The sequence below is a fragment of the Brachypodium distachyon genome, chromosome 3, assembly GCF_000005505.3.
Source record: "Brachypodium distachyon strain Bd21 chromosome 3, Brachypodium_distachyon_v3.0, whole genome shotgun sequence".
Lineage (NCBI taxonomy): Eukaryota > Viridiplantae > Streptophyta > Magnoliopsida > Poales > Poaceae > Brachypodium > Brachypodium distachyon.
In genome coordinates this window covers 32,268,033-32,328,980 of record NC_016133.3, presented here as the reverse complement: position 1 = coordinate 32,328,980, position 60,948 = coordinate 32,268,033, and the positions used below count along the sequence as shown (strand labels likewise).

Below are 60,948 nucleotides of genomic sequence, written 5' to 3'. Positions count from 1 at the left end.
AATTGCTAGAACTGGTGATACTGCATCAGCCTAAATATGAGCAGCCTTGAGTTTGAATTTAGAATAAAAGGCATCCACTGGTTATATAAACTAAAATAACTTCCTTTTTGAATTTTAAATTTTTATGGAAGTGCTACATGCACCTACACGTATAAATATCAATAATAAACAAAGCTATACAAATTAATAGGAAGCATAATCATAATTACTAGCATTCAGCCACTTTTATTACCTTCAATGTGTGTAATTACATGGTTACACGTCTGGTAGCGCTAAACAACCCATAAGAGGTCACGGCTCAATAGTTATTATCTATTCTCCCTTCATTATCTGTATTGACATCCAAGTCTTAACGGTGTCCGACTAAGTGAAACTTGCCTCGAAGGCTTTTGCAGTCCACCTATAGAAACTATAAAGTTTGAAAGCACAGGTTTGCTGATAGCTGAACTGAAGAAGCTTCATAGACCAATGATATGATATTACACGAACCTAATCAAGGATTCAAGTGTAAGGAACTATCAGTTGAATCGACAATACAAGCACCAAGCCAATGATGATATGATGCACATAATGGTGACAAAAGAATCGATGATCGTTGTACACACTAATAGAGAGGCAAACCAAGTCCATTTTACCCCCTTGAACTTATGGAGAAGTTCAGAAAACACCATGAACTCTGAAACCGCCACGTGGCTGTTTTGCACGTGGAATCATCAATCACTGATTTAGACCGCCACGTGGGCACGTTGCTGGCTGCAAGCATCTCTCTCTCCCTCTCTCACACCCATTTCTCTTTCTCCTCGACAAGATGAACATGAAGCTGCTAAAGGATGGAAGCCCGTGACCGTCTTGGAGGCAGAGCCATGATGGCAGTTGGCACCGTCCTCCACAGGAGAAGCTGCAGGACAAGAACAAGGAGGATTTCCAGGCGTGGCTACAGGCTTCTTCCCCTCCCGGACGCTGCTGCCGGCGAGGCAGGATGGCAGCATTGCTCGTAGCGTTTGCGGCGGTGGTTAAGGCCATCGCAGAGTCTGAAGAGTTCACGGGAGGTTTAGGGCAGTCGTCAATGGCGCACATCAGCAGCAGCTGCACAACGTGCCGACGACCGGCGGCGGGTAGCTTTTGCGGTGTGGGCGGCGGCGAACGTCGCGGACCAGCACTTGGTACGCCATTTATGTGGAAGGTTGATGCTCCACGTCCTCGCAACTTGGGTGAATTTCTCGCTGCAGCCAAGTCACGCACGGATGCTCTGCTCGAGAACCCCCCTACACGCCACCGTCAGCTAGCTCCAGATTTTCAGCCTCGACGAAGCTCTCGGCTTGCGGGTCAAGCGCCGGGGCTTAATTTCGAGCAACGTGCTCAGCGGGTGCTGTTACGTAAGCTTGGTATTGTCAAGGAGGATGAGGTTCCCTCCACGGAAGCCATTGGTGCATACCGACGACTCTTCGAGGTTCCCTTAGAGGAGGACATGGTGGCCGCCATTGCAGATCTCTTCGGTTGGACCGTTGCGACACTCCGGGGACCGCCGCCGCCGCGTTCTGCTCTGTTGGGTGGTCACCTCATTGAGGCTTGACCACCGTTCCTCCCAGGGTGTTTTCTTACATTTTGTTGTTATGTCATACGACCCAAAACTTTTGGTGTGGAACGTCCGCGGCCAGAATTGTAGGGCGCGTCATTCGGGTGTTAGGACTATTGTTTCTTCTTCGGGTGCGTCCATTGTATGTTTGCAGGAGACCAAACTCTCAGTTGTAACCACTAACCTAGTTATGGATGCCTTGGGCGCGGATTTTGATGATTATTTCTGCTTGCTAGCGACTGGTACTAGAGGTGGCATCCTGGTTGCCTGGAATAGTCGCGTCGTCCAACTGCGCGCCCCCCCACATTGCGGGGCATTGCCTTACGGCCCATGTCACGCCTTTACAGGGCCCACCTTGGTGGCTGACCTACGTTTATGGGCCTCAGACTGATGCTAACAAAATCGCTTTCCTCGATGAACTTCAGGATGTGCGTGACCTCCACCGTGGGCCTTGGGTGGTTTGCGGCGATTTCAATCTTATCTACCGCGTTGAGGACAAAAGCAATGGAAATCTACATCGCCGCATGATGGGACGCTTCCGTCGCTTCCTAAATGATTGTGAGCTGAAGGAGATCTACTTGCACGGCCGCCGCTATACGTGGTCTAATGAGTAGGAGGCTCCCACCCTTGTGCGGCTTGACCGGGTCTTCTGCACGGTTGATTGGGAGGATTTTCACCCTAACTGCTCGATGCGATGCCTCTCGACGGTGGTTTCCGACCACTTCCCTCTTCTCTTGGATTGCTCGCCACGTCCTTGCGGCTGCATGCGCTTCCAATTTGAGAAATTTTGGGTTAGACTCGAGGGTTTCTCTGAGGTGGTGACTAACGCATGGGCTTCCCACGTTGCGGAGACGGATCCTTTTCGACGGCTGGTGGCTCGCCTAAAACTGTCCGCAAGGTGTTTGATGGGCTAGAGTGACAAACAGGTTGGTTGCGTTAAACGCCAACTGTTGGTGGCGCGGGAGATCATTTTCCGCCTGGATGTCGCCATGGAGACGAGGCTGCTCTCGGCACTGGAACGTGCACTGCGCTCTAAGTTGAAGCTTGCCTGCTTGGGTCTTGCCTCGCTTGAACGCACTATTGCTCGCCAACGGGCCAAGATCGCCTGGCTGAGAAAGGGAGATGCTAACACTGCTTTCTTCCACCAGCACGATTCCTTCCGGAGGCAGCGGAATCTGATTCATGGCCTGTCGGTTGAGGGCACGGACATTTCCGATCACGCCGGTATGGCTAAGGCGGCTTTTGACCATTTCTCCTCCCTGTTGGGGGAGTCGGAGGATCGTCAATTCTCTCTGGATTTGGACTTCTTAGATTCCAGGCGAGCCGACCTGTCTGACCTGGACGCCCCCTTCACAGAGGAGGAGGTGTGGCAGGTGGTTAGGCACATGCCGTCTGGCAAGGCGCCAGGGCCTGACGGCTTTACTGCTGAGTTTTTCCAGACTTGTTGGGCTATGGTGAAGTCCGATGTAATGGCAGCCTTCAGCAAACTTCACTCGATGTGTGGGCGCGGTTTCCAAGGTTTGAACCAGGCTTTACTGGTGCTTATTCCTAAGAAACCGGCTGCCGCAACATTGAAGGAGTATCGGCCTATTAACCTGATACATTTCTTCGCCAAGTTGGTTGCTAAGGTCTTGGCCGGTAGGTTTGCCCCGAGGTTGGGCACTCTGGTGGGGGACAACCAATGTGCCTTCACCAAGACATGGTGCATTCATGACAAATTCATGTTGGTCTAGCAGACGTCCCGGTTCCTCAATCGGCTTCGGGAGCCCTGGGTCATGCTTAAGTTGGGCCCAAGCCTTCGATTCTTTCTCTTGGGCCCTCCTTGTTGCGGTGTTGCGGCATGCGGGGTTTGGGGTTAGATTCCGCAAGTGGATCGCTATCCTCTTGTCCACTGCGAGCACCCGCATCCTGCTGAATAGGGAGCCGGATCCGCCGATTTGGCACCAGAGGGGCTTGGGATAGGGGGACCCGTTGTCACCCATGTTGTTCGTGTTGGTGATAGACACACTCAACAGGCTCCTCTCCAAGGCCTTTGAGCTGAGAATCCTCCGACCGCTTGCAACTCGCCAGTTGTCCACTGGCGCCTCCCTTTATGCCGATGATGTAATCTTGTTTTGTCACCAGATCGCTTGGAGTTGATGGCGGTCCGCCGCATCCTTGACCTGTTTGGGCATGCTTCGGGGCTGCGCATCAACTTTGCCAAATGCTTCCTATCTCCGATTGGTTGTTCTGATGAGGAGGCTGTGGAGGCGGCAACCACGATGGGCTGCCAGCTTGCCCCCTTCCCGGTCCATTATCTCGGGATTCCGTTGGCACTGCGAAAGCCGTCTCCTAAGGCCTTCAACTGCTTGGTTGATAAGATTGCGGACCGCCTCCCGTCTTGGAAGGCGGGTATGAGTACTAAGGCAGGACGCCTACCCTTGATCAAGTCAGTCTTGTCTGCCATGCCTCTACACCAGCTGACTGTGTTGGGTATTTACCGTAAGGAGTCTTGTCTGCCATGCCTCTACACCAGCTGACTGTGTTGGGTATTTACCGTAAGGTGCAGAAGAGGGTTGAGAAGATCATGCAGAGTTTCCTCTGGTCAGGTCGGGCTGAGGCCAAGGCTGGGAACTGCCATGTCAGCTGGGTGAAGTGTTGCCGCCCGCTGTGCTATGGTGGACTTGGTGTCCCCGACCTCGCCAGGCTGGCTCTCAGTCTGCGCACTCGCTGGCTCTGGCGTATGAAGACTGATCCCCTTCGACCTTGGCGTGGTTTGGACCTCCAAATCTCTCCCACGGAGCGGAGCATCTTCTTCGCCTCCACCAAGATGGTGGTCAGTAATGGGGCCACCGCCCTATTTTGGGAAGACCGTTGGGTGGATGGAAGGGCTCTTTCCGAGCTGGCTCCGGACCTCCACCTCCTTGTCCCGAAGCGCATTCGGAAAACCCGCATGGTTTGTGAGGCCCTCACGGATCGACGTTGGATCCGCGATATCCAGGGGGCCCTTGGGCCGCTGGCTCTTTCGCAGTACATCCAGGTCTGGCGTTGGGCCCGCATCGTTTTCTTATCGGACTTGCCCGATGCCCTCTCCTGGCGCTGGGCCACGAACGGCCAATACTCTTCCAAATCTTGCTATCGGGCCCTCTTTCAGGGTGGGATTTTCTCTGACTCCTAGAAGCTGAACTGGAAATCTTGGGCCCCACCACGGGTGAAATTCTTCATTTGGTTGGCTTGCTAGGATCGTTACTGGACCTCTGAGCGACGGGCACGTCATGGCTTGTCCCACGCGCCACGCTGCTTGCTTTGCGACCAGACCTTGGAGACCATGAACCACCTTCTTGTGGATTTCCCGTTCTCCCGCGTCCTTTGGCAGGAAGTACTCTCATGGATCCGCTCCACCTGCGTCCCGCCGACGTTCCTTTTGCGACTTGGTGGCAGGAATCCATCCGCTCGTCCCCTCCTACCACGCGAAAGGGTACGACGTCCCTGATCATGCTAACGGCATGGTCTATCTAGAAGCACCGCAACGCCGCTGTCTTCGACAATGCAACCCCCAACGTCGCCTCCCTCTTTGACTAGCTCAAGGCTGATGCTAGGTGCTGGGCGACTGCGGGCGCTGCTTGCCTCGGGGCGTTGCTGCCGGATGTCTCTAGATAGGCGCGTCGCGTTGTAATTCGGGTGTGGCCCTCTGTGGTCTTGTACATAAACTTCTTTCTATCAATGCATCAAGACGCAAAGTTTTTGCGTCTTCTCGAAAAAATGTGGAAGGTGGGGACGAGGGATGTCGACCAACATGGAGGAGTTCCTGAGGGAGGTGCGGGAGAGGCTCAAGGAGTAAAATGGCGCCCAGATCAGCAGCTGGGACCAGAATAAGCAAACCAAAGCAAGCCGCCGCTTGGGACATGGCATCCATGACGACGGTGCATAGCAGGGCGGCAGGAAATGATGTCCCGGTCAGAGTTGTTCCATTTGTTCAGAGGCGACCGCAAGCGTGCACCTGCCGGTGCCGCTAGGGGATCACACTCGTCACTGGAGTGCTGCCAGGCGACGCAAACGAGATAAGAACGTCACCGCGCCACCGAAGGTCAAAAGCAGAGGAGGAAGGAGGGGCAGGTCAGTCCAGGTGGCCACAGCCTCGCCAGTCACGGCCGTCGATTCCTAGCGAAGCCCGATGAGGCTGCATGGGCCCGTGGCCATGCCCCCACAGGTACTGCTCCGGTCGTTCTCTTTGCCAGCGACATGTCTCGCGAGCAGGCCGACATGGAGCTCTGGATAAGTCCTCTAAAACAGATGCGGGGCTGACGTTGTCAGGCCGCTGCAGCTGAAGTTTCAGTCCTGTTCGAGGCGCGGCGGCGAGCCTGAGGCAGAGCTTCAGTATCAGAGAGGGGGAGGGGGAGGGGGACGCGTGTGGGGCAGGGGGGGAGGGGGCTCCGCTTGCCACCGTGGAGTCAACACTCCCATGTGGCGGTCTAAACCAGTGATTCCACGTGCGAAACAGCCAGGGGGTCAGGATGAATGGTTTTGAAAGTTAAGCCGGGTATCTTGCCCAGTTTCAGAGTTCAGATTTTTTTTTGAACGTCTCAATAAGCTCAGGTGGGGTCAACGGACTAGGCAACATGGTCAAAAAACAACTAATTTGAAAGTAAACACAAGAATCAATTGTTCAACAAAAAAGATATATTTACTGGTAACAGTCTCTATAAATCTAAACCCTTCAGAACTTATCTATAAATTTTATAAAGTTGCAACCCACTAAGTGCAGTTAATTTAGCAAGCTACACATGCAGCCTGTCCATATCAGCAACCCATCTTCTAATACCATCTTCTAATTTTTCCACGTCAGCCTAACCGCTTCTAATTTCTAATTTCCCACGTTAGTCTGGCTGCTCAATCTCCTTGCGCGACATGGTCCCCTTCCCATGATGTGCTAACCGCCGCCGCCTCGCGCTGCCGCGCAGTGCCCCCGCTGCCGCTGCGCGTTGCACCAGCCACGGGCGAGCTCTGTCCCCTCTGCCCACGGGCAGCCCCGGCTGCCGCCAAGTGCCGTCCCCGCTGCCCCCGGGCTCCGCCCCGACCGCCGTGTCCCCACCACCCATGGGCTCAGCCCTGACCGCCGCGTCCCCGCCACCCACGGGCTCAGCCCCGGCCGCCACCGAGCGCCGTCCCCGCCTCCCCTGGGCTCAGCCCCGACCGCCGTGTCCACACCGCCCACGATCTAAGCCCCGTCCGCCGCCGAGCGCCGTCTGCGAAGGCACACAATCCACATGCTCTCTAGGTTAACACACAGAACTCCAAGATGACAAATAAATCTATCACCTTTAGAAGGATTGGTTACTTCAGTACTGCTTTGATAAGTTATCTCTCTGAATATCAAAAGGAAAATAAAATATATAACACCCCTGCCTCCTGTGACATCTGAAGATCCAATCATCAGGTTTATTTGGCATAGGCCATAGCGGTTTCCATATTCTGTTTTCTATTTTCTGGACGGGAATTGGGTTCCTGGAGATAACAATGCTACTTTCATTATGTTCTGTTTTCTGTTGCAAGCTCACAACCGATACAGATGATGTGAATTTTGATATGGTCAAAAATGCAGCAGTGGTTATTATTTTGGTAGACCATTGACCATATGCTCTGCCATCACTGTGGCCTTAATGAACAACACAGCTAATATGCTCATGAATTCGTAGATATGTGCAATTCTATGGACAGGGCTGCATTTTATGAATTTGGTGTGTATAGTGCCACAATATGAAACCATAAGTTGAATTGGAACATTGACACTGTTGGGAATTGAAAAATGATAATGAGATGAGGTAATAACAGGGGAAACAACAAGCGACTATGGTCCCGAGTGGAGAATAAATTACAGAGGCATTAGTATTCGGAAACAGCCAAACATGGTTAGAGTGATCCGAATTATATCGAAATTATTTGGTTAAAATACACAAGAGAGGATTTAGTGCAGAGAATTGCAGATCAATTGTTTCAGCCTATCTTCCATGTGCCATGTCACATATGAAATAATCTACAGTTTGTATCCCATCAGAAACTACAGAGAAATAATATTCAGCTTCAACTATTATTATCTTGGATAAATAATATATTGTTTATTTTAGCTTGCATGCAAGCTTACAGCCTGAATAATAGTCCCCTCAAAATGACTTCTATTACCAGTCTGTAGGTTTGGGGTACTTGTGGTTCAGACTGTCAAGGCTTAAGCATGCAGATTTAACTGCTCTCTTCAATCTACTATGTTTTTCTCCTAGGAGCAATTATCATTTCGGCATTAGGTTTAAATACTCCTTTCAGTGCTGCGAATAGAAATTCCAGTGACAAGTATATGTGCTCTTTTGAATTACCATCACTGTTAGCTCAGTGGAGCAAGGAAATTTATTTAGAGTTTCATATTGTTTTCTCTTCCCTGTGATATTTTGAGGCCTCTCTCTTTTTCTTCTGGTCTTCATGTTGATGTATATCTGAATGAAACATATCAGAAATACATATCAACGATATGACAATCCATGTGTGATGACTGATACGAGGTGAAAATATAACAAGAAATCTAAGGTAACAAATATTAATCAGTGTGGAAACTGCAGTATATACTATATACCAATAACTATGATGCATTTTCTTTACACTAGCCTTATGGTTCGAGGTGCCATTTCTGTAACTTTGTTTCAAAGTAACTTTTTTCCATTTGAAGTGTTAGCCTTGCATTGCTTTCTCTTTAGAAAACTGGAAGTTTCGGGATTATATCAATTGATGGTCTCTTAGCTGGATACTATGCAAAATGAAATGCTTTCAGCAAATTAAATTATTTTGAGGAAAAACTGAACTCAGATTAAAGTCATCATCTATTGCAGGGTGCTATGGGTTCTGTCTACATGTTGACAGATGTTAGCGCTGTTCATGCTACATACAAGAAGTTCATTTACCACCACCAAAGCTACATGCTTCAGTTTAAAACAAGCTCAAAGGTCCATTTAATGCAATCACGAGGAGTAAGTATTCCTCAATTTGCCTTTGATTTCTCCCAGTTTGATCAGCTTCCGTCAAAAGACAATCAATCCAAACCCCTTTTAGGTATTGCTTAACAAACTTCCTGATAATACATCTTTTTCCAAGCAACAATCCAATTTCTACATGCTTTTTTCAAACAGATTTGATTGGATTCATTAGCTACGTTGGTCCATACGACTACGCTAGGCCAGCGTCTCAGTACAAGCTCAGGAACATCCATATCTGTAACCAAGAGTAAGTCTTTTCCCCCATGTAATTTTCACTTCTATTTATCTAAATACATAACTCATTGGCACTATTTTCTCTTTGTAGTGAACAAACACAGGAAATAAACTTTTGGGGCGAGGATGGTGAAACATTTGACGAAAGCACGGTCCTCAGCAAATCAGATGGGAAGATTGTTGTTTGTGTTTTTGCTGGCCTGACCGTTGGAAAGTATTTAGGCATGTTCTCAGGAAATTATGATTTCTATTGCATTATAACTTTATTAGTTAACCCGAGGCATCTCATGGAATTATTACTTTAGCACAATGCTTTTGTTCTGTAGCTGTTTGAGTATTAGAGTATTTATCACATTCTTGCACTAATCATGGGCAGATGTATTGTTTAATATCCGCGGCAACGCGCGGGGTAACCACTAGTTTTCAATATGACTAGGACAACAGGATAAAGACCCGAGTAAGGCAGCATGGCTAGTTTACAACATATCACTTTGCCGGCATTATACATTATATTTTCTAATGAGTTTTCCAATGAATAGATAGGAGATTGGTGAAAAATTACTTACCAGCCGCTCCAAATCTGCATTGCCAGGAACAATTTCTTTCAGCAACTCCCCATACGGTATGAATGTGGTGAGAGAGTCCTGACTGCTATTTCTCTTATCGTGTCTATATTCTCAACTGTCTGTTCCACAATGACAGCAACCAGATGCTGTGCAATACCAGAATCAAATAGTAGACGTCTGGTACAAATTGCATTTGCATCCCTATCACTCTGCTCGGACTCATGCCCACGAGTACTGTTTCCCCTGCAACACTATCCCTCTTACAGTAATGATAAACATTATTTTAAACAAAAAATATTAAACGCACCTACTAGTAAGCTATTTACTATTCAGATTAGGCAAATTCCCGCAAAAGTAAATCAATGCCAGGTTAGTGTCAAGCTATGACTTAACCGAGCAGACATTGGAGTTCTAGTATGTTAGACAAGTTATTAACTGCCACTACCATATCTATGTATAGCCAATGACTAGCATAAGTAAGATCTGATCTCTGAGGGATGGCTAGAAGATGCACAGAGTGACATATTTTGTTCCTTAATGCAAAATATCTTTCGTTTTTATCTTGAGGAACTTTTATTGCTTTTTTTATTTCTAATAATTTCCAGCAGGACTGTCCCCTACTCCTACTGTTTCCGTGAAAAAGGATGTGATCTGGGGTTCTGCATGGTGCATATAGTTTAATCAGCTTGCACTACCATATCATATAAGTGTTTTATCAAATTTAACAATGAACCAGATAATGAAACATTGAATATCGTAAGAGTACCAGGTGCTTCAGAAATCAGAAGTAAACCATATTTTACAGCTTACCAAGAACTTTAGTCCAGAAAGGACATGCGCACATATGAAGCGATTATATATTTTAAATGCAAATAACCAAGAAAGTATTGTTAAAACCATATGATTAATGATTTAGAGCAAAGGTCAACAATGAAAGACTTCAAACCTGATAACACAATGATAGTGAATGGGGAGTCAAGCTAATGAGTTTGGCCAGAAATTTCTGAAGGGTTCTTCTGATTGCATGTGTTCACCACGACTGAATCGCTCAAAATTCAGAATACCATCATGAAACAACCCAAGCAAAACTCTCCGGTTACCAATTTGTAACAAGAGAGCACTGCTATGCCAGTGAAAAATCTGGAAGTCTTGAAGAATATGAGCACAGGAAGAAGATAAGCCATCGGAACCCGTGGAAAGCATTGAAACAACCCAAGCAAGACCGTCTGCTTCCGGGCTGGGTTGGGTTTTTGTCCCAAAACCACGTAAAAATGAACATGAATACATCCCTAATGAAACCAGTCACCGTATAATTAATAAGCATTTGATGCCTTTTGTAGCATACAAGAGTTATCCTACTGCATAAAGGGGCATGTTACCCTCCAATTCAAAAGCCAGATCAAGCTCTCCTTGCTTGTAGCATAGCTCCTCTAGTAACTTCTTTGTTTCTGTATCCAGAGATCTCCCTTTCTCCAGCATCATCATAAAAACTCTGTCAACCTCTCTCCACTGGTTATCTTTTGCAAGTACCAATAGCAAAGAACTATAGTTGCTATATCGTGGAATGTAGCCATGACAGAACATATCATCAAAAATATTTAGGGCGAGATCTGTTGAGTTTTCAGCAAGAAGCTGCTCCATGATTTTGTCATAGGCAGCCTTACTGGGGACAAAGCCTCTTTTCTGCATCATCAGGAAAAATGACAGCGCTTCTTTCGTTCTTCGAGCAAGAGAAAGCCCCTTAATAAAAGTGTTGTATACTACATCATCAAAAACATGGCCATCACTGTTCAACGAGTTAAATAGTTGGATAGCACGATTGCTGTCTCCTAATCTTATATCATTATTCATGAGTATTGTATATGTCACATGATTGGGAAGAACACCAGATTGTTCCATCAATGACAACAGATTATAAGCATCATCCATCTTTTGTGCTCTACAGAGGCCATTGAGCATCCCGTTATAGATGTGTAAATCAGGCATCATCCCACTTTCCACGAGATCTTGTATTATATTCTGAGCAAGATCAATCTTTTCTTCTGAGGACATCCGCTTCTTCTTCTGTTTCCCTTTTCTTGTACCAAAAGATATTTGGGGCAGCAGTCTAAACAACATATACCTTGCTTCATCCAGCTTTGCAGCCAAAGACGGCCTCATGTCTCGACGATCAATATTTCGGCAAATGCCAGTTACTAGTGCCCCGTAGGTAATCAGATCAGGTTCAACATGGTTTTTCATCATCAAATCAACAAGGTCTAGACCTAACCATTCCTCTCCTTTCCTAAAGAACTGATTTATAAGCATTGTATAAATAACAGTTTGGGTTGCGAAGCCTTCCTCCAGCATTCTTTCCAGATAATGGAGAGCCTTCCTGATTTTATTATCCTTTACCAACCCATTTATTAGGGCACCATAAGCATGGGAACCAGGTTGTAAACCTCGCTCAAGCATTTCATCGAAAACACGGCAGGCGGCCTTTGTGTGCCTCATAGTGGAATATCCATTAAGAAGTGTTGTGTAAATAACCTCATCTGGCACTAGTCCAGCTTCAATCATTTGGCGGAGCGTAAACTCTGCTTCTTTGAAGTGCCCCAGTCTGCAGAGGCATGCTATGATGGAATCATATACTGCAATAGAAGGCTCTAGCCCGTCCTTTGCCATTTCATCAAACAGACTTAGCGCACTCTCTATATCACCAATTTTACAGTATGCGGTTACCATGATTGAATTCGTGGACATATCAGGTCTGACACCTCTGCTCTGCATAAGATTAATGAGTGTCCTAGCATCATCCATGCGCTTTTGTCTGCACAGATATTTTATCACAATGTTGTATGTTAAGACTGAAGGTTCATAACCATAAGCTACCAACTTGTCCAATAGATAGTACGACACATCTAATCTCCCCTCTGAGCACATGGCAATTATCATCATATTCAAAATAGCATCAATAGGGAGCAGATTGCTTCTCATCATCTCATCAAGAAGGCGCTCAGCCTCCTGCTGCAAACTCATGTTTGAGCAACCACTGGCCAGCGAAGAAAGTTCCAGCAGTTCGCCACTACAATCCAACTTCGCAACCGCCTTCAGCGCTTTCCTCACAAAAACAACCTCCCAGCCCTTGGGGAAGAACCTTGCAATTGAAATAAACAGCACATGATCAGGGAAAACACCCCTCTCCAACATCTTGGTGAACAGCTGCTCAGCCTCTACCAATTTTCCTTCCTTGCAAAGAGATGTCATCAACATAGTGTAACACCTCAAATCAGGAGAGACACCGCCCCTCACCATCACATTGTAGAGTTCCATGGCAGCACCAACCCACTTGTTCTTACAATACCACCACATCATCACATTGTATGTCACTGGGGTCGGCTCCATTCCCCTGTCCTTCATCTCCTGGTACAGCTCCCAGCCATGGTCTACATACCCATGCTCAAACAAACCACCAATCATTGTGGTATAAGCATATGCATCCAACTGAGCACCTTCATTCACCCGCATCCTATTAAAGACATCCATTGCCAGTTCCAGCCGCCCCTCCTGACATAAACCCTTGACAAGCGCTGTCCCTAGCATCCTATCCAAATACATCCCATTCTTCACCATGAGACAGCACATTTCGTCAGCCTCGAGCGAGCGGCGCGCCTTGCAGTAGGTAAACACGAGTGACTTGTAGACACGAACTGGTGGCGCCAAGCCCAAGCCAAGCATTACGTCGAACAGGAAGCGGGCCTTATCAACCGCGCCCTTGGAGCACAGGCCATGGATGAGAAAGGGGAACTTCGACACGGGCAGCGGCGAAGGAGCACCTTCCCAGAGCACAAACAGGTCCACCACCTCGGAGTACATGGAAGCCGCGCACATTGCGCGGAGGAGTGCTGCACTGGAGGCGGGCGAGGGGACGTAGCGCGATTCGATGAGGTGATCAAAGCAAGTAAGCGCGGAGGCGATGTTGCCGAGGTGCGAGTGGCAGGCCACGAGCGCGTCCGAGAGGGCCGGGTCGGTGTGAGCCAGGCCGATTCGTGAGGCGACGGCGCGCGCGTTCGCGAGCAGACCCCGGTGCAGCAGTGAGAGGAGGAGCTCGGCGCAGTGGGCTGCGTGGGAGAGGGAAGAGCGGGAGCACATGGCGCGGGCGGGAGTCTGGAGGCCACGCAGCGCGCGGACGGGCGGCGACGTTCGCGGAGGAGCGGGGCGTCGGAGTGCGGCATGGAGGGGAGCGCGGCTCGGCAAGCGTGGAGAGAAGCAGGAGACGAGGAGGCGGAGCTGCGACGAGCACAGCATGGAGCGGGCATGACCTGGAGGAGGCGGATTTTTGTGGAGTGTGGACGTCTAGGCGGCGACGGGGGCGGCGGCGGCGGCGGCGAGCACTTGACGAGACATGTGGGACGACATAGAAACCGAAGGGGACTGGGGGCAAGTCACAGCTGACATGTGGGCCGAATGGCCGATAAATCAGTTTCCGGCTTTCCGCCTCCACACCAATGGAATGGAAAATATAAAACAAGCAAAGCGTTCTCCCCACCATCGCTGGTACAATCTCTCTCCCCCGAGCTCGCAAATCACTCCAAGCCGTCGCCGCCATGGGCGACTACGGCAACGCGATGATGCGGAACCAGGACGCCGGTGTGCAGTCCCGCACGAAGGCGCAGAGCCGTGCCAACCTCCTCCAGCTCAAGCTCGTAAGCCTTCTCCCACCTAAACCCTAACCCTAGCTCCCCTCGCCTTCTTCCCTTTCGATTCGTTTTCTATCTGAAATTTGATTGATTCTGTGTGGCCGTTGGGTGGCAGATCGGTCAGAGCCATCCGACGGGGCTCACGACCAACCTGCTGAAGCTGTTCGAGCCACGGCCGCCGCTCGAGCACAAGCCACCCGTCGAGAAGCGCAAATTGCCAGCTTATACGGGTATATAATCATTTTCGCCTCGAGCAATTTTGTATGTGATCAATGCCAGCTGAGTTGCTGACGGGCTGTTGTTGGTTGTTTCGCAGGGATGGCGCAGTTTGTGTCACGGTTTGCGGAGCCAGGTGACACCGAGTATGCTCCACCTGTCCCCACATGCGAGACTAGGGTATGTTTTTGCCATTGCTCCTGCAATTTTTGCTGCATTTTTTGTGCCGACATTCTTTAGTGTTATCCATATCCCAAGATGTTTAGTCATACAGTCTCATGATATGCTATTATCCTAGTAGAATGTCTGTTAATTATTTATGGCTTTAAATGGCTGTACTCGGGTATTTTATTGCAAACTAGCAGTGAGCCCGTGCGTTGCGACGGAATACATATCGTCATGTCCAACGGTAAGGAAAACGAGAACTGATAATGAAATCTTGAAGAACACCGGCAAACAAAATGAGAGCTCGAGAATAGAAACTTGATTTATACAGTGTACATAAAAAAAATCAAACATGTTACTTTAGGTGTCTCTCAATATAATGCTACAGCTGAGACCGGAATTCATGTAACTAAATGTCACTCCCCCTTTTCTGCTAAGCAGCTAAAGACCGAAATAATAGCATCATGCTGAAATAGTAGTGCTTAACATTGATGGCAATAATGCTTTTGGAGTTCATACAACACTGGAATTTGGACCTGAGAACTGAGATGTTCAGGTCACAACCCAAATTACATATATATGTTGGTAAACTATTGTTTTATTTCCCTGAGAGTCTCGTGGCGTAACCGTCGGCAGTCGGAACCCATGACGTACATATTGACCGTGTACAACAAGGTGTTAGGAGGTTGAGCACAAGGGAGATGAAATGGTGCTTGTCCTCTTAAATCTGTTGCTGTTCTGAACCTGTGGTGTCCCTTCGTGCCATCAGTGCGTGCTTGTCCTCTGAAAAACTAAGGGCTCTAAAACCAAAGTGCTGATAAACTGTACCTCAATAGCCTCCTTCACAGCCTGCCTATGCTTCTTCTCCTGTGACCAATGTTGAAAATAGTTGATCGATGGCACACGTAAAGTAAATATTACCCTATAGGTTTAGAATTACCAGGCAAGCAAATTAAGCCTTCAAAACATGAACTCATAGAAAAACAAGGGAATGACTGTCAAAATGTTGTATTAGTTTGTAGGTTAACTCAAAGAAAATAGGGAATAATTTAGAACTGAGAACCAGAGCTTTATTTTCCATTGTGACCATTTATAATTGTGCTTTTCACCTCAATGTTACTTTAAGATCCGAGTTACTTTTAAATTCATCATTTTTTCTTCATATTCTTCTTTTCAGAACATGTGGAATATTTTTTCCATTTATTCAAAATTCTTGTACGGAGTGCCACTCTGGAATATTTAAAGAAACAATTGGCATGACTGGTCCTTGGTTGATTGAGTGCACAGTATTCATCATCTTCTGATATTTTAACATGTGTTAAACTACAATGAACACAAAGCCATAATAGGAAAATATGGATCAGGGTGGTACCTTTGACAGGTTTTTAAGGGCACCAAGAAATAGAAATACACTCAGCCTTTTTGCGCTTTGACACAGAAAAGTTCAGAAAAAGAGAAAGAAATACCACCGAAGGAAGTTTTGATGGATGTGGTGGTGGCTGACAAGCTCCAGCACCTCCTCCTCTTCGTCTTCTACTGTTTGGAAAAAATAACATCAGCTCTAATAATCTGAAATGAAACATGATTTCCCCTAACTAATAGATCCCATGGCAGAGCAAAGCTTGGTACAGTATCTAACAGAAACAGCAAATAGGTACTAATTTGCGTACTATGGTTATTATTTGTTGAACATGCCAATCTGATACTTGTACTATTCATGCTGGGTAGCCAGGAAATAGTGAAAGCTAAAGGGAGAGACTAATTCTCAGCTACCTGAAATATTTTTTGGGTCTCAGTCAGTTTTTTGTTTTGTTGATAACCAGACACTCCCTGAGCTATTGAGCTGAAAACGAAGCTAACACAAGAAAGCACAAGCATCAGCCCCCTACTATTGATATCACCCTCTTGTATAAACAAACTGAGCATCCGACAGTGTACAACCCTTCTTAGAAAAATTTAAAACTAAACTGAAACTTAAATTCGAACTGAAACTTAATCCTAAAAATCAAATAAGAAAAGAGAAACTTAAATTCAAACTGAACCTGAACCCTCCTAGTTAATTTCAAGTATTTAACACTTCGAACTAAAACTGAAACTTATAGCTGAACCTAGGAGACACACAAAGCTAATTTAGTGGCAGCACCTGGAGGACCAAGGATAGAAATTAATGAATCAATCAAATATATGGAGCTGAATTTAAATGGGATTTTTTTGGCATATGAACACCAACTTCATGGGTCATGTAATACCCAGCAAAGACTACAATTGAGCAATACCTTCAGCTACACCTATATCTGTAGCAGGACTGGTTCTATTCTATGATTGAAGCATGGTTCAAAAAAGCGGTAAGCGGTAAGCGATCGGCGAGGCTCCGATTAGAGGAATTCACGCTTAATCGCGCTTAAGCGGTGCTTAAGCGTTTGTACGGACAGCTCAAAATGTAGAATTTCTGGCACACATGAACCAAAATTCTGTGTGTTTTTCCTATCCTGTTGGCAGCAAGTAGGGGAATGAAGCAAGGGAGCAGGCAGCAGCAATTACCTGAGGCGAGGAAGAGCTTCACTCAAAGCCCAGGTCGGGGACGAAGTACGAACACTCGAACAGGGGATGGGAATCTCAATCTGGACGGACGGACGGGGAGGGGAATCAGGTTGTGTGGAGGAAGAGGAGGGAGGCGCGGTCGTTGGAGAAGTCTGACCGGCGACAGGGAGGACCTGCACCGGCGGAGGGGCTTGATCTGCGCCGGGGGCGCGCGGGACGGCTTCAATGGCGCCGCCGTCTCTGAGATCTCTCTCTCTATCTCTCTCTCTCTCTCTCTCTCCCTGTTCTCTGTATCGACCCGAGGAGTAGTCGATCCCCTGCGATGCCGCACGTATCTGCGACCCCAAAATTTCCCCTCCAGGGTGCGGCCCGAAATTTTCCTCCCGCCCGCGCGCGCCGACCCAACCGCGTCCCTGGCGCATTTCCAGAAAATCGACGCTTCAGCGCCCGCTTCCGCGCGCTCAAAAATTAAGTGGACCGCTTAATCGCGCGTACCGCTCAATCGAGCGCGCAGGCCAGAATGGAGGCGTTTTGCCTCCGCCTCGCTCTAATCGGCGCTTAAGCGCCCGCTTTTTTCCGCTTTTTCGAAACATGGATTGAAGAGTTCTCCACACCTGTTTCCAGCGATATCACTTCTGTGTGGCCCTCCATTGCATCCTACAGGTACCATCACAGTAAGGTGTGTCAAGCCAAACATATCATATGCCAGCAAACGAGTTAATATGTGGTGATATTGCACATAGTCACTTAATTATTTGGGACTTGAGGGTCAAGATCCCTGTGCATTCAGACCAATAGACCATGGATAAGAGACAACATAAGTAACGTTGTGGTCTCGATTGCTGCAAGTAGTCACAAATAAATTATGCTGTAGTAAGATAAAGACGACAGGCTATCCTAAACTTAGTTGGATCGTGAAGATGCCGTTTAATAATTCACGATTGGAGCAAGAGATAACCTGACATTTGCCGTGTGGTTAGTTCCTACAACTAGGTGTGTGCTGTGCTGTGTCCAGTGTCCACCCCACAAAACAGAATAATCTCACACCTCCATGCTAGCATCATTGCATGAAAGAACCAAGACAGTTACTTCTTGATGCTAGACTGGTCATTCAGAAAGTCGTGCCTCCCCCCCCCCCCCCCCCCTCCTGCATGCAGCCGTTGTAGTGTTTCATGAAACTCATCACCAGTCTAAATGGATGAAATAATAGTGCAACCTGATTCAGAAGACAATAATGAATTGGACAAGCTGGAAGCATATAAATTTTTGCATTTACCTGACTGCTAGCAAGAAGGTCGCCTGGGAGAAATGCAGGGAGCTTCCTCAATTGATCCACCATCAAGGAGCGCCTTGCGCCTCCAGCACGAAATCCCCTTCCTCGTTGACGCTTCCTCGGGCCTTTGTACCGCGAGCTGCTGCTGTCGCCAGGAGGGGGCAGCTGCAGCGGTGCCCCTCCATCTACGGGCGAGGTCGGTGGTGCGCAACCAGGGGGCAGCGGCGGTGGCGGCATCCCTCCTCTGCGGGAGAGGACGGCGGTGGCTGGGCGAATGGACCGGCGGTGGCTGAAGGAAGAGACGGCCGCGCGTGCGGCCGGTGGTGGGTGAGCGGCGTGCGGATCCCAGAAACCGGCGGCGGTTGGAGGAAGAGAGGGCCAGAGGGGTGCGCCGTGCGCGTGCGACGTGGGTTGTTTATTTCGGATTATTTTTTTCCGTTCGCGTGGGAGGTTTTTTTCCGCTCGGGATAATCTGAGGCATTGGTGCAGATTGGATCCGACGGTCCAGAACGAGTGGACGGTGAGCCATGGGTAAACTGTGTGTTTATAGTAGTAGATATAGTTGTCAGAGGAAAACCTATTTGTTAACCTTGTATAGCAAACACTTGCTGGGCATCGAATTGTTAAGGTATCAATGTTAATATGTGAATTTTGATAACAATGTGTGCTAGAAGCACAAACAATTTGGCATTGATCTAGTGAAATAATCAGATAATGCAAAGATAATATCTTGATGCCATATTTACATCTAAATTTAGTTTGTAGATGATAAATAAGTGAATTTTCGATTCCATTGTTTGCACTTTGAAAAGTTATGATCCCCTTCTTTCAAGCGATTTTTTTAAGCTTGTAAAAATTAAAGAAATATTCTACACAAAGTATGTCCCTTGTTAATGATATTAATACATAAAGTATGTTACTCATGTTCTCCCTATCAAGGTTATCAGTTTTATACTTCTATTTGTTTCTACTCTTTCTGATTTTAGTATTTTATTTTGTGTATACAGGCTGAAAAGAAGGATAGAATTCGCCAACTTAAGCTTGAGCAAGGTGCAGCTAAGGTTGCTGAAGAGCTTCAGAAGTGTAAGTTATTTTCTAAAAGCCAAAAATAAGCCACAGTGCCCCTTTTCCGTTACGGATATAGTAACATTGTTATTTTGAAATTGTTTCATATAGATGACCCGCAAAATGACCCCAATGTCACTGGAGATCCGTACAAAACACTCTTTGTTGCAAGACTTGTGAGTATATTTGCTGCATGACTTAGACATCCTTTAGTTCTGTGAAGGCAACATAGCCGATGAGTTGTTTTTGTTTTGTGACTTGATGCTCACTGAATTTCCGTAACTTTTACAGAACTACGAAACATCCGAGCAGAAGGTTAAAAGGGACTTTGAAGCTTATGGACCTATTAAAAGGGTAAGTATACATGGCAAATCCCAGTGCAGGTGAAGTTATTCCTCATTGGTAAGGTTTTCAATTATTCTAAAATTGGTAAACCATCATGGGTGAAATCTGCGGAAATTTTTGCTTCACCATCTTATGTATCGTCCTTGTAGTTCTTGACCCTGTGACAATGTGCTACATGGGAATGAGTGGTTCTAGGTTTTCTCTTGTTGCTTGCACAGTTACATCGTACAGGATAAGAAACTTTCAACACTACAAGCTTTTCTAAAAGGTGTACTTTTTTTGCTTTATTGTTTATTTTTTTTGGGAAAATTCTGCAGGTTTTTTTTTTCAGAAGAAAATTTCTTTCTCTTGTTTTTAGCGATAGCGCTATTACTATATGTTTCAGAGCTGACAAAACACTTGCTTTGGTTTATACATGTATTGTTTTCTCCACAATAGCTTATATAGGCATCAATCGTCTTGGGAGGTCCTGAACCATTTCTCCATGTAACACATCTTTAAATCATGTGAGAATTAGATGTCCACTAGGGAGGTTGATACACCTTAATGACTCCGTGGGTAGGTAAATGGAGTTCAGATTTTGTGGTAATTAAGTTAGTGTTCACACTGAATCATTGGCAAGCCATCTTAATCTGTGCACAGTTCGTAGAACATGTGAAGACTGGAAGATTTTTCTGGTAAAACAAATGTGCATGAACAGGTAAGTTTGATGCTAGCTTTCTTAGTATCAGTCTCTATATAATGTCAGAATTACCGAGGGACAGAACAAACAATTTGCTTCTGCCAAAGGCAGCAAAGGTAGTGGTGGCTTCTATGGTTATTATTTCCTGTCCGACAAATCTCCTATATTGATTAGCTGGAGCAGACAAGCGTGAAGAGTTGTTACAATGTCAAAAGTAAGCGTAGATGATTTTTATGTTTTTATAAAGGCAGCTTATCTGCAGGAGATTTCCACATTTCGAGACTTTAGGTCAGCTTGTGAGTGTAGTATTCATAGTTACTTTCCATGAGCTATTAAAGGTACTAGTGATGCTGCCAAGTTCTTCTTCTCATGGAGAAAACATCAGAAAAATATATTGCTAATGCCATCTCTCAACTCCTAGAGTTGAGGATTCTTCCATTTCCCTTCGTGTAAGGAATACTCATCCATCCTCCCTATATCACCTTGATTCATGTAATTGTTCTTGCTATTTTGTTTGTCTTGATCACAAAGGTTGAACAAATTATACGGAAGTCGGAGAGGGCAATTTGGTATAGTATTTAGTCTCTGCCATACAATATTTTTTCCCTTAAGTTCCCTGGTAAGGGGGTATGCAATATATTTTTCAACAATACGCCAATCTGCCAGACTCCGCTTTGCCTCGAACTGTGTTCATGTGTGCTGGATTTCAATCCTCACGTGGAAGCTCTACACATGCAAGGTTAGCACGGCTAGTTAGGCTAATGCCTTCCTGTCGTGCAACATAAAATATGTTTTTAGCCAAACTACTGTATGTAATGATAACCACTAGTATTTAAGTCGAATGCAGCTTTATTTCTGAAAAATCCCTGATTACTATCTTTGAGCTTTGCAGGTTCGGCTTGTAACTGACAAGGTAACAAATAAACCTAGAGGATATGCATTCGTAGAGTATGTGCACACTCGGGACATGAAAAGTAAGTTTGTGGTCAGCATGTCCAATGCATGTTCGTTCGTTTTGCTGATGCCTGACCAATTCGCGGCCCTTTTTTGGTTGTCACTAGGTGCTTACAAGCAAGCTGATGGGCGAAAAGTGGACAACAAGAGGGTGCTGGTTGACGTGGAACGTGGTAGAACTGTTCCAAATTGGCGTCCCAGGAGATTGGGTGGTGGACTTGGATCAAGCAGGATTGGTGGTGAAGATGCCTCCCAGAAGCATTCTGCTAGGTATATTTATTTTCTTGTTCTGATAACTTGAAGAATTGTTTATTCTTAGAATGAGTTAAGAACTTGTATAGTTAATTGACAAATTTCTTGTATGTTACTGAATTTGTTTGTTTGTTGCAGCATTTTTCGCTCTAATTTGTCTTCTGCTCTATTTGTCTGTTATACTTTTATGTCTTACTGATCTAGAGGGACTTTGACATCATTTGGTTTACGTTGAAGTTTGATATTATTGCACTTTAGGTATGTTCGATATACTGCAGTATTTTTATATATAACCATGGTCGTTGTTGCGTGTATAGATGGTGGTGCCATAACATGTGGATTTTTAGGGTATTACTGCTGTTACTATGTTGGATTATCTTATTAGTTCCTTGTGCTAATATGTTTTTGTTATCAGAGAGCAGCAGAATGCTGCTGGGCGCCCTAGATCAGAAGAGCCTAGGAGGGATGATCGTCCTGCAGATCGGTAAGCCTTTAATATCCTTAAATTTATCATCTTACTTTGATGCTTGTTATTCTTTGACACCATAATGCTTCTGCTGCAGGGATCGTGAGAAATCGCGTGAAAGAGTGCGGGAAAGAGATCGTGATGAGAGAACCCGTGAACGCTCCCATGACAGGACTCGTGATCGTGATCCAAGGGAAGAGAAGCACCACCATAGAGATCGTGAGAGGACTCGGGACAGGGATCGAGAACGGGACCAGGAGAGAGACCGCGGGCGTGACCGCCGTGATAGAGATAGGCACAAGGATCATGGTCGGGACCGAGACCAGGATAGGGACAGGAAACGTGAGCGTTCTCATGGCAGGGGCAGGGATCGTGACAGAGATTACGAGCATGTGAGCCATGAGCAGGACCCTGCCAGGGACCGAGACCGAGATTACAAGCGTGCACGCCATGAACATGACCGTGGTCACTTTCAGGAGAGTGATGCTGATTATGGCAATGGTGACCCCAGCTATAACCAGCACAGAAGCCATGAGCAGTATGGTTATAGCCAAGGACATGGGCATGAGACTGAGCGCTCAAAGCGTGATAATTCGCACAGTAAGATGGCAAACAATTATCTGGGACAGCCTAACGATGCAGAACCTGAAGTCCCTGAGGAAGGCGAGGCATATGAGGAAGGTGACTACCAGCATAACCGGCCAGATGAATACAGGAACTGAAACTGTCATGACAGCTGCAGTAAGGCTTTTCTACTTTGAAATCTCGTTATGTCAGGTGTTGGGTGCTTGTGTTGCTGCCGAGAGGCAGAAGCTCTTTGTTGTTGGCTAGTTCAAAATCAGCCCAATTGTTTTGGGCATGTTTGTGTTTGTAATAAGAACTTTTTAGAAGATGTATGTAATTTTTGAGCCGATGGGCAATCAATGTGAACTGATCCGTGTGATTTATGTAAGTGATTTATGTAATTTTTGTTGGCAATCAATGTGAACTCTCTATACACCATTTTTTAATGGTTTCTCGAAATTTATTAGGTGCAAATCGCTAGTATGTGGCTGGTAAACTTTTTATGGTGAACGTGGAATCTAAGTTAAGGGACTTCTGCTAATCTATCTGCTCCCTCCGTTTCTAAACACTTGTTGCTGTTTTAGTGCAAATTTGTACTAAAACAGCGACAAGTATTTAGAAACGGAGGAAGTATATCTATTTAGGAAAGGAGGAAGTAGCGCAAATTTGTACTAAAACAGCGACAAATATTTAGGAACGGAGGAGGTATATCTATTATTTAGGAAAGGAGGAAGTATATCTAAGTAGCAGCCTCCCAAGGATTTTCTTGGCTTCTCACGCTTCCACGACATCCCTTTCTCAGTGCACAGTTCCGTTGACGCGATAGACCCAGTCGCACGGTCCCGTTTCCGCAATACCGTTCCATCCAGCTACTATGTTCTCTCACAGCAATATCTAAGGGCAACTCCAACGGCGCGACCCAAACGGATCGTTTTTTTCGGTCATTTTGGTCTGTTTGGGTCGTGGGCCGAATAGAAAAAAGGTATAATCCGGTCTTTTCCGTTTGGGTCGGGCATTTCATCCAGCGGGACGACCCATTTCACACGCACACCCACGCAAGCACGCACACACAAAAAGGGACATACAAACGATAGCCATTTCATATATAATACTCCCTCTCTGATCCTAAATTCTTGATTCAAATCTGTCCAAATATGGAAATATCTATTCTTAAAAATCATCTAGATACATGTAATATTTCGACAATAATTTAGGATCGGAGGGAGTAGATGAAAATGCTTACATATATAGATGAAATTAGTACTGATGATATTAAAACTACTACATATAATAATAAAAGAAAAAATTACGCAAGACCACCACATTTGAGGCGCTTATCTAGAAAAACCACTTTTTTTGAAAAAAATTCAAATCACCACCGTTTTTCGGGCCGGAGGTACTCCCACGCAGTGATTTCCCAGTTGAGTTCGTTTTGACGGTAAAACTGACACGGGGGTCCACCTGTTGGTGCCACCGTGGCGCCAACGTGGACAAGTCGTCCACCTGTCTATCCAATCCACGGTTCCTTTCTTCCCTCCAAAACCCGACACTCGCCATGGGCGTGGCCGTGGCCTCGACCTCCTCCTCTCTCGCCGTCCTGAACCACCCTCATTTTCTACGCTCTAGCCCCCTTCTCCATTCCAAACCTTTCAAGCCTCTCAAACCCGTGAGATCCCCTTCCCGCGCCCTCGTCGACGCCGACACCGCGGCCGCAGCCGCTCCCCGCACGAGCCAGGCGGAGCTCCGGCCGGACACCAAGAACGCGCACGCCCTCTCCCTCCTCGACCACCTATCCCACCGTGGCGTCCCCGCGAGCCCCTCCGCATTCGTCGCTCTCCTCTCCGCCTGCCACTCCCTAGCGCACGCTCGCCGGATCCATGCCAACCTCCGCGTCTACGGCCTTGACTCCAACGAGTTTCTCCTGGCCAGGCTCGTTGAGCACTACCTCATTGTCGGCGCTGCCGATGATGCCCTACTCTGGCCCGACGGTTTGCCCCGGACCAGTGCCTTCTCCTGGAATGCGTTAGTCCACGGACATGTTCGTCGGGACCGCGGAGAGAGAGGGGTTGTCGCGGATGGGGTCGCAGACGAACAATAGCTTGCGGGCGGCCGCGGGAACATGTCTACCCGGACAAGGAGCTACGAGGAACCTAAATGGTCGGGGATTAGAAGCCAGAAGAGCGGGTCTCACGTAGATTATATTATGAACGCGACAAGCAAGAACGAAGAACGAAGAAGAAATCACAACACAAGGACACACGGATTTAATGTGGAAAACACTCTCAAACAACGAGAGAAAAAAACCACGGGCGCCAGCCAGCGAAACTTCACTATATGGGAGTGTTTACAACGCCTGAGAGATTTCACGAACTCAATTCATCCCAAAACGGCGGCTTACAAGGGATATATATAGCAGGAGCATTAGGGCAAGTCAGATCCGTAACGGACACACCGAAAGTTCCGGTAATTCTTGAATATCCGGAAGTTCCGCAGCAAGTTGGGTATTTTCTCGAGAAGTAACAGAGAGCGACCGGAGGTTCGGCCGGAAGTTGGGCCGGAACTTCCGACACTTGGAATGGCCAGAAGTTGGGCCGGAACTTCGGGCCCCTGAAATTTGGATCACAATCTAACAAAATCCACCTTGAGACAAATTCCTCCTTATAGGAAATTCCTCCTTATTGCATGAACAACAACAACTCCTGAATCAATAAAGAAAACACTTTCGGCACCAAAAAACACTAGGAGCTAAACAGGGCACCATATCCTGTGAATCCGTCGTCTCCTTGCATCCCTGCATCCGTTCGTTTACAACCTCCCGATCGAAATCGTCCGACTCCAACGTTTCACAAGATAATTTGCAAAAAGACGCCCGCCCTCTAGCCCAACTGTGCGTGCAAATTTTTCAGAAACCCCCAGACGCAGCATCTCTCCCAATTCCTGATTCCCTACGGCAACCAAAGCCTCTCGTATCAGACGGCAGACACTGAGATCGATCTTCTCATGGCGGCCACCACGGCCAGGGACGGCGAGTCTGCTTGGAAGGAGACTGAGAGAATCTGTTTTCCCTCGTCCCCCTCCTGAGTTCAGGATGTGCAACGTGGAGTATGCTCTCCCATCGGGCCATCAAGAGACCAATCACCGTTGCCCTTCTCTATTTTACCAAAATTCTCCACCTGGAGATCGTGAGTTCAGTTGGTTGGACACATGGAGACATGGAGTTCGATAACACTACGAAAATGACTTCAGTTGTCCAAAACTCATGCAGACGAATGGTGTTTTATGATGGCCTTGAGTTATCCTAAACTCATGAATTTATACACCCTATAAGTTATTAGTACCAACTTCATTTTTAGGGATAATAGCAAAAACATTATCTACTGAATTTTTGTAATCGATGAGAACTTGTGTTTTTGTCACATTTGTTTCATGTTATTCTCTGCTAATTCATGCATCTGGAATGGAATAAACGACTCATCATCCTTTTTTGAGTTCACATAAACCTGATACCATAGCCTGACTCATTCAATCCTAATATATATTGCAAGTAGCAATTGGCACCTGGGATAAATTTTTTACCAAGGAACAACAGCTGCCGCCTGAGGCAAATGTGTGTACTAGAAAGTATTTTTGTCAGCCTGTAAGCTCATCCTTTTATTCTATTGCAGCTCATTGATTTATCAGTTATTTGGGCTGTTAGCTGCTACTAGTGTGTATCATGTGCAAAATATTAGCAGCAGAGCATCATAATTCTTCTTCTTCTTCTTTTTTTGACTAGCTAAATGCACGTGCTTTGCTACGGAATTAAAATATATAATACATGTATGAGTTACTTTAAATATTCATGTGATCGTGTTTTCTAATTTTATGCTAAATAAGAATTCTCAAAAATATTTATTTAAGAAATAATTATCCCAAAAGTACTGCATCAAACCATCAAAAGATCATGACATAATTTACCACATTGAAATGGGTGGCAGTCAAGTGACGATCACATCTAACAAGCTACAGAGCAGTCTTGGGTGAATTGACGACCACCAACTCCGGTCTTTATAAGTGTAAAGAAAATAGCCAGCTTTTCATTCATTGAACTATTTGTTACATCAGGAACTCAGGTTCACAACAAGGCCTGATACATGAATCATATCCCGCAACCTGGTTAGCTGATCTAACTGACACCATCCTTTAACAAAGACAAAAGGAATAGACAAAAAAAATCTACACTCAAAGCTAGCTGCAATTGACTTGATGTCTTGGATAATGATCTTCCAAGAGATTTGTCCAGCCATGCTGATGACCTGACCACGTTCAGACAATCTGATGCTATGATCACCTTCCTGTATTGTTGATCAAAGCAAACGACACACCAGCCTTGTAAACCAAATTGCAGCATGTATCACCAAGAAACACCTAATATTATTAGCCTCAACGATATTCAATTTCTTCAGAAATTTTGACTCGCCAGCACATTTTCGGTCACATCCGAAACAATACACAAGAGGAAGATCTCTAGAAAGAAGTGTCAGGATGTGGTGGCCGCCTAATCGGGTCTCGATTGAATGCTGGCAACTGCCATCACGGGATGGTGGCCACCGCCTACAGTTATCTTCATCTAGCTGATGTTGCCGAGACGAGATGGCCGCCTACCGTCGCAGCTTGCCGTCGCCGGATTGCCTAGGCCAGGTCTCCAGCGCAGACTCCGTCGCAGGATGCATACTCCACTTGCATCCTGAAGTCAGGAGGGGGAAGGGCAAGCAAGTTCTCCCCGTCTCTGCCCAAGCAGACTCGCCGTCCCTGGCCGTGGTGCCGCCGTGGTGTGCCGTGGGGAATCAGGAATTGGGAGATATACTGTGGCTGGGGTTTTCTGAAAATTTGCACGCACTGTTGGGCCAGAGAGCGGGCGTCTTCTTGCAAATTGTCCGGTGAAGCGTTTAAGTTGCACGATTTCGATCAGAAGGCTGTAAACGAATGGATGCAGGGGTACAAGAAGATGACGGATTCACATGATATGACGCCGCTAAACAGTTATACCAACTAAGATTGAGCTATAGGAACATGTTTTGTCATCATATCAACTGGATTATCATGAGTGCTGATCATGTGCAACAACGTCGCGAACAAAATGTTATTTGACATCAATGTGCTGATCCTTAATAAGGTAAAAAGCACTTTGACTGTCACAAAACAGGTTAATGCAAGAAACCTCTTGACAAAGCTCAGCATATAAACCTTTCTCGGGAAACATATTCTTTGCAAGCATATAAACCCTCCTTTCTCTTGAAGATCCACTTGTAGTGAATGGCTTCTTTTGTTTAGGCGAGGGCACAACATCACATGTGCCATTCTTTCTCAAGAGATTGCATCTCCTCTTGCATGGCAGACAACCACTTAACACGGTCGCCGGAAACAACTGCTTCACTATATGTGGCCGGTTCACTATCATGCTCCACCTGTTCTGCACAATCAAAGCATAATAAACAAGACCACACTCTTCAATTAAAAGTGGGTAAGGACCTTTATTTCTCTTCGAACGGTCAGCTGCAATAGACCGTGTGGGTTGCTGCAAAACAGGTGGTGAGGGTGGAACAATATCATCATTCTTATCATCATTGTTCCCATCATCATTACCATGATCAACCTGAGCATCATCGTTGTCAACAATTTCATCAACGTGCTCCACCTGCACTCTAAGTCTCTCCTCTTCAATGCGAGAGGCATCAGTGGACAAAGTATCATGATACATAACTTTTTCATCAAAGACAACATTCCTGCTTAGCAAAATCTTTTTAGCTTTAGGATTCCACAACCTAAAAGCTTTAACTCCAGGACCATAGCCAATAAATATGCACTTAACAGCTCTAGACTCTAGCTTTCCATTATCAACATGAGCATAAGCGGTGCAACTGAAAACCCTCAACTATGAATAATCAGCAGGTTTACCAGACCATATCTCAATGGGAGTTTTCTTGTCAAGTGGAATAGAAGGTGACCTGTTTATGAGGTAGCATGCGGTGCAAGCTGCCTCAGCCCAAAAACGCCTGCTCAAACCTGCATTGGACAGCATGCAACGGGCCCTCGATATGATGGTTATGTTCATGCGCTCAGCTACGCCATTTTGCTGTGGAGTACGGGCAACCTTGTAGTGCCTAACAACACGATCGTTGCTGCAAAACTCGTCAAACTCATCAGAAACAAATTCACCACCATTATCAGTACGCAAAAAATTTACCTTCCTTTCAGTTTGCTTTTCTACCATAGCTTTCCACTTCTTAAAAGCACCAAAAACATCAGACTTGTGTTTCAGGAAATAAGGCCAAACTTTTCTTGAGTAATCATCAATAATGGTAAGCATGTAATTAGCACCACCAATAGAACTCTTACGGGAGGGTCCTCAAACATCAGCATGCACATAATCTAATATGCCTTTGGTGGTACGAATGGCAGAAATGAACTTAACCCTTTTGTGTTTACCATAAACGCAGTGCTCACAAAACTCAAGCTTACTCAAGCTGCAGCCATCGATCAGCTCTCTCTTGACCAACTCTGCCATCCCATGTTTACTCATATGCCCAAGATGCATACGCCACAGATTCGTTTTTGCACAATCATAACAATCATTAGGTGGCAGCAGCAAAACCAGGCAAAGTACTACCTCTAAGAACATATAATTTGGCATAATTCATATCACCTATTTTGTGAATGAGAGAACCTCTAGATACCTTCAAAAGTCTACGCCATACGGCGTACTTGTACCCGTCACAATCCATCGTACTAAGTGAGATCAAATTTCTTGCCATGCTTGGTATGTGCTTCACCTCTTTCAACGTGCGTGTCATGCCATCATGGGTCTTGATCTAAACGGACCAAACGCCAACAATATGACAAGGATTGTCATTGCCCACACGCACAAAATCTCCAGTCTGCACAGACTCATAAGAACTGAACGAATCCTTGTTACAACAAATATGAAAGGAACATGTTGTATCAAGAATCCATTCATCATCACGGGAAGTACAAGCAGCAAGAACAACGAGGCATTCACCCTTAGAGCTGTCGGTAGAAACGACAGCGGCCTTACCATTACCATTGGACTTGTCTTTCGGTTTGTAGGTAACGTTCCTTTTTTCCTTGTTCTGCAGTTTATAACAATCCTCAATAACATGATTATTTTTCTTACAATACCTGCAGAACTTATCTTTTCCTCGGGACTTTGAACAAGCCTTTCCGTCCCGGCTCTTATCTCGGTTGCCGTAGTTGTTATTCCTCTGCTCGGTCCTACCACGAATCTGCAGAGCTTCTGCCTTTGAGGACGACCCATCGGCCTGCACCATAGACTTCATCTTCTCTTTTTATGTAAGATCCCAAAATTTCAAACCTTTACATATGCATTGCATCCATGAGCATCATGCCACAATTGCATATTTGAATTCAAATTTGAATCTCAAAAGGCTTTTAAAAGATTTTATTTCAATTTAAACCCTAGGGTTTACACCCATTTGAGCTTTGGATCTTCAAACCAATAGGGTTTATTTATAAAAGGGGTTTATTGCATAAATAAGCTATTTTATAATTTTTGGATAATTATTTGGAGTTGAAAAACTATTTTATTTAAATAGTTATATAGCCCTAAAGGCATTTATAGAGCAAATGTATCTTTATATATTTTATTTTGAGGGGAAATTACTCCCAGAAGTTGTATCATGATAAAACATGATTTTACAAATTTTCTGGAATTTATTTGGACCAATTTGGAGTTCAAAATCAAAAGATATCAAAGAAATAAGAAAAACAGAAAAAGAAAAAGGCTAAAAGAAAAAAAAAAGGAGAAAACCGGACCGGCCCGGCCGTTTTGGGCCGAACCGTCCCAGTCCAGACCGCGCCTGAGCCGAACCGACCGGGCCAGTCCGCGCGCGCGCCCGCAGCCACTGACATGTGGGGCCCACCTGTCAGCTGCTTCTTCCTCGTTAGGAAAGCCTCCCGCCGAGTCCGCGTCGGACACTGCGCCGCCGCAATCTCCTGAATCCGGCGATTTCGGCCTTCCCAGAACGAGCCGCCCGCGTCCTTTAAAAGCCTGAGCTCCCCTCTCTTCTTCCCCTCTGCTAGCCCCCGCTCACACACGCCCACGCTGCCGGAATTCTTCGCCGGAGCCGCACGCCTGCCGCCGCCGTTTTCGCGTCGCACCGACGAGCTCGGTGAGCCATCCTCGTCGCTGCTTGCTCCTTTGTCTTCCTCTCTCTCTCGCGCACACCGTGACGCGCTTCTTGTCCATTTTCGTGCACTGCAGCGCCCCGAAGACCTGAGCCCGAAGCTCACCGGAGCTCCACCGCCCACCGCCGTCTTCGCGCTGTCCTAGGCAAGGCGTCCGACCGCCCCGAGCCGCGCCGACCGCGTCCCCAACCCTGCCTCGACGCGCGCTTCCCCGAGCCGCCCGCGTCACTGGAGCACCCCGCGCCGCCGCCGCCCGAGCTCGCGCCGTCGCCGGAACCCTAGACCTCGCCGGTGAGCTCCATCTTCGATCCCGACCGTCCATCCTTGATCCACGGCCGAGATTAGATCCCCGTTTTTAATTTTAATCAAACCGGTACACACCAATGAGAAGCCGCCACGTGTCACTGCTAAAATAAAAACGAGAATAAAATTTTAATCCCGGATTTGAGTTAAATGTCACTTTTGCAGAAAAGCCCCTGTAACTTCAAATGATCATATCTTTTAATCTGTTTGGCCAAAATTGATGATCCACACCTTTCTGGAATCCTTAGGAAGTTTAGAATCTTTTGGCACTGTCCAATTTCAAATTTTAATATTTGAATCACATTCAAATTTCAGAATAGGACTTAATGCCATTTAAATCATAGCTAATTATTTAGAAGTCCTTTTTAAATGAAACCAATGCCCAAAAATTTCTTTTAATGTGTTTTAAATGAATCCTTAGGAGCCCATGTTTTCTCAAAGATCGATCTACGATCAGGGTATTTTCAGCTGAAGATCCGAGAGATGGATATACCCAAGACAACATTCACCACTAGGTATGGACTGTACGAGTATACCGTGATGCCATTTGGATTGACTAATGCACCATCATACTTTATGAACATGATGAACAAAGTGTTCATGGAATTCTTGGACAAGTTTGTCGTGGTGTTCATTGATGACATTTGATTTATTCCAAGAGCAAGGAAGAGCATGAGCAGCATCTGCGCATGGTTTTAGAGAAGCTGAGAGCGCACAAGTTATACGCCAAGTTCAGCAAGTGTGACTTTTGGTTGTCAGAAGTCAGCTTCTTCGGACACATCGTGTCAAGAGCAGGAGTAGCTGTCGACCCAGCTAAGGTGACCGCTGTTACAGAATGGAAGTCACCTAAGAACGTTGGAGATATCCGCAGTTTCCCAGGACTTGCGGAATATTAGCGGAGATTCATTGAGAACTTCTCCAAGATTGCTAAACCAATGACGGAACTATTAAAGAAAGAGAAGAAGTTTACCTGGAATGAGAACTGTGAAGAAAGCTTCCAAGAATTGAACAAAAAAATTAGTGTCTGCGCCCATCCTTGTTTTGCTTGACCTGCAGGAGGATTTTCAGGTATACTGTGACGCCTCACGTCAAGGTTTGGGAGGAGTATTGATGCAGAATGGAAGAGTTGTAGCGTATTCTTCGCGGCAACTGAAGAGCCACGAAGGCAACTACCCCACACATGATTTGGAGCTAGCATCAGTAGTGCACACCTTGAAGACTTGGAGACACTACCTGATGGGGAAGCACTGTGAGTTGTTCATAGATCATAAGAGCCTGAAGTATATATTCACCTAGAAGGAGTTGAATCTGAGACAGCGGAGATGGTTAGAACTGATAAAGGATTATGACCTGAGTCTGCAATACCATCCCGGCAAGGCTAATGTTGTAGCCGATGCATTGAGCCGCAAGGGCTATATAAATTGACTGACAGCTGGAGAGTTACCGCCAGAATTATGCAGACAATTCAAAGACCTGAGACTTGAGATTGTGCCTGAAGGACATCTGGCCACTTTGGAAGTACAGCCCACTTTACTGGATAGTATCAGAAAAGCACAGAAGGGCGACTCAAAAATAAATGAGATAAAAGAGAGTATGGTTGCCGAGAAAGCAAAGGATTTTCGTGAAGATGACCAAGGAACCATATGGTTCGGTAAACGCATTTGTGTATCGCAGGATCCGGAAATCAGAAGGCTGATTTTACAAGAAGCCCATGATTCACCGTACTCAATCCACCCTAGGAACACGAAAATGTATACGGACCTAAAGGAAACATTATGGTGGTCCGGATTAAAGCGAGACATCGCAGAGTTCATTGCTTTGTGCGATGTATGCAGCAGAGTTAAAGCCGAACACCAGAAATCAACAGGATTGTTAAGACCACTGCCAATACCAGAATGGAAGTGGGATAAAGTTGGCATGGATTTTATCACCGGTTTACCAAGGACCAGATCAGGATATGATTCCATTTGGGTAGTGGTTGACCGCTTGACCAAGGTTGCCCACTTCATACCGGTAAAGACCACTTACACCAGCGCACAGTTAGCGAAGCGCTATATGTCCAGAATAATGTGTTTACACGGAGTACCCAGAGAAATAGTTTCAGACAGAGGTACCCAATTCACCTCAAGAGTTTGGGGACAACTACATGAGTCTCTGGGAACGAGACTAGAGTTGAGCACAACATTTCATCCGCAGACGGATGGACAGACCGAGCGTGTAAATCAGATTCTCGAGGATATGCTAAGAGCCTGCGCTCTAGATTATGGATCCAGTTGGGATGACAATCTGCCGTATGCAGAGTTTTCATACAACAACAGCTTCCAAGCCAGCATAGGAATGTCACCGTTTGAAGCTTTGTATGGAAGGAAGTGCAGAACACCATTGTTATGGGATGGTGTAGGAGACCATAGCCTATTCGGCCCAGACTTGATAAAGGATGCCGAGGAAAAGGTTAGGCTCATCCGGGACCGATTGAAGGTAGCTCAATCAAGGCAGAAGAGCTATGTAGATTCCAAACGTAGAGAGGTTACCTACGAGGCTGAAGATAGAGCGTATATAAGAGTTTCACCGATACGCGGGGTTAAGAGATTTGGAATCAAGGGAAAGCTAGCACCCCGGTTTATTGGACCTTTCAAGATCTTGTCACGCCAAGGAGAAGTAGCCTACAAACTAGATTTACCGGAAGCATTGTCCAATGTCCACAATGTCTTTGATGTATCGCAATTGAAGAAGTGTCATCCTGAGATGGCCGACGTGCCACTAAGAGATACGATACCCCTTGAAGAAGTCCAACTGCAGAGTGACCTCACCTATGAGGAGAAACTGATCAGAATCTTGGATACAGCTGACAGATAAACCCGATCCAAGACCATCAAGTTTTGCAAAGTTCAATGGGACCATCACACTGAAGAAGAAGCCACTTGGGAACGCGAAGATGATCTTCGACAAGACCACCCACACCTATTTGCTAATCACACCGAATCTCGAGGACGAGATTCATCTTAAGGGGGTTAGGTCTGTAACATCCCAAAATTTCAAACCTTTACATATGCATTGCATCCATGAGCATCATGCCACAATTGCATATTTGAATTCAAATTTGAATCTCAAAACGCTTTTAAAAGATTTTATTTCAATTTAAACCCTAGGGTTTACACCAATTTGAGCTTTGGATTTTCAAACCAATAGGGTTTATTTATAAAAGGGGTTTATTGCATAAATAAGCTATTTTATAATTTTTGGATAATTATTTGGAGTTGAAAAACTATTTTATTTAAATAGTTATATAGCCCTAAAGGCATTTATAGAGCAAATGCATTTTTATATATATATTTTTTGAGGGGCAATTACTCGCAAAAGTTGAATCATGATAAAACATGATTTTACAAATTTTCTGGAATTTATTTGGACCAATTTGGAGTTCAAAATCAAAAGATATCAAAGAAATAAGAAAAACAGAAAAAGAAAAAGGCTAAAAGAAAAAAAAGAGGAGAAAACCGGACCGGCCCGGCCGTTTTGGGCCGAACGGGCCCAGTCCCGACCGCAACTGAGCCGAACCGACCGGCCCGGTCCGCGCGCGCGCGCCCGCAGCCACTGACAGGTGGGGCCCACCTGTCAGCTGCTTCTTCCTCGTTAGGAAAGCCGCCCGCCGAGTCCGCGCCGGACACCGTGCCGCCGCAATCTCCGGAATCCGACGATTTCAGCCTTCCCAGAACGAGCCGCCCACGTCCTTTAAAAGCCCGAGCTCCCCTCTCTTCTTCCCCTCTACTCACCCCCGCTCACACGCACCCACGCCGCCGGAATTCTTCGCCGGAGCCGCACGCCTGCCGCCGCCGTTTTCGCGTCGCACCGACGAGCTCGGTGAGCCATCCTCATCGCGCTTGCTCCTTCGTCTTCCTCTCTCTCTCGCCCACACCGTGACGCGCTTCTCCATTTTCTTGCACTGCAGCGCCCCGACGACCCGAGCCCAAAGCTCACCAAAGCTCCGCCGTCCTAGGCAAGGCGTCCGACCGCCTTGAGCCGCGCCGACCGCGTCCCCGACCCCGCCTCGACGCGCCGCACCTTCCGCGCGCTTCCCCGAGCCGCCCGTGTCGCCGGAGCACCCCGCGCCACCGCCGCCCGAGCTTGCGCCGTCGCCGGAACCCAAGACCTCGCTGGTGAGCTCCATCTTCGATCCCGACCGTCCATCCTTGATCCACGGCCGATATTAGATCCCCGTTTTTAATTTTAATCGAACCGGTACGCACCAATGAGAATGCCGCCACGTGTCACTGCTTAAATAAAAACGAGAATAAAATTTTAATCCCGGATTTTATTTAAATGTCACTTTTGCAGAAAAGCCCCTGTATCTTCAAATGATCATATCTTTTAATCTGTTTGGCCAAAATTGATGATCCACACCTTTCTAGAATCCTTAGGAAGTGTAGGATCTTTTGGCACTGTCTAATTTCAAATTTGAATACTTGAATCACATTCAAATTTCAGAATAGGGTTTAATGCCATTTAAATCATAACTAATTATTTAGAAGTCCTTTTTAAATGAAACCAGTGCCCAAAAATTTGTTTTAATGTCCTCTGTCCATTGGGACAGAGAAATAAATATTTGAATTAAATTAATTGGCTGATTCCAATAAAACCTTGTTTTAGGGTTTAAACCCCTAGCTTTTGCTTTTGTTTTTAAACCTAATGCATTAATTTTAATTTCCAATGATTAGGACCAGTTGATCACCCAAATAAAATAAACCAAATAATGTCACATGTTTTGCATTGCATCATGGCATATATTTTCTTTTGATTGTATGGTGTGTTTATGTATGCAATGTTTGTATTTGATTAGTTTTCTCGGAGAGCGAACTGTGTGATTGTGAAGAGTGCTGAATACCAACTGCTATCAAGGCAGGTTCACTTTGATCATTTAACCTATTATTTTACTATGCATTAGATGCTTTATTAGTTGCATTGTTAGGAATATTATTGTACCTATGCTAGCTATGAATCTCCTAGTAGTATAGGATACCTCTGCCATGTCCTTACCACCAATCGCCAACGTAGGTAGTCAAATGCTATGCTATGTTAGTATTCGAGGGTGGTATTATTACAATATGTTGTCATTGTCATTGAGGAGTAATTTTGGATACTTGGCAAAACAACCCCAACGAATCATCCTGGGTGGACTGCTTTGAGATTTTGAGATGTTATGCGACGTCAGGTCCATTTCTATGGGTCCCTCTGAGTCGAGTCTTCGTGGATTCGGAGATGGATCGTCCATGGACATCTCTTCCGTGGATTCGGGGAGCGCCTGCGTCACAAATGTGGAATGCCACCTGGGGTATCAGAGATTGGACTAGTTTTCCTATTTAGTAGCTTCCAGTACAACCACATGGTAATATGGGCTCTGCCAGGATGGATGTAAGACATATGATCCTGGATCCGAGGGATTGTGCAGATGTAGCCGTGTAGGTGGGAACGTAGGTCCCTCAGATAGTCTGGGTGATTATGGTCTGAAAATTCCTATAATCGATGCCGTTGCTACTCTACCCTGAGGACAGCAAGGGATTAACATGTCGATTTCTGTGGGTAAAGTGTACCACCTCTCGAGAGTGTCAAACTAAGTACTTAGCCGTGTTCCCGGTTACGGACAATTATGAGCAACTAGATATGGGGGCTGTAAGGAAGGTCTCACTCATTCCAATTTCTTAAATAAAAAGAATGGTTTGAACAGGGCAGGAGCACTTGATGTATCTCCTCAATGTGCTCTAAGTTAATAGGAGCATGGGTGTTTCTACCCCGTGTCCAATAGTGATAAAACTATTTAATAAAATGATAGAATGATACGTTGATGCTTTTATGCAATTAGCCAAACCCCACCTTGCCAAATACTGCATATAGTTGATAGGATCTGTTATAACCCTTTTGTGAACTTGCCAATACATTCAATGTATTGACCCCCTAGTGGCTGCAACGTTTAAATGTTGTAGGTGAACCAGATGAAGAGTGAGGTACGATCTGATAGGGTTGCGAGTTTACATTCCAACATGTTTCGACTGTGGAGTTTTTATGGGACTCCTGCATCTTCTGCTTTCCGCTGCAAGATTTTCTTTTCTTTTGAGCTAACCCATGAGGTTATGCAATATGTAAGGTTTTGGATCAATATGATGTAATATACTTTTGACCTTTATATCTTGATATTACATCTTGAAACTGTGTGTGCTAGCGAGTCGATTCCAGGGACTAGCACTGTAAGCACAAAGATCAAATCCTATAAGGGGGAGGATCGCTTCAGATGGTATCAGTGCCTCTAAAATCTCATTAAGGGTTAGAGAGTCATGGCTATAAAGAATTGAATCGCGGAAATTTGTATAGGAACTAGGCAACGAGCATAAGAGTAAGATGGCTAAATCCTCATCATCATACTTAACCTCCAAAGCTTGCAAGTCAGAAACTATCTCTCGAAAAATCGTTATATGAGATATTACCGATCCATTTTTGCAGCTTATGGGTGAACAACTTCATCTTTACATGCATCTTACTGGTTAGATCTTTAGACATGCAGATCGATTCCTGTTTTAGCCACAGGGCTGCTGTGGATTTCTCCTCCAACACTTCCTGCCAAATATTATTGGACATATGAAGTTGAATCAAAGACAAAGCCTTACGATCTTTGCGTTTCTCTTCGGCATTCCACTCCTTTGCATCCTTCTTGCCGAAGGAATCAAGCGCTTCATCCAGATCTGAAGTTTGGGCGAGAATCGCCCGCATCTTCACTTGCCACAACGAGAATCGTGTGGTGTACTCCAGCTGTGGCAAATCGAACTTCAAGGTAGACATGTCACAAACCCTAGGCAGAACCTGGGGCTCTGATACCACTTGTTATGAACGCGACAAGCAAGAACGAAGAACGAAGAAGAAATCACAGCACAAGGTGTTGGAAATGTGCCCTAGAGGCAATAATAAATTTGTTATTATCATATTTCATTGTTCTTGATAAATGTTTATTGCCCATGCTATAATTGTATTGATTGGAAACTCAAATACATGTGTGGATAAATAAACAAATACCGTGTCCCTAATACGCCTCTACTAGATTAGCTCGTTGATTAAAGATGGTTAAGGTTTCCTAACCATAGACATGTGTTGTCATTTAATAACGAGATCATATCATTAGGAGAATGATGTGATGGACAGACCCAAACCTAAACATAGCTTTTGATCGTGTCACTTAAGTTTAAGTTGCTTATGTTTTATTATGTCAAGTATTATTTCTTTAGACCATGAGATCATGCCACTCCCTAGTACCGGAAGAATACTTTGTGGGCATCAACCGTCATCTCGTAACTGGGTGATCATAAATGTGTTTTTCAGGTATCCCAGAAGGTGCTTGTTGGGTTGTATGGATCAAGACTGGGATTTGTCACTCCTTGTGACGGAGAGATATCTCTGGGCCCTCTCGGTAATATAACATCCTAATGAGCTTGCAAGCATGCGACTAATGTGTTTAGTTGCGGGGGTATTATATTACGGAACGAGTAAAGAGAACTTGCCGGTAACGAGATTAAACTAGGTATGGCGATACCGACGATCAAATCTCGGGCAAGTAATATATCGCGAGACAAAGAGAATTGGATACTGGATTAATTGAATCCTCGACATAGTGGTTCAACCGATGAGATCTTCGTGGAATATGTGGGAACTATTATGGACATCCAGGTCCCGCTATTGGTTATTGATATTTGATCATGTCCACATGTTCTCGAACCCGTAGGGTCACACACTTAACGTTTCATGTTGCTTGGGTTAGATGAGATAAATGATGATGATATCAAATTATGATTCGGAGTCTTGGATGGGATCCTAGACGCAACGAGGAGCTCCGGAATGTTCCGGAGATAAAGATTTATATATGGAAAGTTGTTTTCAGGGTTCTGGAAAGTTTGGAATATTTCCCGGTTTTGACCGGGAAGCTTCTAGAAGGTTCTGGAGGGATCCGGAGGGTTCCACCTTGAGGCCCACCTATCCCTGGGCTAAATGGGCCTGTGAGGGAGCACCCTGGCCTTAATGGGCCGAGGGGCTAGCCCACAGGGCCCATGCGGCCAGGAGGAGAGTCCTGGCCGCATGAGAGTCCTGGCCGCCGGAGAGTCCTGGCCACGGGATAGTCCTGGCCGGCCACGCCTCCTCTACCCCTATATAAATAGAAGGGGGGGCAAGGGAGAGAGACAACCCCAAGCTTTTAGTTGGATCTCTCTCCCCTGAGCCCTCCTCTCCTACTCTTCTCACGCGCACGGCGTACCCTGCCCGTGAGAATATTCACCATAGTCACCACGCCGTCGTGCTGCCGGGATCTCGTCTACCTCTCCCTCTCGCTTGCTGGATCGAGGAAGGAGGAGACAACGTGAAGCTGAACGTGTGGATACCAAGGAGGTGCTGTCCGTTCGGCACTGAGATTGATCTCATTGAAAGTTCCACTACACCAACAACGATCTCGTGATCGTAACGCTTAGCGGTCTACGAGGGTATGGTGTTCATGATCCCTCTCGTTACATACATCTAGTATATATATTCTTGGGTTTTCTTCCGCACTTATCGTAGGAAAATTTTTGTTTCCTATGCAACGAACCTAACACAAGGACACACAGATTTAACGTGGAAAACCCTCTCAAACAACGAGAGAGAGAAACCACGGGCGCCAGCCAGCGAAACTTCACTATATGGGAGTGTTTACAACGCTTAGGAGATTTCACGAACTCAACTCATCCTAAAACGGCGGCTTACAAGGGGTATATATAGGAGGAGCATTAGGGCAAGTCAGATCTGTAACGGGCACACCGGAAGTTCCGGTAATTCTTTAATATCCGGAAGTTCCGCAGCAAGTTCCGTATTTTCCCGAGAAGTAACAGAGAGCGACCGGAGGTTCGGCCGGAAGTTGGGCCGGAACTTCCGGCACTTGGAATGGCCGGAAGTTGGGCCGGAACTTCCGGCACCTGGAATTTTGATCACAATCCAACAAACTCCACCTTGAGACAAATTCCTCCTTATAGGAAATTCCTCCTTGTAGCATGAACAGCAACAACTCCTGATCAACAAAGAAAACACTTTCGACGCTAAAAGCCACTAGGAGCTAAACAGTTATACCAACTAAACTTGAGCATAGCTCAAACTTAGCAATAGGAACATGCTTTGTCATCATATCAGCAGGATTATCATGAGTGTTGATCTTGCATACCTTGTGCAACAAAGTTATGAACAAAATGGTACTTGACATCAATGTGTTGATCCTTAGTAAGGTAAATAGCACTTTGACTGTCACAAAACAGGTTAATGCAAGAAACATCTTGACAAAGCTCAGCATATAAACCTTTCAACTAAAAATATTAGAGCACACCTTTGTGTCGTGAGGATAATAGAGTCTTTGTGGCGCCTCTAACTTTGTGGTAGAGCACACCTTCCCAAAAGGTGGAACTCCGAGATAAATCTTCGTCTCCCGTGTGGTATCATTTTTTGCCCTTTTACATACTAGTTTCACTTAATTGTCTATCCTTTGCTTCGGCTAGTACTTTGGCTATTAAACTTCACACGAGGGTTGCATTCACTTTAGAAAATTTAATAAGCCCTAGGATTAAGTATTTGTATCTTTCAAGAAAAGAAAACGAAAAAGTTAAATTTGTCAAGGAGCTAGGGAGCCGTAGAGCGCGGCTCCTAGGCCAACCCAGCAGCCCATCTCCTCATGGGGGGGGGGGGTGGGGGGGGCTGGGACGCATGCGAAGAAGGCACGACGACAGAGGTCGTGCTCCCTCGTGAACCAGGCTTCGCAGTAGGCGGAATCCTCCGCGTACGCCAGGTCGTCGGGAAGATCGGCGCGGCGGCGCCATATCTCGACCTGGCGTGCGCGGCCGGTCGTCGGGACGGGGGGCAACGGAACCCGCTCGGGGTTCTGCTGCCCCCCCCCCCCCCCCCCGAGCGGGAGGTGGACGTCGTACCACGACACGGGAATGGTGTGCTCCCGGTAGTGGTGACACGGAATGGCGTCGCCGTCGGCACCTGGCGGTTGCGATGGTGTGCCCCCGACGATGTGCCCGCCTCGTGGTCGTGCTTCGCCGGTGGCCACATCTTCTTGAGCGGAAAAAATTACACGGAACCACCACATTTTGGGCAACCTTATAAAAAAATCACTTTTTTTTCAAATTACCACCGTTTTTGTGCACTAAGGTACTCCCGCGCACTGATTAACCAGTTGAGAACGTTTTGATGCAAAACCTGAAAGAGAACCCACATGTCGGCTCCACTGTGGATTCCATCGGGGACCTCAAGAACCAGCTCTCCGGCGAGATACCAGCGGACTTGTTGCCATTCAAGCTAGAAGCAACAGCGCTACGGAGCAGGTCCATTAGAAACTGAGCCTCTCCACGAGGATGTCCACCGACGCAGCAGGTCTCTCCAAGCTAGAAGCAGCAGCCATGTGGAGCAGGTGCTGGTTGCCATTAGTGCACGAGAAGTTGAGCCTCTCCATGAGGATGTCTACCGACGGGCTCCCTAGCTAGTGGGCAGTGGCACTGCAGCAGGTCGGCATCAGCCAGCACAACGGCGGACGCGCTCCCCAGCATGGCCCGTACAAAACCGTCAAGTCGATTCCCAGACTCCTCTCCGCAGCAGAGGCTCCCGCACTGAAGCCGGTCGGCGTTTCCAGCGCAGCAGAGGCTCTAGCAACACAACGGCGGCGGCGACGGGTCTATGTCTATAGGCAGCTCCGACGGGCGAGCTTGTCGATGCGGTGGTCTGGCGTGACCGCGAAGTCGAGGCGATGGTAGAGAAGGCAGCGGTTGTGACGATTAGTCCACGGATCTCCGGCGATTGCTCACCGGAGTTGGGGAAGGTGATGGACGCAGCGGTGGTTGAGATGGCTCTCCAGGGGTCTCTCTACGTGCGCGCCAGCACGAGGAACCGGATGGCGATGGCTTTGCGGTGGTTGAGGTGTTGGAGGAGGCCCTTGGGAGCGAGGTAGGGGCGGTCGGGGTCGGGCTCTGATGCGGGCAGCTGGGGCTCGCAGGGATTGAAGCCGAGGGCGGCAGAGGCTTCGCGTGGTAGATGCGCTGCTCCTGTAGGCGGTGGATACGAGCACGGACTGCGGTGAGGCGGATCGGCAGCGGCGGCGCTCCCACCAGAGTTGTAGAAGAAGCAGGAGCGTGCGCTACATTTGGGAGGCGTCGGCGTCCATGCGCTACTTCCACGGAATCGGGCCGGCTTCGCGATGCGGGCACACTGAGCACTAGGTAGACGCAGCCTCGGGCTAGCTCGCGCGAGGTCGCTGGACGGTCGGGCCCGGACGGCGTGTCCACCGTGGTGCTTGTGGTCCTGACACGTGGAACTTCTTGTCAGTTTTGCATCAAAATGCCTTAAACTGGCTAGTCGGTGCGCGGAGTACTGAAAAAAACGGTGGTAATTTTAAAAATAAAATAAAATTGTGATTTTTCTATAATGTTGTCCCAAAATGTGGTGGTTTTGTGTAATTTTCTTTCTTGGGCGTCATTTCTTCCGGCGAGGGTGGTGGTCGGCGGAGCGCTCTGGGGCTAGGGCTAGAGTTTTGGTGCTCGGACGGCAATGTGGGTGGGGGAAATGGGGACGGGGCTGGTCCCCATTTAATATGACGAGAATGGGGGCTCGTGGTCGCTGCCAGGTGGGGTCGGAATGTGAAAAGGTTTGACTAGCAGCGGACGCGTGGACTGAGCGACGCTCCGTTTCTCGATCCGGGGGATGCAAATCTGACGCAGATTTGCAACCGAAATGCGTCTCCATGGACCGAAAAACAAACCCGGACGCAAATGGGTCGCTCCGCTGGACAGATCCGTTTGGTCCGTTTTGGCTCGAACGGATGCAACCTTGCCAAATGGGTCGTCGTGCTAGAGTTGGCATAAGTAGGAGCCTCCCGTTAAAGGATTTTCCTTTCCTGGCTTCTCACGCTTTCATGTCATCGTTTTTTTTAGCGCACCGGCCGCGATCGACGCAGTTGCACAGTCCCGTTCCCTTAATACCGTTCTGTCCGTGCAGTGGAAAATCCATTAAATCTGGTTCGTTGGGCCAGCCCACCTATGCAGCAGAAGAGAAGTCTCTCTGGCCCGTTTTCGTCCGAACGCTACCCAGCCCGACAACCCGACGTGAACCGTCGCCGCCACCTCGAATCTCATCACATCGACCGTTTCTTGCAAAACCAACACCAAAAATTAATTTCTGTCTCTTGGCGAACCGATTCATGCCACTAATAATCTGTATCCCCTCATGAATCCCCATTTGCAACTGATGTGCCCAACCTATAAAAACAACTTCTGATCGCGTCATTTCAAGCCCCTTCCTATCCTTTCTTAAACCCTTCTCCTAATTTCACTTTCCCGCATGCTACGGCAGGTGACAGCAGGTCAGCAGTCGCGTGCCATCAAACATGCTACGTACAAACATGCTGAAGGTCATCTTGCGTGTAGGAAGAACGCCACGGCGACACCGATGGTGCTCATCATATATGGCCGGATGCGCCAATTTCAATTTGTCTGCTCCGCTGCGTGCGTCGGTTCTTCTGTTGCACTGCGTCTCGAAACGTGCTAAAGACCACTGCGGACGTGAAGGTTTCTCTGCTCTGCCACATGTCCTGGTGGGCCACGATGTTGCTAGTACTGAGGCCGAGCAGGCGATATTATGTAAGCCAGGAAATTAAGCCGCGGGTCCACGAACTTGCCAGTAATATTCAGTTTGATCCATTAACTTGAAAACTTCTCAAATAACTCATTAAACTTGGCAGCTTCGCTCATTTTAGTCCAAATGGTCAGATTCGGGCGAAATTCGGTCATGATGGCATGTGACGTGGATCTGGTCGTTCGAATAGCCGCCGCCGAACCCACCAAGAGTCATTCGCGTGAAAGCCGCGTATGCCGGCCCGAAGTGGGTTCACCGACGAGGGCAACGTCTCCCCATTCTAGAGATTCGAGGGGGTTAAACAGAAAAGGTCCATAACCAAAATATTATGAAAAGCCCCCTCACACGCCGGCCAGGTCCACGACACATGCCAGCGTGGCCGAATTTCACCTGATTTTGGCCATTTGGACTAAAATGAACAAAGCTGCCAAGTTTAGTGAGTTATTTGAACAATTTTCAAGTTAATGGATGAAACTGAACATCGCTGCCAAGTTCAAGGACATGCAGTGTAATTCCCTCTATGTAAGCTTATATAAGTTTTTTTAACATTTGTAATGTAACTATTAGCATTAGTTCATTTACTTTATTCAATGCTCAAAATATTCTCATGTATATTACACGATTTGATCATAACAAAATTCCGCGGTAACGCACGGGTATCATCTAATTTTAGTATTCCTTCCGACCCATATTAATTGTCGCTAGTTTAGTACAAAATTATACTAAATTAGCGTCAACTAATATGGATCAAAGAGAGTAGAAAAAATATATACTAAATTAGACTATGAAACGGTACTAATAAATGTCTTCTTTTCTTTTGGCTGTCTTATTTCATCGAAATGCAACCTTTTTTTTATAAGGTTGAAATTCAGTTCTTGACGTAATGTCCTTTTGTTGGCGTAGTGTCTTAGAAAGGCCTAGTTCTTAGGCAGCCGTAAAAGATTGCATTGGCTAGGCTTTAGACGGGCCATTGAAATAACAAAATCACAACACAAACTGGAGAGCAGCTTTATCTTCAATCCTGGAGGATTCGCCAGATTTCCGTGTCAACTTTGGTTCCGGTTGCTAGCAAGTCTACATTGGCTAAAGTGAGGCTGTGAATATTCCTTTTTTTCCTCAAAAAAAAAAGGCAAGGCTGTGAATGGTAGCCACGCGGCCCACGGCCTCGTTGTTGGCAGATGGGTCGGAACTCGGCAGGGGCCGTTTGTTGCCTTTGTTTCTCTCCGGGAAAAAGGCAGCTCGCTGGAGCGTGCGGTATCCGAGCATGTGCAGGCGTCTCCAATGTAGGGAATTTCTGGGTCTTAAGGAATGTAGAAAAGCTCATGACCCTGCCTTATACATTGTGAAAGTGGGTTTTAAGAAAAAAAATCTTAAGACCCACCCATAGCACTATGGCTAGGCCATAAGAAAATAAAATATAATAAACCAATAGTGTATTTATCTATGACATGTGGGCTCCATCTAAAAAAGAGGCAAGAGGTGGGCCCATCTTAAAACACATTCCAGATTTTAATACATTGTAGAGTTTTTAGTTTGCTATCTATACATATTTAAAAAATACGGACCGTTTTCTTTACCGTCGTTTGTCAAAACTCACATAAAATTTGTGAGCCCTCAGAATTGCATGTATATTAGGCCTATTTAGCCAGCTGGCCCATTACCTGCACCGAATCTATCTATATATATCCCATAAAATTTGTGGGCACCCAGAATTGCATGTATATTAGACCTACTAAGTCAGCTGGCCCATTACCTGCACCGAACCTATCTATTTTTATATCTATACCAATGTAAAAAATATGTACCGTTTTACCTTTTTTCCTCCCTTTTTTTCGTCAAGCCCCCGAGACCCACCTCGTTCGCCCGCACGCAAACCACTCCTTCGTCCTCTCCAGACGGCCGAGCTCCCCTCTCCTGGCGCAGCCCAATAGAAGACCCTTCCTAATCCAACAAAAATACTTTCCCTGACGCAGCGGAGAAAACACAATTAAAAGCCCAAAGATATCTCTTCATACATTCGACCTTACTCTCCTGCTTTGGTGATGCTCGTTATCTGTAGGTGCAACGGCAGATTAATCCTGCGATGCAGCATATGGTCCAGCATGCGGTGCCTCCTTCCATCCGAGTGCCGGTGGCTCTGGCATGCAGGCTCCATCTTGTCATACACCGTTTAATTCCAGAGAAAACAGGGGAACAACCTCGTTCTCTCAGCCCTCATCCCCGCCGTGTTGATCTGAGCCACTCTGACTCAGTTTGCATCCCACTGGTTCCTTTCAGACTGAGCTCGTCTCTGACTAGGTTAGACCCTCACATAGTAACACTAAGATAGGCAGAGTTGAGAAGCTCTTAGGAGTTCAAGTAGCCAGTCGAGGAGCCACCCCCGGCAACCTGTAAACACCCTTAAATCAATGGAATCCAAGCACAAAAGTAGGACGTAGGGTATTACACATCCGGGTGGCGTGAACCTGGGTAAACTCCTCAGTGTCACACTTCGTGTCTTCGCCACGTCGGTGATCACTAGGGAGCCGCTACGACAACGCGCGCTAAGGCGGTTCAGCCGTGATTATTGGGGATGATTGAGGAGGGGAAAAGGAAGGGAAGGGCCGTGAATACGGTTCAGAGCACCTGGACGGGTCACGGGCCGAAGAGGCATCGTCGAGGGCGGAGATTGCGGCGGACGACGCGCGTGTGCGTGCTGTTTTTGGCACGAGGAGGAAGACGGGCATGGGCACTTGTCCGGGCATGTGGGCGCTCTCAGGGAAGCTGACCCAAGAGGGAGAATGGGTGTGGCTCAAGAGGAAAAAAAAGAAAAAAAAAGAAAAAAAACATAAAAATGGTTTGTCTGGACCGTGGCAGCGCACGGCCATTCTGCTAGTAAGAAATAAAATGGGACCCAGCTTATGATCGATTTGCAAAATATACATTGGAGTCACCTCATGTGTGTACACAGTTGTACACATGGGCAGTGAATCAGTCACCGGCGTGCCAGTAGTGCAAGCTTATGCTACACGCCGCTAGCAGATAAGCTTTCGTCTGACACGCGCATCGTGTTCTTGGAGCTTGGAGAGCGTAGCCTGGACCTGGAGCTATATACGGATGGTATATAGCGTTAAGACGATCGCATCACGTGGACTCCGAAGCGTGAGTTGCTTCGTTCCTCGTTTCTTTCTGGATCGTGTATGGTACAGTAATTTCGTAGTTTTGCGCCCTAGAATACGGAGTACCGAGCTCTCTGAGCTCTGGCTGCTCGCCGGACAAGTGAAATTAACCGTCGACGTACGCCTGCATGTATGAGTGTATTACGGTTGGTGCAGCGTGCAAGCATCTATCCTGACAAAAGAAAAAGAAAAAAAGATAGGAATGCACCACACGATAATTAATCTAGCCGATCGAAGCCCTCACATCAGAAATCATCTGATTGAGAAAGAAGTTACTACGCCACTAGCCAGGTTGCCCTGGCAAACGAGCAATCATTGATAACTCTCTTTCTCGGCCGTACGGCCGGCCAGTTCGTCACATCACCGGACGTAACATCACTAACCAGCTGCCAAATTAAAGGGGAAGAGAATCAAGAGATCAGTCCCGACTCCCGACTCACAAGTACGTGACGCCGTACGCGACAGCGAGATCGACGTCCTTGAAAATTTGACGGAGGAAAAAAAACTCCCCTGGAACTTGAGATATATACTCACTGATATTGGTCCCTATCCCGTGAGACATGCCACATGCCCGGCAAAACGGTTTTCGTGGCTGTCTCGCAGAAAACGCACAGAAGCCGTACTTCGTTTGGACGATAAAAGATTCGGTGGATCGCAAAAGGAAAATAGAGGATTACTTGTCTCTGTTTAGATCGGATCTGAATGCGACACTCGGAGGTCTTGACAAATTGCAGCAGCTGCTGCTACTATTCAACAGTAAAAACATCAAAAAAAGAGCGCGGAAGCTAGCTTTGCAGGAAATTAATGCTTGGGCTTCGGGGGTTCGGGGGTATTTTGCATGCACCAATGCCCATGCTTGGGGTTCGGGGGGCCATGGCGGCATGGCGGCATGCGTATCCTACTACGTAGTAGAACCTGAGGTGGGGAACTGGCAAGACATGAGACCGACGCAGACAGAGGCCAGGCTCCCGGACGGACGGTGCTCTGATATGATGAAGGAGAAATCCAACTCTACTGTGGCCTCCAGTTGAAGAAAGAAAAGAATGAGACGGAGAGGGGCAGAGAGAAAGGTCAATCAGGGGAGACCGGTCGGGGGTGGCGACAAACCTGCTCAGCTGGAGACTGGGGTGTGGGTCTACCCGGTTGGGGAAGGGCACGCAATCGTCAGGCGAGAACGCTATGCGTGTGCAGCAAATTGTTTGGTTTCATTTGGGCAAGATTCCACGGCAATGTGCTTTTTTTTCAGGTCATAGCTACGTCACTTACTAATGGGTAATATTGCTGAGTTATTGGACGGTTACTAATGGCTTGACGGTCATGCATGACTTGGTTGTTACATAGTTGCAGCTGGAGCTTCTCTGTTGTAAGAAGCCAAGAGATCCTATACTTTAGACATCGAATTAACAAGAGCTTCATTCCCGATTTCATCTCCCTCTTTGAACATTGTGCTAAGTACTAATAAGCGGCCTGAACCATGCTTACTCTTCTTCTCTGCGTGGACCAAGTAGACAAAGAGGCGGTGATGTCCGAGAGCCTTTGTTGTGGCGAGAACCTCTACGGGACAACAAAAGTGAAATGGATAGCAAAAGATGTGTCGCAGGCTTGTAGCTGGATGCATGGTTCGATGGACTTGTGCACAACGGCCAAGTGGAAAGGATAGCAAAAGAGTACAGAGAAAGACATGGTACTATAGCTCTAGCGCGCATGGACGGAGCGGGGGTGGGTGGTGTGACCTGGCCACGCATGCATGCAGAGAGAAGATGGGAGGAGGCCGGGTAGATCTCTGCACTGCATCTGCCCTCCTCCTGTTGCTACTCAGTGCATGGTGAGGTCAAATCACCTAAAGTGAATGACGCTTTTCTTTTCATTTCCTTCGTACTCTCTCTCTCTCTGCAGGACATATTTTTTAATGATGCATGGCTCGTTGTTATGGGACCACTGAATTATTTTTGGACACATACACTTCAGTACTGAGGAGAAAGGGGCCAGAGTGTAAGCCTACATGCATGCATGGCTGGGCCTACTTGTAGCTACTGCATGAAGCTAAGCTAAGCTATGCTAGATGCAGGTGCCTAACTGCCTCTGGAGATGCAGGGCCCGGGGCAGGAGTCGGGAGACCAAGCGGGTGATCGATCGATCGGTCCATATATCATGCACGCATGCACCAGGAGGTCCGGACGGGACCAGGCTACAAAACGGCTAGCTATATACCGATCCTTGATTCTTTTGAAAGTTAAGTAGGGTTTGCACTGCAAATATTTGTGCATGTTCGCCGGACTCTATTTGTATGCCTAGTAATCTAATCATGGCCCCAGCAATGATCGACCTAATGGTCCTAGTACATACATTTATGGATCTCGGTCCATGTTCATTTGGTACATGATTCCTATAAAGAGAGGGGGAAAAAAGGTTGAACTTAAGGACTGAGATGTACGGTGGAATTTGTTTCACCAATCAATTAGTTGAATTTGTGCGACCAAGTTCCAAACGTTCATATATTGATAATTTGATGTTCGGCCGCGATACCATCAACAGATAGCGTCTAATCAGGATATTTGACCATCATTTCGCATTTGCACAAATCTCGGTGTTCGGATTGGACGACCGAGCGAAACAAATAACTGCATTTTTTGTGGCACGAGAAATACAGTAGCAATAGCATATATAAACCATATCTATGCCAATATACTAAATTAGAGTTGGTGGTGATGGTACGGGCGTCGCGGTCGCGGTACGTCACCTCAACAAAATTGCGTCCGAGATGCCACCTAATACCCCAGCGCAAGCCCTCTCTTCTCGATCTCCCGCATGACAGTACGACACGAGTGCAATCTCCCGCCGCACGAAAAGGATCTACGGCACGAGAAAAATTACGCGGATCAATCCAGAAAGTATTCCCGGATCGACCGAGATGCGCACGATCCATATCATCATCATCACCATCGTTGCACTTGCCGCGGAAAAGTCCATTTTTAGCGGTCGGATCGATCATTTGTTGATGGAACCTGTCCGATGGGGGAGAGATCGAACAGAAAGGCGTGCCGGCATCCGTACGTGCTTGTTGCATGCACACACAGTACTGACGCTCCTGGTGGTCGACGTACCTGCTGCCTTTTCGTTGGACATATACACACATCCCCTTTACTGCTACGCCACAGTTGCCAGTTGACGGTGGCTACGTACGTCTTGGCGCGTCCAAGCATGCACGTATACGTACGTATAGCGCCGCGCGGCGCGCCTGCACGTACTGCACGTACGGTCGGCGCCTCTGTACGCGCGCGCGGCCGGCTGATATGTTGTTTGTTCCTCGGTCGGTCGGGTGTCGTTTGTTCGAATCGAATCGATCAGACGATCAGGCAGCTGCTGCGGCGGATCAGGGCAGACATGGCGTGGCGTCCATCCCAACCCGGCCATCTCTCTCTCTCTCGGATGCTTTCGAGCTTCGAAGTTTTCCAAAGTGAGCATGGAGACAATTGCAAGGCCGGAGAGCTAGGGGAGGCAAGGTCCTTTTTCGTGGGTCCATAAATAGGGCTCGTACGTACGGCAGAACTACACGCGCGTGACGCACGTACGTGTACTTGAATATGTTTGGTCGGCCGGATTTCGGCCAAATTGCCTGCGTTAAATTTCGCAGCATACTCTTGTTGAATCGATGGTACAACACGTGTATGTTTTTTCCCGCAACAAATTTTGGCAACAACCCAACGATCGATCGACCATCTCTAGTGTTTCTTCTTCTTTCCGTGTGCGTGCGTGCCCGGGTTGAAAAAACGATCGACCACGCGGCCAGACGGTCCTTTTCCCGTCGACCAGGCCAGCCGGTAGGTCCCCCGTCGCCCGTGACGCGCCATTACTAGCCAGAGCTCGATCAGATTCGCGGCCGTCGTCCTCCCCCGTCGACGCTGGGCACGGCCATAGCGGTGCGTAGATACGTGCGTACGAGTACTTGCCTTCGTTTTGGGACAGCGATCGAACCGCCTCCGGTCGAGGGGGCGACTCTCAGTCTCAGGCCGGCACTGGGACAGCAGCAGGCTGCTTTGCCTCTCTGGCGATCTCATCCTGATCGTCGTGCCGACCGGGGCCGCTAGCTCCATCCTTTAATTTCTCCCCGAATGATCGAATTAATTAATGGGCGGTAAATTAGCTGACACGCGTAATGTACGACGCTACAGTATGCCTATCGGCCGCCTGTGCTCTAGATGGAGGGATCTCGATCGACAGTGCCTCAGTGATGGACAATGTGTGAACCATGGGTGCATGGTTTTAGCTCCAGTACGTCGTGAAGTTGAAAGGTGACGGGGCTGACGGCAATGGGTGGATGGCGCCCCTGATCGATGCTGCAATGAATTAGTCAATGGATCAATCTAGAGTTCTGCTTTAACGTTCTTCAGGAAACACAGTTTCAATTAGTGGAATTTCAGTGGTGGGTGCCTGGCTGCCCGTGCACATCCGCGTGCCACGTCGCCATCAGATCAATCATCAATGAGGAGGATCGCCCGGAACCCCAATTTCCAGTTTTCCGTTCTAGACATGCACATCTATACGAAGCTGCATATACTTCAAATTCCAAACTATATCCTCACACAGAAGATTTTTATATATCTCCACTTCATGGTTATGTGCTTGTATAAATCCTGACTCCATGCCTGGTCCATGCATGCTACTAGCTTCAGCAACCAGCTGACAAGGAGGTGATCGTAGCGGTGCACACGAATGGAGTGAATGGCTCGGCGGGTGTTTACCTAACGATGACGTATCAGGTGAAACCTTCATTCAGTGAAAACTTAAAACTTTCAATTCTAGCCATTAGGATTAAAAAATTTCGAGTTTTCACTGAAAAGAGGTTTTCACCGGATACGAACATAATCTCACCCGACTTTCCATGCCCAAAACGATTGCCAAGTAATCTCATTTGCTTTGCAAAACTTGGCCTTTTGTTTTCTTCTATTGTTGATGTTTGACCTTGTGCGATTGTTTTGACTTGATATGCTAACATTAAGCTTCAATAAAAACTCATAAAAATTAATTTACTCTCTCGACAAGTAATTCTGGCCAGAGGGAGTACTAAAATTATTTGTTATGATTCACAAAAATAATTGTTCGTCATGAAAATATTTGCTGTGCCTTTTACTGTCCACACATAAAAGGTCTTTGCTCTTTAATTTGGAAGCTAGCGGCGAGTGCTGGTCATAGCTAGATAGAAGCACGCTGTGGGGTACACAAATTCGTAGCTAGGGATCTGTCCGTTTTCCCCTAGCTAGCTAGCTACTAGCATGTACTAGCACGTGTTCTACTCACAAGTTTTGCAGTAAATTGCCTTGCGCCCTGATCATTTCTACTGTTTCACAGCGCTTCTTTTCCTGGTTTGTTCTTTCGCAGAAAAAAGAAGAAGCTTGAGCCATGCATGCATTGAGAATTGCTACACAAAACATGGTTGCATGATTCCCCAGATCGACTCGTACGGTTCAATTTTGTCGATGTCGTTATTTGAAAATATAGGGCGCACACACACAAATCTAGTTATAACATTCTTTATTTGCTTTCATTTATCTTTGTTGTCTCTTCTACATCAATGAGTACGGCGGCTACACATGTGGAGTACTCCAATGTCCCATTTTTTTTAAGTCCTTAATAAACTTATCAAGTTCTTTCACAAGAGATCATTCTTGCACCACCCCCCCCCCCTCCCCCCATGTAAAAATATTTTTAATGCTTTCAAAATGGCACATATATCTTGAACCATAAATATATTTTCTAGGGCGCAAATGACTGGTAACTTTTAATGTGTGATCAATCGTACAACATCAGGGGCCGTGACCGACACCCAACCGTCTGATCAGCTTGAGGCAAGTGCCGATGATCCGCACCGAGCAAGGTGGTTTGCATGCGTCACTGTCCAAGCCTAGGTGGTTAATTTGCACGCGCCGTTTGTCCAAAATGATTTTCTACACATGAATTTGCAAGAGTACAAAAGATTCGTTTTTTTACATTTGCTTTTATTTTCAAAGTTCTTAATATTTTAATTACCTTTTGGATTTGTGTTCATCGGGTGAGTTGGTGCATATATATGCTCCCGGCCGAGGCATTGTTCAACTCCATACTCCGTCCGTACACAAATAAGTGTACCTTTACGGCTTTACCTTTGTCCTAAGTCAAAAAATTTAATGTTTGACCAACTTTGTAGGAAAAGGTAGGAGCATATATGATATTAAAGTTGTATATTATGAAACTATAATTGAAGACGGATATGGTGAAACTAATTTGGTGTCATATGCTGCTAGGTTTTTGTACAAAGTTGGTCAAACTTCAAAATTGTTGACTTAAAACAAAGAAAAAGTATACTTATTTGCAGACGGAGGGATTAGTATCATGCATCCTTCACATGTGAAAAAAAAGTATCAAAATATATACGTCTTGGATTTTCAGAGCATCAAATTAGGTATGCATACGAAGAGTACATCTACATGCATCCTCCAGCTCTTCTGTTAGACAGCTAGATCTAGAGACTACTATATACCTCTCATGGCATGGCAGAAGTGAGAGCGAGATGAGAGAGAGAGAGAGAGAGAGAGAGAGATAGATAGAGACCGTCGCCTATAGCTCGCTAGCCACAGCTGCGGCTGCTGCCATACACATACATGCACTGTCCTGGCCGGCCTCATTGTTGACCACTAGAACTCCCCCAAACGCTCTTGGCCTTGCACCCCCCTCCCTAGCTAGCTATATCTCCCCCTCGTCTCCCATCAGGCCATCACACCACTAGAAGCCTAGCACAGGCACCAACCAACCAAACCCGGCCGCCCACCCCCTTTCTTCTCTCTCTCTCTCTCTCTAGCTAGTTCCCAAATCGCGGCAGCAAGTGTTGCAGGCAGCAACAACAGATCCGATACATACTAGGTTCCGTTGCATCACACATCAGTCACCCCAACCCGAACCATCAAATCACAAACCCAGACCAGACCAGATCGATCCATCCATCCATCGTGTACACGATCGAATACATACTGCCCGCCCACCACACCACCGGTCAAATCACACCCCGCGAACGGAGGATCGATCGAGGAGAGAAAGGAAAAAGAGGGGGCCGGCTGGCCGGAGAGAACAATCAGTTACAGTAGCTCGACTAGCCAGCCACCCGCGCTTGCTTCCATCCTTTCCCGTTCGCTGCTGCGTCAAATCGATCGAGCTCGAGCCCAAGAAACCCCGGCCAGCACTCAGCAGCTAGTGGCCATGTCGTCGTCCTCCTCCTCCGGGGCCTCCGTCGCCGCCAGCTTCACGCCGGTATCGCAGCAGCAGATGGCGGCTGTGGAGAACCTCCCGCCGCCGCCGCCGCAGCAGCAGCAGCTGGCCGTGCAGGAGGAAGCGCCGCCCGGCTCCGAATCCGAGCAGCTCTGCTACGTGCACTGCCACTTCTGCGACACCGTCCTCGTCGTCCGTGATCGATCCCTTCCTCCATCAAACCCAACCCCTCTCCCTTCCTTTTTACTAAGTACTCTTTTACTTATATCTAGCTCTGTAATTAAGGTCGATTTGGTTGTGTGTGTGCAGGTGAGCGTGCCGAGCAGCAGCCTGCTGAAGACGGTGACGGTGCGATGCGGCCACTGCAGCAGCCTGCTCACCGTCAACATGAGGGGCCTCCTCTTCCCGACCACCACCGCCACTCCGGCCGCCTCCGCTGTCACCACACTCACTGACATCTCGTCTCCGCCTCCAACCACTGCCGGAGGATCTCACCACGGCCAGCAGTTCCAGTACTCCTCCCCAGCCCACTCGCTCAACCTCGCGCCCGGGCCCGGCGGCAACATCCACAACCCACCCCGGCACTCCCTCTCCCTCCTGGTACTTGCATGCAGTAATGGCCAGCCACAGATTCTGCCTGGCGAGCTTTTTGATCGTACCTTTTGACTTGTCGTTGCGTGTGTGCGTACTGCAGGATGAGATATCCAGCACCAACCCAGCAAGCCTGCAGCTGCTGGAGCAGCACGGTGGCGGCATGGTCGCGGCCGCCAGGAACGCCGCGGCACCGGCTGCGGCTGCGGCGCCGCCCGCGGCGGGGAAAGGCGGGAAGGAGCCGTCGCCGCGGACCAACCCCATCGTCAACAGACGTGAGTGGAGTAGCACGCACGTTGCCTATTCCCCTTGATTAATTCTCTTTGCTGCTAATTTTTCTTCTTCTCCGGATTTATATGCGTGCACGTGTATCCAAATTTTGCCCGGTTTATTGAAATCGGTTTCGATACGGCGAAATGAATGAAGACGAGCGTCGTCGTCTAGCTTTCCGGCCATGCGCGCTCTCTGGCCACTGCCTGGAGCTAGAGAGCATGCAAACACATGGCTGGCCTCTAGCTATAGCTAGCTATATAGGAGTACGGGTACACTGGTGGTGCTGCATCAAAGTGCAATGCGCACCAGCGCCACCACTGCACGCTCTCAACTGTACATCCAAGAGAGAGTCCGTCGTTCTCCCGATCCCTTTTCACTGTGGACAATAGTACTAGCTAGCTTGCTGGGTTTCCTCTCCTCCATTCTTGCCTGTCGCTCCACTCTCCACTAGGAACTTGACAACAATATGGCCGGCCCGGCGAATGAGCTTTACGTACGAGATCGAAGGAAACGTACAATACTGAAGGATTAATTGGTCACAAAAACCTTGCACTAAGCACTAACTAACGAGTGTGTCTTTGGTTTCATTTCTTTAAATTGCAGCGCCGGAGAAGAGGCAGCGCGTGCCGTCGGCATACAACCGCTTCATCAAGTGAGTGATCCTAATTAAGTTGTCGGTTCTAAGACGTACTGTGAGTGCTTGTTCTTGGTGTCGCAGCAATACCATTGCATATTTGCATGCCGCCTCGGTGCAAGGTCAGCGCCAGCCCGGGGCCGGGGCGACAGAGCTGTGCACAAGTAAACCTCTTTTGCAGACGCAACGCAAAGAGGCCTTGTTTTTCTTTTGCTTTCTTCCTCCTCTCTTTTTCCTCCCCTCTCTCTTTCTCTCCATGTCTCTGTGTTCGAGGAGAGAGACGGAGAGGAGTTAATGAGACTAGCAAATGATACATTGGTGATGGCACTAATAATGGGGCCGTTGTCGTCGTTTGAGCTGCTGCTGCTATACTGATCGATCTGACGTTTCCCTTTCCTTTCTTTTCATTGCTCTGGTTCTTATCTCTGGGGGAACGGAATGGCAGGGACGAAATCCAACGCATCAAGGCTGGCAATCCCGACATCTCGCACAGGGAGGCCTTCAGCGCTGCTGCCAAGAACGTCAGTGCACCCTTCACCTCACCTAGCTAGCTAGAAATTTCTCTCCCTCTCTTTATACTACTCGTATCTGATCTTTAGGGTTTTCCTCGATCCATCATTTAGCTTTACTGTTAATTTCTAGGGTTTCACAATCTATCAGCTGAATTCGATGATTGGTTTCCAAACCTTTGTTTGTTTGATATGGTGGTTTTGTTGTTGCAGTGGGCCCACTTTCCACATATCCACTTCGGCCTCATGCCGGATCACCAGGGGCTCAGGAAGACCAGCCTCCTACCTCTACCTCAGGTGACTAATTCAACTAAATTAACCTCCTGCATAAAGAATCATGCATACATATACACTGTTTATTTATTCAAAAAAAAAATAATGTTTATTTATGTTGTTCATTTTCCTTAAAAATTGAACCATATATAAGTCTCTAAAGTAAAAGTCATAAGTTTGGAGGACAATGTTTCCAAATCTAATTCCGATGAATTAATCATCTAAAGTTTTAATAATGCAAAAAAAGTTGACCCTTACAAAGGTATAAAAAGTGGACTACATAATTCCAAGCTTATGTGCACAGAATTAATTTTCTATGTAGTTTCAGGCCTAGCTATGGATGGGCAACTTCATGGGCTGAGATTAATTTAACTAATTACCAGCAGAGATAGTCGAGTGAGAATTAGCAAATCCATTGACAAATATAGGACTCGAGTTCTCTCTTTTTTTTGGACCTAACGTGTTCCTGGTGGGCACATGAGAGTCCCAACTACTTTGACTATATAGTTTCAATTCCCTTGGCAGGCAAATGTTTTATGAAATTGTTGACAAACCATTCTCATTTCCAAGTCACTATATACATATATAACATAAGAATTGACAATTGCACTAATGTTTTTGCTAAAGTTGCACACCTTAATTTTTTTTCCAAGTGCATAATGTGCAACTTAATTATCGATACCTTCCGTTTCATAATATAATGCATATTTCGTTACATTAAGATGTACTCCCTCCGTTCCATAATTTTTGTCGTGGTTTTGGTTAAAATTTGAACTAAAACCATGACAAGAATTATGGAACAGAGGGAGTACAAGACTTTGACCAAAAGTTAATTCATTAACTCATGATTTATATACAGTATGAAATGAGACAATTACCGGTAAGTTCTTTTCAAAATGAATCTAGTGTCATTTAATTAAATCTCATATTAACAACATGATTAAACGAAGGCGTATTTAAAAATTTCAAACAAAACTTTGCAAATCTTTTATGTATATGATTAATTTTACTAACAACCTTACACTTTTTAACAAACTCAATTAGAAATAGATGATGTTTTTACGTGCATGCAACCAAAATTCTCTAGTTTTGACATGTAGTAGGTAAATAATTATTTAGACGGTTCAAATAATGGAAAATGCTTTTGCAGTATCATAATTATCTTATTCTTTCACTGAACAGCTTAGAAAATCTATAATATATCTATAACTGAATTTTTGTTCCGCATAGAATTCTCATCTCATGTGAACATTATTAGCCTCCTCTTTGGAAATGCAGTAATGTTTAACTTAATTTTCACCAGATGTGAATAGTTTGCTTGTCAAGTAATTAAGAACAACTGAAACATAGAGCATCATATTTTTCTATCCAATGAAACCGCTACTCGGAATATATGCATTTCTGACAACAGAATCTCAACACTTTCTCGTGCTTATAATTATCAGGATCATCAGAGAAAGGATGTGCTTCTAAAGGACGGGCTTTACGCTGCGGCCAACATGGGGGTTGCTCCGTATTGATATTAAGCTAGCAAAAACTACATCATCGCCGAGCTTCCTTAACTAGCTCTCCTACTTTCAACTAGCACTACCAAGTTATATATCTCTAGCTAGCTAGGTCTTTTTTTTTTATCCCCTTTCAGTTACCTGAGTTCGTCTTATGACCTATATTTAAGTGACATATAGATCTAGTATGTCTGCTATCTTTAATTAGCACACTACATGCATATGTTTTGCATGTCTGCTATATTTTGCTGTAGTACTAACCGCGCAGTCCTAGTCATGCAGTCGCGCGGTATAATCAACCACCGCAATATTTTCCCATCGATTGATTGTTCCTTTTCTTCCCTAGACTTTTGTGGTTCGAATAAGTAGTTCGGTTACCCATGCAGACATGGCCCGGCTTAATTTTGCAGGCACAACCTTGAACCATCCCTGTCCAGACCAGAACAACCAAAGACCCATGCATTTTTCCCCTTGCTCTTGTAGTCTTGTTCTTGCTGCCGCTGGAACACGATCGAACTCATTCCCAGCTAGTCTGTCTGATGCGTCCAGATGAGGGCTCCAGCGCGCGCGGCAGCTAGCTGCATGCATGCATGCTCTGCTAGTACACTAGACAGTAATAGTAGTGTGACTGCTCCTGATCTTTTGCTTGCTTTTCTGTCTCCTTTCCCTCTTGGCATGCATACTCCCACGCTCACATATACATGCACCTTTCAGTCTCTCCTGTATAGGCCGGCCATAATCAGGCAAAGTCGACAGCCTGCGGGCGACGTACATGCAGCGTGGTAGGTGGCACCGGATCGATCATATGCAATGCATGCCCCTCCTAGTCCTAGATCGATCGGCGGCGCGCGTGTAGAGGCCGCGGTTAATGTTGGCAAGCAACAGCGGCAGGATGGAGCTTTAGCTTTGTTTGTGCTACGACTTTTGGGGGCTGCGCACTTGAATTGCAACGGTCCCGTTCCGGGGAACGAGGCAGGCATGGGATGGGAATGGGATGTGGACGTGTTCACGTTACGTAGGCACGTATCGATTTCCCTTTCTGCGATCTGCGTGTGGGCGACCACAACCACGCATATTGTCTTCTGCGATCAGCGTGTGGGCAACCACAATCGGCCTGTTAAATTGTCCTGAGCAGGCTTGGCCCAATTCCACTCTGCCCGGTTCATGCCCGCATGCGGGGCCATTGCCAGCCCAAACGCCATACCACGCCCATGCGCCAACCCGTGAGTCCGTGATGCATAAGAGCGATCCAGCCGCCCCCTCGATACTTCCTCCCGATCAATCCCTCATCCAGCCCGGCAGACGTTTACGCTTCATCGCCTGTTTATGCCGATCGTCTCCCCGTTTCCGGCTGAAGAAAAGAACAAGCACGAGATCGTGGTCCAGAAGAATAGAAAGTTGTGCCTTAATTGGCATACCCATCAGGATAGAGCCCCTCCCTCGCTGACACAGATTAAATCCTGGATCCCAGTTGGTGTGCACTTCAATGAAAGTTGAATTAAAAAAAGCGTATAAAAATAAAGCAAGAAAAGAAATAGTGGAAGCCCCTGGATTTCGTATCTGTTGACCAGGAAGAGAGGTGGAAAGTGTCTCAGTCGTTTCTCATCGATATTTTTGGTGTTCAGTCTACCGCTCATGTTCACGTTACAAGGCAACTAGCATTTTGTCATGGAAGTTCGTGAAAGAATGTTCTTGTTTTTCGTTGGAAAAACCAACGCCAAAAAAACAAAAGTCTCCCTTTCTTTTTTCGGAAGCAGAGCTTAAATTTAACCAACAGCTTACCAAGGCGATGATCGTAGCTGGTCCGAGAGGATGATCAGCCACACTGGGACTGAGACACGGCCCAGACTCCTACGGGAGGCAGCAGTGGGGAATTTTCCGCAATGGGCGAAAGCCTGACGGAGCAATGCCGCGTGGAGGTGGAAGGCCTACGGGTCGTCAACTTCTTTTCTCGAAGAAGAAACAATGACGGTATCTGAGGAATAAGCATCGGCTAACTCTGTGCCAGCAGCCGCGGTAAGAGAGAGGATGCAAGCGTTATCCGGAATGATTGGGCGTAAAACGTCTGTAGGTGGCTTTTCAAGTCCGCCGTCAAATCCCAGGGCTCAACCCTGGACAGGCGGTGGAAACTACCAGCTCGGTCTTAGCTTTTCCTGTTCACGACTCCGATCTTCTTTCATCCGCAGTTCTTGCTAATGTCTTCACTTTAAAGGGAGAGAAGGAACCCGAGCCAACAAGTCGTTCGGTTAGAAAGCGCTAGCGGTCTTACTTAGCTTAGGAAAGATGCCATTTCTCTTGTTTTAGCCAAGAATGAATTGCTCAAGCTGAATCAGCTGGTAGTCTTTCCTTGGCTTGTAGTTTCAGCGAGATTGGCATTGGCTTGTCTAAAGTAGCTCCAGATTCTCGGTCTTCTGGAAAGGGGGGGCGAAGTCACTAACTAGAGGAGGGGCAACTAGAATAGAAGGTAGGGGTGAACACCCGGCAAGCGTAGTCGATAGGCAAAGAGCTCACCTGAAAATGAAATGAATATGATTATGCCCATCTTCCTGGGGGGGGGGACCACAGGTAAATGCTTTTTTTTAGGTCATATCCCGTAGCAAATCAAGGTGCGGAGTCAGATGATTGTGAGAAAATGAATGCCTCTGCGTCCGATGCCATGGAATCCGCAGCCTCCTCTCTTTTTCCCGATCCGGTGCCGTCGTTACGATCTACAAGGCCGTGGAAGAACGCCGTGCCACCGCGCGCGCTAAGCGCCGTTGGGCCTCCTGATCTTTGGGAGTCCATGACCACGGCCGACGATGACTACATGGCTGCGGCCCTCGACATTGTGGATCAAGGATGTCCTCAAGGCTTGATGTGGCCCTCGATGCACAAGGTGGTTGGCTTATTAAGGCCCCGAAGGGTCCACCAACAACTTTCGGGGCCTTATTTCAACTGAACGCACCCTGGTCGGGGGTGCCAAAATCAAGGTGGGGACTTGAGAGTATTTCCGGAACACCTACATCCG

The 60,948-nt window shown here is 46.8% G+C and overlaps 3 protein-coding genes across 4 annotated transcripts; 2 read left to right on the top strand and 1 right to left on the bottom strand.

Annotated features, from left to right (window-relative positions):
* Nucleotides 1-8,015: 8,015 nt before the first annotated feature.
* Nucleotides 8,016-13,801, bottom strand: LOC100831255 (pentatricopeptide repeat-containing protein At5g62370). 2 transcript variants are annotated; one of them, XM_003571905.4, is made up of 3 exons: nucleotides 10,321-13,801; nucleotides 9,375-9,617; nucleotides 8,016-8,040 (listed from the first exon to the last, which is right to left on the bottom strand). In XM_003571905.4, exon 1 carries the CDS (start codon nucleotides 13,659-13,661, stop codon nucleotides 10,725-10,727), a length of 2,937 nt encoding a protein of 978 aa, XP_003571953.2. In that variant the 5' UTR covers nucleotides 13,662-13,801; the 3' UTR covers nucleotides 8,016-8,040; nucleotides 9,375-9,617; nucleotides 10,321-10,724. The 2 variants fall into 2 exon arrangements, with proteins under 2 accessions (XP_003571953.2, XP_024316361.1); XM_024460593.1 differs by having other exon boundaries at nucleotides 9,375-13,801.
* Nucleotides 13,802-13,852: 51 nt separating this feature from the next.
* LOC100822879 (U1 small nuclear ribonucleoprotein 70 kDa) lies at nucleotides 13,853-23,022 on the top strand. Its single transcript, XM_003574123.4, has 10 exons — nucleotides 13,853-14,059; nucleotides 14,169-14,283; nucleotides 14,370-14,449; nucleotides 19,256-19,331; nucleotides 19,425-19,489; nucleotides 19,605-19,667; nucleotides 21,233-21,314; nucleotides 21,402-21,564; nucleotides 21,962-22,030; nucleotides 22,110-23,022. Exons 1-10 carry the CDS (start codon nucleotides 13,961-13,963, stop codon nucleotides 22,732-22,734), a joined length of 1,437 nt encoding a protein of 478 aa, XP_003574171.1. The 5' UTR covers nucleotides 13,853-13,960; the 3' UTR covers nucleotides 22,735-23,022.
* Nucleotides 23,023-53,598: 30,576 nt separating this feature from the next.
* Nucleotides 53,599-58,261, top strand: LOC100822565 (protein YABBY 3). Its single transcript, XM_003574122.4, has 7 exons — nucleotides 53,599-54,348; nucleotides 54,466-54,756; nucleotides 54,851-55,022; nucleotides 55,624-55,672; nucleotides 56,100-56,175; nucleotides 56,377-56,460; nucleotides 57,882-58,261. The coding sequence occupies exons 1-7, from the start codon at nucleotides 54,148-54,150 to the stop codon at nucleotides 57,954-57,956; spliced, it is 948 nt and encodes a 315-aa protein (XP_003574170.1). The 5' UTR covers nucleotides 53,599-54,147; the 3' UTR covers nucleotides 57,957-58,261.
* Nucleotides 58,262-60,948: the final 2,687 nt, after the last annotated feature.

Bases quoted from the DNA above. Each gene is read 5' to 3' on its own strand.
- LOC100831255 (XM_024460593.1), bottom strand. From the start codon at position 13,661: ATGCTGTGCTCGTCGCAGCTCCGCCTCCTCGTCTCCTGCTTCTCTCCA.
- LOC100822879 (XM_003574123.4), top strand. From the start codon at position 13,961: ATGGGCGACTACGGCAACGCGATGATGCGGAACCAGGACGCCGGTGTG. The intron at 19,332-19,424 runs GTAAGTTATTTT...TGTTTCATATAG, and splicing joins TGCTGAAGAGCTTCAGAAGT to ATGACCCGCAAAATGACCCC. The intron at 22,031-22,109 runs GTAAGCCTTTAA...CTTCTGCTGCAG, and splicing joins GATGATCGTCCTGCAGATCG to GGATCGTGAGAAATCGCGTG.
- LOC100822565 (XM_003574122.4), top strand. From the start codon at position 54,148: ATGTCGTCGTCCTCCTCCTCCGGGGCCTCCGTCGCCGCCAGCTTCACG. The intron at 54,349-54,465 runs GTCCGTGATCGA...GTGTGTGTGCAG, and splicing joins TCTGCGACACCGTCCTCGTC to GTGAGCGTGCCGAGCAGCAG. The intron at 56,176-56,376 runs GTCAGTGCACCC...TTGTTGTTGCAG, and splicing joins TCAGCGCTGCTGCCAAGAAC to TGGGCCCACTTTCCACATAT.